The sequence below is a fragment of the Cibotium barometz genome, chromosome 30 (genome assembly GCF_041138505.1).
Source record: "Cibotium barometz isolate CiBa-2024 chromosome 30, ASM4113850v1, whole genome shotgun sequence".
NCBI lineage: Eukaryota > Viridiplantae > Streptophyta > Polypodiopsida > Cyatheales > Cibotiaceae > Cibotium > Cibotium barometz.
In genome coordinates this window covers 29,657,515-29,718,462 of record NC_141075.1, presented here as the reverse complement: position 1 = coordinate 29,718,462, position 60,948 = coordinate 29,657,515, and the positions used below count along the sequence as shown (strand labels likewise).

The following is a 60,948-nucleotide window of genomic DNA, read 5'->3' as shown; positions in this document are numbered from 1 at the left end:
TACCATGCCAGTATTACATTAAAATAATGATATTTTCTATTATCAAAATCCTATACATTTTGGAGCGATTGGAGCTTCTCTCTCTCTCTTCAACCTTCCTTGGAGCTTTCTTCTCAACATACTAACCAATTGATTGGTTGGGGGCTTCTTCTAAGATAGAGAAGCAAGCAAAAATAAGAGGTAAAGTGTAATTTTATGGTCTTTCTCTACTATTCTCAATGTTTTCACTTCTCAACCCCGCTCAAGCTTCAGAAGTTTCTAAATTAAGTGTTTATAATGCAAATCAAGCTTTTCTTAAGAGTTGTAATGAATAACTAAGAAAAGTTTACATTTATTCTTAGGATGCTTTTTATGTTTATCTCTCTCTCCCCAAAAGAATGGTCATTCCTATGACCAATTCTCTATTCAAATGATGCTTCTTATTGATAAAATCTCAATTCACAAATCAAACTCTAGGCTTGTGAAGCTAGAGGTTAAGAAACGGCTTTTTATACTTTTATGATTATGATAATCTTATGATTTAAATCCATAAATTGGATTTAAGTTTAGAAGATAGTTATACTATCATAATTGTATTACTAAGTTTATTCTTTTCAAGAATATTAAAAATTATCAGCAATAGTAACGGAGCTATGGCAAAATTTTTAAGAAATTGATACATAATTCATTCTTATGCATAATGTGAAAAGAGGACTTCCTACCATATTCTATTTTATCACATTCAATGGAAAACTAATTTTTAAGGTTTATACATAATTAAATAATTAATAAAAGAGAAATTATGGTAATTTTATTAAATGATAAAAGAGGAATTCCCATTACATTTGGAATTCAATCATTTAAATGAGAAAAGTGGAATTCTTAGCATATTGGAATTAATGGATATTTTATTTTAGATAAATTTATTTTATGCATGAAGAAATTTAAATGATAAAAGAGAAATTCCAATGACATTTGGAACTCAATCATTTAAATGGTAAAAGTAGAATTCTTGGCATATTTGGATAATGGATACTTTTATTAAAGAAAAGAAGAATTTTAGATAAATTTATTTTATGATAAAAGAGGAACTCCCATGACATTTGGAATGCAATTAATTAAATGCAAAAAAAGGAATTCCCATGATAATTGAGATCCAAGGAATTAAATGAAAAAAGAGAAATTTTTAGTATAATTCAATTTATGAATATTTATCAAAAGTGGAGTTTTGAGTATTATTGAGAAATATGGGTAGAATTGATTTTTATAAATCCCATGAATTCTTTTATCCAAAAGAAGAATATTGAACATATTTCACTTGAGAAATTTGAGAAAGAATATGAAAATAGCCGTCTCGAGAAAAAGAACCTTCACCTAGGCCAAGCAATTTGCAGAAATTTAGAAAAAGTCCCATCGTCTTGGTATCGAAGCTACTAAATGGGAATGAGATGTGACAGGATGTAAATAGATGTGAATGGGATGTGATAGGATGTGGTGTGATGTAAATGAGTGAATGTGGATGAGATGTGAAGTAAATGGATGTGGATGTGTATGTGAAAGAATGTGATGTAAATGAATGTGGATGTGAATGATGAGATGAGAATGAGATGTGAGGTTATGTGAAAGGATGAGATGTAAAGTAAATGGATGTGGATGTATATGTGAAAGAATGTGATGTAAATGAATGTGGAAGTGAATGATGAGATGAGAATGAGATGTGAGGTTATGTGAAAGGATGAGATGAAAGTAAATGGATGTGGATGTGTATGTGAAAGAATGTGATGTAAATGAATGTGGATGTGAATGGATGTGATGTGGATGTGGATGTGATAAGATAAGATGTGATGTAAATGGATGTGGATGTGAATGTGATGAGATGTGAAGTGTAGATGTGAATGTGAATGAATGGATGGATGTGAATAGTCGTGCATGTGAATGACTGGATGGATGTGGATGAATGAGATGGGATGTGTACGAATGAGATATGATGTGGATGTGATGTAATGTAGATAAAATGTATGTGATGGGATGGTGATGAGAATGAATATGATGGATATGAATGGATGTGATGTGATGGATGTGAATGGATGTGATGTGATGGATTTGATGTGATGTGATGTGAATGGATTTGATGTGAATCGAGATAGATGTGAATGGATGAGATGTGATGTGGAATGGATGTGAATCGGGATAGATGTGAATGGATGAGATGTGATGTGAATCGGGATAGATGTGAATGGATGAGATGTGATGTGAAATGGATGTGATGTGAATCGGGATAGATGTGAATGGATGAGATGTGATGTGATGTGGATCGGGGTAAATATGAATGGATGAGATGTGAATGAATGTAATGTGATGAGATGTGGACATGGGTAGATGATGCGAATGGATGAGATATGATAAGGATAAATGTGGATAATGTGACAAGATGGAATATGATGTGATTGGATGAGAATGGATGAAGGACGATGAGAATATATATAATTGGATGTGGATTAAGCAAAGTAAATTGATTTAGAAGAATGTGGAATAACGAGAAATGACGTGGAATGATGTGAAAAGATGAGAGTTCATTAGAAACTGTATTTATGACCTGTTTTTAAATGACTGTTTTATGTCAAGAATGCTGGGAAAACATTTTGACCATCTTGTGAATAAGGTCGTGTGAAGACCTAAGTGATAAAGTTACAACAGCTGACGGAGAGTCAACGGAGGACGTCTCGCGTAGCAAGGTCGGCCGAGGTCTTGACCAGCCTTGGTTTGATTTAAATGGTGAGTTTCTGGTACGGTGGATGAGGGACCAAGGAAGCGGCCTATGAGTGAAGCGCTAGGTGACCTGCGAAGGAATACGACGGTGCTCGGGCTCTGGGTCGCCAAAGATACCCACGCGTGCATCGAGGAAGAAAATGGATCAAGGAGTTAGAGTTGTTTTCTGAACTCGGCATGGATTTGGTTGATTGACCTTGTTGGTCCTCAAAACGAATGAGTCCATGGCTCTTTTATATGGATCTGTTGGTTGATCTTGCTGATCTTCAACAGAGAGTCCATTTGGATTTTTATAAGTAAATATATTTTCGAGTACTATGAGCTAGGAACTATTGAAAAGGCCCCTGTGAGTGGATAGGTGGTGAGCGTTCTGGTTGCCAATGATGCCATAGGTATACCAATAAAGGAATGATCAAAAATTAGAATTCAACTGGATATTTTGGAGGATTATGATCAGTGATACTATGGTTTTATTAAAAGATTGTTTTAAAGACAGCTGAATCTGTGAAAAAGGCAATTTCATATTGGGTGTGTAAGTGGTGTGACTATCTTGAAGTTTGCATGACTTGCCGGCTAGGGGGCCTGGGAACTCTTTTCCCTGGTACCCGGGACAAAACATAACCAAATTTCTTAAATGGATCTTATCACTACAATGGTTGGGCAGTTGGCTAACCCATGGGACTGGATGGGCTGGACTGATGGATCCCTAAAATGAGACTCAATTCTGTTATGGTACGATAGATGAAGTAAATCCCGGATAGTCCTTGTTCTATGGAAAAGAATCAACGACTGTGCCTCTCGATGAGGAAAAAAGCGTTGGTCTCTATGATCCAAGTGCAAGTCTTTTCCTTGATATGACCATGTGATTTATGGGTTCAGTCGGATCAGTTTGGTTAGTGATGACCTTGACTACGTCAGAATAAAATATCCTGGAGGAATCGCCCGTGCTTTTTGGGCGAGGGAAGTTTTTCCAGGTTCCATTTTGGAAGAAACTGAGGGATTAGTCTCTTGTCCGAATATCCGTGGGGCGAGGCCCCGAGTGAGAGGCTTTGCCCTGCGCAAGAAGTGCTACTTCTGCTACTAGCAACCCCGAATTTGTTGCGCGGAGGGGGCAAGGATCTTTCACAAGAAATCAATGCATAAAGTCAAAATCTATCATCCATTGAATGGGCATCAAACACATATGAGAAATCCATGTGATTATGATGAAAAGAGAAGAAATCCACATGCACATGTAGTAAAGAAGGTATGTGCATAAGGCCTAAGTTAATTAACCTCTCACCATGAGGATGGCTATCAAGCTTGCCATGAGCGCTAGACCATGAAAGGCCATATCCATGAAAGGAGCAAAGAGTACATGTAAGTGTCCAAGATACGAATGACCAAAAGATCCCTACAATGAACCCAAGGCCCTATTTATAGTAGCCTTTCCATGGCCCATTATTTACATATTTTGGACCTTAGTTTTTATTCATTACAAACCATCCCTTCTCAAATAATTTGTTCTCAAAAACATACAAGATATCTATAATTCATCATAGCCTCAAATGAAATCAATGGGAAGTGGTGAAGGCCCAAATATGCTCTGTCCATAAGTCTTCATCTCTAATGCATATGTGTGGGATTGTTATGGTAGCCCTTGTTGTAGATGAAATCCTTTGAAAGATTCTTCATGAAAACTCTATGGAATAGGCTGTAAATGATGCATACACTTAGCCAATCATGTCCCACATCATATTCTTCCATTGTGATGACCAATGAAGCTTGTTGGAGTGGAGCATCGACCCCAACAATGGACCTCACCAAAACTATCCAAAAATTACAATATGCATATAATCCCAAGTATTGCCCATTTTCTCCATACAAATCATGCCACTTGGTCAAGAAACACCTTCTTCAAGTAGGCCATGTTGTTGCACATACTCTAAATATTTCCAAGTAGCCTCATCCATGGGCAATTGCTTCCACATAACAAGGTATTCTTCAATGTTCCTATTTCTCAACTCCCTTGTCCTCTTGTCCACAATCCTTTCCTGCTCATATATGATCTCCCCTTTTTTGTCCATGGGTGGTAGCTCTTCAATATCTTGTGGAAGAGTAACCACAAACCTCTAAGGTTGGACACATGAAACACATCATGAATTCTTGTTGAAGAAGGCAAATCAAGCTTGTAAGCCAAGTCACCCACCTTCTTGACTACCATGTATGGACCATAATATCTATGAGCCAATTTTGGATTGGAAGATTCTTTGAGAATTTTATGACAACTCTTACGAAGTTTTAATAGCACATAGTCAACTTCTTCAAGCTCCATCTTACGCCTATGCTCATCTGCATTTTCCTTCATGACCTCTTGAGCCTTCTTCATGTTGTCCTTGAAAAGTTGAAGAAGGTGTCTCATCCTTTCTAACTCTTCCTTGGCCAAAGGATTAACCATTTTGTCCTCATGAAAGGAAATAGATGGCACATGCACTTGATACCCATAAAGATCCTCGAAAGGGGATGTCTTGATACTTAAGTGCTTGCTTGAATTGTGACAAAATTTAGCAAGATAGAGCCATTCATCCTAAGATGTTCGCATATCATGTCAATAGTTTCTCAAATACACTTCAAGCCATTTGTTTGTGCACTCCTTTTGAGGGTGATAGGTTGTAGATGGAGTGATTTGGGTTCCCATGTTCTCATATAATGTCCTCCAAAAAGTACCCATGAACTTGGTATCCCTATCACAAACTATATTAAGTGGCAAACCATGTATCGTGAATACATGTTCCATGAATTGTTTGGCAATGTGAGAGGCCCCATAAGTGATCTTTGAAGCAATGAAATGGGATGATTTGGTGATTCTATCCACCATCACAAATATTTGATTCCATCCATGCTTTGTCCTTGGTAGGCCCGTAATGAAGTCCATAGAAATGTGAGTCCACTTTCCATCAAGAATAGACAAAGGATGAAGCAATCCACTTGGAAGTTTATGGCTATCCTTAATGAAGTCCATAGAAATGTGATTCCATTTCCCATCTAAAATAGGCAAAGGATGAAGCAATCCACTTGGAAGTTGATGGCTATCCTTATTCTTTTGGCAAGGCACACATTCCAACACAAACTTCTTGACATCTCTCCACACGTCTTTCCAATAGAAGATCTTACTCACTTTGTCAAAAGTTTTAAACACACCAAGATGGCCCAAAAGTGGTGAAGAATGCATCTCATAGATCACCTTGGGAATGTGAGATGAGGTAGGAACCAAGTACAGCTTATCCTTGTGCCATAGGAGACCATTAAGAAGCTTTTAAATGAGGGAATTCTCCATCATCTCCTTGCTGTAATTTCCTGTAAATATGGGTAGCACCTTCATTTATAAGATATTCCTGTTGAATCCCTTTGATCCATTCACTATACACTTCCATAATTGAAGTCATAGTTTAAGATAATGCATCCACAACTATATTGTCCTTCCCGGGTGGGTAGGATATCTCAAAATCATATTCTTGAAGAGTAGCCAACCATCTCTTTTGTTTGGGAGAAAGATTGGGTTGGGAGAGGAAAAATTTCAGCACCCTATGATCATTTTTCACCTTGAAATGTGTACCATAAAGATAGTGATGCCATTTCTTGATTGCATGAAGTATGGCCGACATTTCTTACTCATAAACATGCATCTCCATCTCCTTCTCGGAAAGCTTTCTACTCTCAAATGCAATGACACCATGCTCTTAATATAAAACTGCCCCAAGCCCTCTTCCACTTGCATCCGCTCTCACATAAAATGTCTTTGAGAAATCAGGGCAAACAAGAATAGGAGCAAATGCGAGCAAAGTTTTGAGTTCATTGAAACTCTTGTTAGTAATAGCATCCCAAAAGAAAGCTTCTCTCTTGAGTAGATCGGTAAGAGGTGCCGCAATAGATGCACAGTGAAAGAAGACAATTCCAAAAATCCTCTCAATTTATATTACTAGGAGTTGGCCATTCTTTGACACATGCTACTTTCTTCAGAGATCAGCCCTAATGCCCTTCTCTCCCACTAAGTGTCCAAGATACTCCACTTCATTAACCACCATGAATGCACATTTTCTCTCCTTTGCACAAAGCTTATGCTTCTTCATCACCTCAAACACTTGTTACACATGAGATAAGTGCTCTTCCTTGCTCTTGCTATAAATCAAGATATCGTCAAAGAACACTAGCATAAATGAAGGGAGCCAATATCCTATTCATCAAAGCTTGGAAAGTGACCAGGGCATTTGTAAGGCCAAAGGGCATAACCATAAAGTGGAACAATCCCCTTTCTGTCCCAAATGTCGTCTTCTCTCATCACCCTCATTCATTCATATTTGATGTGTGGTAACCCGATCTTAAATCAATCTTAGTGAAGAATTTTGCACCTTTGAGCTCATCATCAAGAAGATCATCAATGCGGGGAATTGAGTACCTATTCTTGATAGTGACTTTGTTCAAGTCACAGTAATCAATGCACATACGAAAGGACCCATTCTTCTTCTTCACCAATAGAGATTGTGAGGGTTGGATAAGACACATTCTTCTTCTTCACCAATAGAGATTGTGATGCAAATGGAGATTGTGAGGGTTGGTGTTGCATGACGAATGAAGATCAATACAAGGATGCAACAAAAAAGACACTTAGGGCTCTTGAAAAGAGTTCCGAGTTGTAGATGAATGTGGGAGAGGGCTTGACAATAATCCCACATGGGAACTTTTGGGAGTTCTAGAGTTTTTGTATAAAAGGTGGCCCATTTGAGAGCTAGAGAGCACTCTTTGGTCGTTTGGTTGAGAGGCTCATAGAGAGAGCTTGCTCCATAGCTCCTTCTCATGTGCTCTCCCAAGGCTCTCCATCTCCATTCATGCTTCAATCTTGTACTCTCTATTCTCTACATTTTCAATGATATGAGGTTATGGTCTACACACTTGCTAATCTAGATTTCTTAATGATGTTTTGATGCTAAAATCTGATTTGTAGAGTGCATGTGATGAAGCTTGTGCATGAAGATGTGTAGTTGAGGCTTGTGTGATAGCTCTTTGCATGTTAGGTTCTTTGCATAAGTTGCATTTTTGTGCTTAAGTGTAGCCTAATCTTGATGCTTTGATTATGTTAGATTGATTGCTTGAGTGTTGAAGAAGGATTGAGTAGGACTAGAAGTCATTAGTGTGTGGTTAACTAATTTTCTCCCATTCGGGATAGCCTCTATGCGCTAACCGGGTTGCATTCACGGATTGACAAAGTGTGTGGGTTGGAGTGTAGCCTCCGCTATGCTATGATGTCCCAAACAATGGCGCCGCTGCTGCCGGGGAACGCACACCTAAGTTAGTGAAGGGTGTTAACCATTACTTCTTACTAAGTGCTCCATTGATTGCAAAATCGTGGATTAGGGTAGATTAGAGTAGAGTTTGCAAGGGCATTGAGTGTGTGATCTCAAGGGCGCCTTGGGCGCCTTGTGTGTTTTCGGTTTTTTGATTAGAAGCAAAAAAAATTATAACCCCATTGCGGTAGAGTAATCCCGCCATTAAGTAGGTTCAAGTGGTTTCTGTTTTTGTATTTTTTTGACGTCGAGCGAAGGAGGAAGGAGATGGTGAAGGCAAACCGCTGTTGGAGCTGAAGCAAAGAAAAAAATAAAATATATATATATATATATATATATATTTATTTACCTTGAAGCGTGGCTGTTTGTGCCAGCAACTCGAAGGACAGTGGGCAGCGTTGGCCGGCTGAAAGGAACGCAGAGGAGACGGCTTTAAAAAAAAAACAATTATATATATATATATATATATATATAATTTTTTACGTTGACGTGGCATTGTAGGGGGTCGTCTGCATCGTGTGCTGCACTGGGGGGCGCCTGCAGTGGGCGAAGCAGTAGACGGCGCCTACAGTGGGCGAAGCAGTAGACGGCGGCTGGAAGTGGGAAGCGAAGCAGTAGGCTGGAAGTGGGAAGAGAAGGTAGTAGGAGACTGGTCGCCGGTGTAGGAGACAAAGGGGGTTGCGAAGTGGCGTTGGCTGTAAGGTGGTGAGCCGACGGCTGCAGCAGTGGAGGCGGCTGGCAGTTTGAGGCGGGGCAGCAAAAGGCCGTTGGAGGCAGCTGGAGGCGACTGGCAAGAAGATGGAAGGGGCCGAAATAGGCGTCTACTGAGCTTGTCGTCGGTTAAAGCGAAGAAGGCTAAGGCGCCTGCAGTTAAGGTTGCGAAGGCGGTTGCAGAGGGCAGCTGTGGGGAAAGCGTGCAAGAAGCCGAAAGTGAAGCGAGGGTAGCCACGTGGAGAGCGGCTGCGTGGAGAGTGTCAGGCGTGGAGACGATCGACTGTTGGCTGCAGATAAGATCAAGAACCAGGCACGTGAGGAAAGTGAAGGAGGCGGTGAAGAAGGCGCGCCACGAGGAAGCAGGTGCGCAGCAGAGCGGACGATCCGGAGGGATAAGGAATATAAGGTTAGTGATTTATTTATTTATTTATTTATTTTTTGTTATTTATTTTTGTTAATTTTCTTGTTAATTGCATTTAAAATATATATATATATATATATATATATATAAAAGAGAAAAAGAGATAGAAAAAAAAGAAAGAAAAAAGAAGAAGAAAGAAAAAAAAAAGAGAAAAAAAACCATAAAACCATAAATTTATTTTTTTTTTAAAAGGAGAAAAAAAGAAAAAAACAATTTTTATTTTTGTATTTTGAATCCATTGTTCATTTTTTAAATTTCTGTAAAGTCTTGCATAATTAAAGTAGCTTGCATTTTTTATTTGTATTTTTTTAGAATTTTGTAATTGCGTGCATAATTAGTAGATTTATATTTTTTGTAATTGGCACGAAATTTATTAGTTAAAAAAAACAAATAAACAAAAAAAAACAACAACAACAAAAGGAGAAAAAAACAAAAGAAAACAAAAGGAAAAAAAAATTCTATAAATTAAGTGTTTTTTAGGAGTCTACTTTTTTGCATATTTTGTAATTCTTCATTTTTTTAAATTTTTACATAATTAGTGTAACCTGCATTTTTTAATTTTTGTAACTTTGTGCATAATTAGTATTTTTTTAGTGTGATTCATAATTTTTGTGTAAATTAAAAAAAATAAATAAAAAACATAAAATTATAAAATCATTAAAAAAAATCATTTAAAAAAATAATAAAAAAAGGATAGATAGTTACGCCACACATACTCATTTTAGTTGCATTTAGTGATTAGGTAGGTTAAAATATATATATATATATACATACATATACATATACATACATATATATATATAAACAAAAACAAAAACAAAAACAAAAACAAAACAAAACAAAAACACATAAAAAACCAAAAAAATTTGACCTTATGCACTTGCGGTCGGGACGTCTTATAGATTCTGCCATAGGGCCTAGGGCACCTTCTAGAGTTCCTACGCAAGAAAGTGGGACCCAATCGATAGGAAATTTGGCAGATATTGCTGAAACCCTTTCTGAATCCCAATCCGATACCCTTTCCTCCAGAACAACTAGTTCATTGTCCATGGACAATCTAGGGCCGACAAATAGTCATCCCGTAGTCCCAAATAGAACACCCACAAGATCCTTTAATCCATTTGAAGCCGACACCATGGGGTTAACACTTAATGTGAGACTCCAATATGTCTACACAAATGCTCAAGGAGCTGAGATCTTTAGGGATCCACAACAACGGTATCTTGTTAAGATCGCAGACATTTTCTCAGAACTTGATAGAGCACCTCTAGTCAATGACCAGGGTAACATGTACATGGGTGGAGACGGTGTTCGCTCTACGAAGTCACCTACCATCCAGAAAATGTAGACAAATTAGGGGAGCTCACTAAAACCGAGTTCTTAGACTTATCAAAACTTTCCAGAGCAAGGGATTCTAGAGATGACTGGCCCATTGAGCCGGACATGCCTGGACCCTCCAATGCCCAGTCCTCAAAACCATCCATAGATGATTTACTTCTTGTAGATCTAAATTTGGAAAGGGATAGGAAAGGCAAGAGCAAAATGGATCAGGGGGCTGAGAACCAATGGGAGTTTGTACGGCAAATTCCAATGACAAAGGTCTTACAGGATGACCCACTTCAAGAGGTCTATAAGGACTCGTTAGAGGGATATTATGCCACAACTAAATTGCCAGAGCTGGATCTTCCTCTAGCTCATGTGGTGGTAGTTGAGAAGCTTGCAGGACACATGAACAGAATAATTGATAAATGGGCCAATGAATACCGAACCTTAGATTGGAAAGAGATTCGGGAACTCACGTGGAAAGGACAACCATTATTCATGGAAGTGTTCTCAACAAATACAGCCAAACCAGGAGAGACAGCCTTTCTTGGAGAAACTGTTGCTCCTCCCCTACGAGAGTTCACTAGAGAGGGACCTTCAACATCCAAGTGGACCACTGCTAGTAGCCCAACTCTAGCACCAAGATATCGTCCTACACCAAATGTGCGACCACCGGTCACACCACAACAACATCTTTCTCACTATGACAATCGGAGGGTAGGGGAGCCAACTCGTCCTCCCATTAATGCACCTCCTGAAATGCGGGTGACAAGATCTTTGGAGGGGTTTGGTGAGGCTGGTAATAGGGTACCCACACCAATTTTGGATGCATGTGGACCATCTTTCCAAAGAGAGGAACAATTCCCACTGAGAGTGAGAGGCCGTAGGCCCTATGATGAGTATTCAAGACAAGTAAGGCCATCAACTCTTCAGAAACTGGTAAAGAAGTATGAAGGGTCGGGAGATCCATACGACCATGTAGCAGCATTTAGGCAAGCAGTTCGAGCTGAGCAAGTGGCTGATAAGCATACTCAAATTGAAGGATTTGGACTCACTCTTGAGGGAAAAGCCCTGGCTTGGTTTCAGGCATTAGAGGCTTCAGACAAATCTTCTTTACGAGTTTTGGAAGATAGATTCATTGCTGCTTTTTCCTTGATGGGAATTCAACATGACACGGTAGCACACATCTACTCTTTCAAGCAAGGCGAGAATGAGAGTGTTAGAGACTGTGTAAATAGAATGAAGCAGTACATTAATTGTTGCCCAGAAGATGAGAAGCCCGCCCAAAGTCGATTAATTTCTCTCTTCTTAAAAGGACTCAAAAATTCAACACTGCATACACATCTCTATGCGAAGAAGCATACAAATTTCAATGAGTGTTGCCATGATGCTATGGATTTCATCGATAACTTCAAATTCCAAGATGGTTCTGGCCCAGAGGTGAAACCAGAGATCAGTGGGGTGATGACCAAAGTTCAGGGTCTAGCGCGCTAGTAAATCCAGACCAGATAGCTAACCTAGTACTACGGAGATTGGGACAGACCTATCGTCCACCCATGCAATCACAACAACAGCAGCAGAGAATGAGGAGTGTACTTCCTACAGGTCCTCATCTTTGTGGAGCATGTGGCGGTAACCATAAAACAGAGGAATGTAATACCTTTTCTCCTCTAGTCACAAACCAACCCACAAAAAAGTGGTGCCAAGCCTGTGCTTGGAACTTTACCCACACCACACAGGAATGTACTCGCATTGCGAGAATGAGACAGGAACGTGAGCAGCCAAGGGGTGGAGTGGCTCCACAAATGTATCAACAGTATACTGATTTTGAACGTAAGCCAAGAGCAAGCACGACCTGTTCTTGGTGCTCAACCTCCTGCTCCAGGGACTGCTCCTGTGAGGGTTGTTGACTACGACAATTCAAATATGTGTAGAGACTTGGTAAACCCAGGCTATGTGGAAGAGGAATACGCATCATATTCATCCAAAGAAAATCTCTTTGAAAGTCTCGCATACCCAAGCCAAGCACTACTCAACCAGGGGAACAAAACTCTTTAATGTTGCTAGGCGGCTACCAACCTAGGACTCCAGGCCCCTCAGGTCAATGGCAGCCAAGGAAAGTAGAGGCCAAACCAATGGGCCCATGTTATGAGTGCGGAGAACCCCATTGGGCTCGTGATTGTCCACATCGCTCAAGGCAAGCATCTCGATCCAATACAACAGTACAACAGTTTCCACCAATTGAAAGGTATTGTCTAGGGTGTTGTGTAGAACACTTCCCAAAAGATTGTCTGCTGAAACCACATGAGGAAGGCACCTCTTAACCAAAGGTCTCACTCAACCTTGTAGGGGCAGTTCCATCAAACCACCTTCATCTGAGAATGAGGATGTCGTGCCACTTAGAGTCTTGACTAGATCACAGACACGAAACGCCGAAATACAAACTGATGAGACACCTCGAACTAGGGATGCAAAGACAAATCTAGTGGACAAGACCCTACAGTCCAATAGAAAAAAAACCACTCGGAGGAAGAAGAACCGAAACAAGCAAACTAAAAGTGCATCCACTGGTTCTCAAGATGCCTCTAAACAAAACATGAGGGATAAAACTTTTACATCCCAAGAAGTGCATGAGGAACATCAACCTCAAACTGAGCCTAGTGCTAAACAAGATGAGGCTAGTACGACTGAGGATAGTTCTGGGGGTTCTGTTTTTGTGGATAAAGTGAATGAGACTCTAGAGGCCATCATTGATGCTCATAGAAGTCGCATTGCAGCTTTATCTGAGCTACCCAAGAAGCTTCAAGAATACCCAAACCCTCGTGAGGAGAAGATCAATCTAGCTGTACATCAGCAACTCATTAGGGAAGCTCAGTCAATACTTGAGGGACCACCACCACCTATTCCTCGAGGCCCGACCTCTCTTAAGCCAACATTAGAAACCATACCAGAAGTGTCATCAAGTCGAGAAATGAAAAGTGAGCTCATTTCACAAGCTCATAGCGAAAGGTCTGCACCAATTGACACCCAATTGAAAGGAGGTATTCTGCCACCACCAAGCCTTGTCTTCCCATGCAATGATGAAGTTATTGATGCTAATGAGGACATGGCAAATGAGATGTGGGCCGCAGTTCATGAGAAAGTTAATGAGAACATGTCTTCTATTAGTTCGCCTCCATTCTCTGAGGTGGATTTTACCAGGGGCACGGAAAACAACTTTAGACGCCCAAGCATCCAGGAGGAAGTTCAAACAATTGTTTCTCCTAGAAGTAAGCATACAATGAAAACCTTACCATCATATCTGGGAGAATATGAGAACTGTTCTCAAACCTTGAGGATACCCTCCATGCATAAAAGGTTGACAAAGGAGAAGGATATGAGTATGGTGCAAGCTATTTTGTCAGCACCAGTGGCTTGTACCTTACCTTTGCTTGATTTGATAAAAATTTGACCTGAGTTGTGGAATGATATTGCCACATGTTTGTCAGAGCAGGTATTGCTACAAAAGGGTCACCATGAGTGTACTATACACCCTGAGACAAAGCATGTTATGCCAGTTCCTATCAACAAAGTAGGAAAATTTTGTGAGGACGATCAGGGAAATGCTACCCTCCCATTAGAAGTGCGAAAAGTAGCTTCAACTGCAATACTTGATAGTGGTGCAGGAGTGGGCATTGTGACAAGGTCCATTTGGGAAAAGTGGGGCAAACCAGCTATTAGGAGTACCAGGATGCGCTTGCAGATGGAAGCTTAGAACATCCCCTTGGGCTGCTTGAGAACATATTGGTCACCACATGTGGGATTGAATATGAGCACACCTTCGCAGTAGTGGATTTTGGAAAACATCCAAACTATGAAGTGATATTGGGTAGACCATTCATGCAACAATTTCAAATGATTCAAGATTGGGGATACAATTATTTGTACCTCCAACATGATTCTGTCATCACAAGGGTCAACCTAAGGAATCACTCATATCGTGATGTAACAAGGTCTCCAATAGATGAGTTTGATTCTGCTTCATCTGAGGGCTCAAGAGTTACATTGTCAGATGGGCGAGAAGATCTGTGGATGTGTGGAGCCTCATGTAGGGGTTTCAACACTCAGAGACTTAAGGGTAATCAAAGTGTATCAGATGAGGCATACATTCCACAACCCTTCCCTGAGCATTTAATTGATCCATTAGAATGGACTCATGTCCTTGCAACATTATCGACATGTGCTTTACCTAAGCCAATTCAATTTTGTGACTCAGATGGATATGACATTATTCCTATACGAATGGTACAACCACGTGACCTTCTAGATGTTTTGTACTATAGGAAGGCATCCACAACAGCACTGCAAGTAGAGGAAGTCTCTGCTAATCCACGAGCTTTATCTTGTCAAAGGGGTAATGTTTCTACCTTACACAACCAACTCTCAAAATCTGCTCTTGAAGCTCCAAAACAAATGATGTGGATAATTGATGAGTACTCAAGTGAGGGCCATGGCTGGCATGTTCCAACTACTCTAGTTGCTGCTCAAAGAAGGCCAGGCAAGAAGGAATTATCAATTTGGCTACCCAAAGATGCGTACAAACTTGTACCATCTAGTCCAGTTGCTAAGCCTCTTAAGAAGCACATCATTTCCAAGCCTAAACCTCGGATTGTTACTCGATGGGTCCCAAAACATGTTCTTAAAGCACAAGGCTATTATGAGGGTGCAACAGCAATTTGGCTTCCAAAATGCCATGCTTTGCTAGGGGTAAAAGAGTGTTTCAGAACAATAGCATGGTCAATCTCCCTCTTGGGTGTGGCAAACTTTTTGGCACTTGAAAAATGTCCTCATACTCTTTGAGAAGAGTCACCATATCTTTGTCCATTTTCTCTATGTGCTATCCATTACCATCCATCCCCTCTTGAACATATAACAAATAGATAGTGCCAAGAGTCTTGAGATCCTTCTTGAGCCGCTTTGGAGTGATCAGAGAGAGCCCTTTTGATGCATTTCCAACCAATACCACTTGTTGTCCACCATGTGAAAAGCTCATAACACCTTGAAGGTTTATGGGGAAATCACCAAGAGAAGCTAACTAATCACACCCCATAATCACATCAATGGGACCCGATAATCACATCAATGGGACCCATGTCCAAGACCACCAAATCACCTTTCCAAGTGTATGAAGAAGAAAATGTCACTTGTGTAGAAGGGTAAACCAATGTAGCTTTCTCATTTTTCCCATTTGCCACTTGCACTTGGAAGGTTATGGGTAGGTCCGTTGTGGAGATAGCTTGAGAGAGTTAATGGATTTAGAGTTAATGAAGCTATGTGTACTCCCATTTTGACTAGTAGCATTAGCTTCCCTCCTACTGATGTATTGTGGGGCTATCTCTTTTTTTTTTTTTTTCCAGAGTGTATCAGATGTCACATGGTTGTAACTTTGGTCTCATAGGTCACTTTGGCCTTTTGAAGACGTTAATATAACATTTCATTTCATCTCTCTCTCTCTCTCTCTCTCTTCCTTTTTTCTAGCCCTTCTCGGACTTACTAAATTATACACAAAATCCTACTTTAATTGGTATCAAATTTTGTAAGATTCAATACTCTAGAGTAGTTCATTTTTTTCTACATTGAAATTCATTATGCTAACATTACTAAGGCTCAAGAGTTTCATCTTCTTACATGTTTCATTTGTTTCTCATCTAACTTTAATGCTGTTGGTAGGCATTACTAGCTATACATAGGACTCTTTATTTTAAAGCTGTTTAGTGTCATATTCTTGATTTTAAATAATGTACACCCTTTAGCTGAACGGGGACGCTTGGATGTTGACGTGCCATCCTAGTGAATTGGTATCATGGGTGACCCCACATTAAATATTAGTTACCTAGTGTTATTGGTATAGCGTGAGACCATGTTACTACACTAGACAACTGCACACGGTCGAAGTGTAACAAGTGGTAACTCACACCATGCTAGATGATGTGCATAATGATACTCTCATCGTAGTGAAACAAGTGGTGAGTGTATGTTATGTTTATGCCTACCTATGTTTCATATTGGGATTAATTATAGAGAAGGCAATTAATTGGAACAACTAATATGTTTACGTTTGTGAGATAGGTGATGAGCAGTGTGCATAGCACACATGGAGAATCTTGTCTATATCATGTCATCTTGGATTATTATTATTTCATATTATTAGGTGTATATATATTTTATTATATTTTTGATACACAATAAAAATCATAAAAAAATATGCTTGATTAACAATGTGTAGAAACCAGCTTAATAAATGGAATGTACAAATGCGCACAAGATTATTTTATGAGTTATTTTTGTTGGTCACGTGCCCAAAGATTGTACAAATTATTTTTGCACGCTTGTGCGTGGCATTGCTATATTATTAGCATATATGTTAGAAGAGTTTTAGTTATTTTACACTTAGTGTGTGAACAAACTCTAGTGCTTGAGCTATTTTTGTAAAAGTGGAAAAGTAAGCCCTATTTTGTACACACAACTATTATTAGCTCCTTGGGATATATTTGAAATACGATTCTCATAAATACTCATGTCGTGGAAAGCTACATGCATGAAGGGGGAGATTGCACCCAATAGTGTGTTGATGGTGATGTCTACTCTATCCCTTGTTTTATTTTATGCTATGCTTCAATTTTATCAATTTAATTCAAGTCTATGCTTTAATCCTTGATGTATATGTGAGTTTTGATTAATTCTTCAAAAAGTACATAAGGTCCCTTGATAGTGGTATCAAAGCTATGGGTACTTGGACTTGAAGAATAGGGAGAAGCTTAAAAAAAATCTAGAGGATAAAGAAACATAAGCTCAAGAACTCTTGGACAAAGCTTGGAAGGTTTATGGGAAATTTCTAACCCATCGGATCAAGATTGGAATCAAGGGCATAGAGAGATTGTCATCTTTTCCTCAAAAACCACTTCTGCAAAGCCCAAAACCACCCTTCTTCTTTCCAAAACCACTTTCATTAATCTTAATCCTCATCATAATCCAATTGTATGGATGCAATCAGCACATTGAGGAGTTTAGGGCCTATTCTCATGATTGCAATAAGCACTGTGCCTGCTTAAAATCCATAATCAAAGGCTCAAGATTTCTCTCTCCTTTCTTCTTCAATTAATACACAGCAGTTCTATTTTTCCTTCAATTGATTGGGAAAATGATTTTAGCTAACAGTAGGTGAGATATGGACTCTCATTTTTGCCCCTTAAGGATTTTCGCACCTCCTCTCTCTAGAGAAATGGACTCATGGTGAAATTTTTACAAATCGAATCAAAAGTTGGCGGAGATTGCACATTTGGAATCTACTCATCGAGACCTTTCCAATGATATATAGTATCATGGAAAATTTTGATTATTCAAGAAGTCCCCAAATTGGTGATGATGTGGCATGTTACATGCCACATCTTCACCAATTTGGGGACTTGTTGAATATTCAAAATTGCTTATCATGCTATATATCATTGGAAAGGTCTCGAAGAGTAGATTCCAAATGTCCAAACTTCGCTCACTTTTGAGTTGATTTGCAAAAATTTCACCATGAGCACATTTTTCTAGAGAGAGGAGGTGCAAAAATCCTTAAGGGGTGGATTTTTTAAAATCCCTCTCCCTTTCATCATTTAGCGGATGTCACCAGTGGTTACAGTGTTCTTTTTCACTTTTCTCTTAGTGCTGCCGGGTTCACTTATAGCCATGAAGAAGCTTGTTTTTGTAAAAGCTTTATAAGCTCAAAAAGCTTATTATTGGAAAAGCTCATAAACTCTAAAACTTATATTATTACAAGCTTTACAACCCTCTTTAGCCTACAAAAAAAATGAAAAAGAAAGAGAGGGAGTTGTAATTTTTAAATTACAAAAGATAAGCTTGTTGCTTTTATAATTTTTAAATTACTGCTTCTTAAATTACTGTACAAAACAAAAGTACTAAAATTTGATGATGAAGAAGACTTCTACTACGATGACTACTCCAACTCTTGAGATATCATATTTATTTCTAAATTTTATTTGAGACTTTTTATAAATTTCAAGGAGAGTTTTTATGCATCAAAGTAGAACTTCTTGATGAAGGAACCGGCCCTTCCATCTTGAACTATGCTTTATGATCTTTTCACTATGTATTAGTCTTATGGTATGGGACACAAGATTAAACTTGTGTCAAGGATTTTGATGCATACTTATCTCTAGATTCATGTGGGATGATTTCTGGTGGTATGGGACACTAGAATTTATTACACATAGAAGTCATTGATACAATGTCTTTTTGTCATAATTAGAGAAGATACTAGAATTTGTATATGGTAAGACAATGATCTCCTTTGCTCTCAATAAGCAAATACGCAACTGAGGTCAGTTACTTTACTAAAGTAGGAGGGATGTTACATAATGTCCACCCTTGGGATGCCTAGACACTAGTGTGCCACCCTAGTGAATTGGTTTCGTAAGTGACTCCAGATTAAATACTAGTTACCTAGTGTTATTGGTATAGCCTAAGACCATTCTTGACATGTGTATGTTGTTAATGTGTAACAACTAGTGCCATGCTTGATGACTATATTGTGGTCAAAGTGAAACAAGTGGACTACGCTAGACAACTGCATACGGTCGAAGTGTAACAAGTGGTTTATGCAATTGATGTGCCATGCTAATGAAACAAGTGGTAACTCACTCCATGTTATATGATGTGTATAATGATACTCTCATCGTAGTGAAACACGTGGTGAGTGTATGTTGTGTTTGTGCCTATCTACGTTCCATATTGGGATTAATTGTAGAGAAGGCTATTAATTGGAACAACTAATGTGTTTACGTTTGTGAGATAGGTGATGAGCACTGCGCGTATCACACATGGAGGATCTTGTCTATATCATATCATCTCATATTATTATTATTTAATATTATTATGTGTGATTTGATGATGAGTGCGAGGGTCACCCTGAGATGCCGCATGAGTTTTATTGAAGTAGTCCATGTTCACCCGAGCCTCTGAGCCATGCCTTTGTGTCTCTAAGCCATGCTCAGTCTCACTGAACCTATGAGTCTATTTGTGGTATTCCATGCCCATAAGAACCTTTGACCCATGCTTGATCAGCCTCTGAGCCATGCTCGGATCTCTAAGTTTACCTTGCAGAGCAGAGCAGGTTATATCGTCACTAACGAGACGAACACAATGTTGTTGTTGCAGCATTTTGTGTTATTCGATTTCTTCTACACAATTGAGGACAGTTGCTCTTAAAACGGGAATACTATTACAAGTATATATTTTATTATATTTTTGATGCACAATAATCATAAAAAAATATGCTTGATTAATTATGTGTAGAAACCAGCTTAATAAATGGAATGTGCGAATGTGCACAAGATTATTTTATAAGTTATTTTTGTTGGCCACGTGCCAAAAGATTGTACAAATTATTTATGCACTCTTGTGCGTGACATTGTTATATTATTAGCATATATGTTAGAAGAGTTTTAGTTATTTTACACTTAGTGTGTGAACACTCTCTAGTGTTTAAGCTATTTTTATAAAAGTGAAAAAGCAAGCCCTATTTTGTACGCACAACTATTATTAGCTCCTTGGGCTATATTTGAAATATAATTCTCATAAATACTCACATTGTGGAAGTGGGAGCTACACTTATGAGGGGGGAGATTGCACCCAATAGTGTGTTGATGGTGATGTCTACTCTATCTCTTGTTTTATGCTATGCTTCAATTTTGTCAATTTAATTCAAGTCTATGCTTTAATCCTTGATGTATATGTGAGTTTTGATTTATTTTTCAAAAAGTACATGAGGTCCAGTGAGAGAGAGAGAGAGAGAGAGAGAGAGAGAGAGAGAGAGAGAGAGAGAGAGAGAGAGATATGATCTTATCTTGAAAGTGCTTTCTATTGACTATATGTGACACATTGACACATTTTTTTGTTGTAGACGTGTGACATGTCCCTTTGGATGTGACTGTTTCATAATCTATTGGGCCCTTGAATTTGAAGTGGGAGAGCTTTCATTTTCCCACATGCTTTTTGGACTATTGCATTGAATGATTTCATGATGCCTAGTGGAAAATTTTCCAATTTTCATCTCAGTACATGCTCTTTATAAGAAACCTAGTACTAGCTACAACCTAATGTTACAAAAAAAAACAATATTATAGTGTATTTTTAAAGTTAAGGCTAAAGAAAATCAGCTACACTCTTTTGGAATTTTTGTACATTCTGGTTATAAGTGATCAAAATAGGTCGAATTAAGGAGTAGCCTTAATTTGATGTTAAGAAAAAGGTTTTTTTTTCCCAGCATTATGCAACCTTTCTTATTCTCATTCCCACATGCTTTTTAAAAGAACCATAGTACAACCCTTCTTATCTACACATTGTCTTAGAGTATGAAAAAGTCTTCTTTGATAAAAAGACCCCTTAAGGCCTCGATGTAGAAGGCAAAAAAGGGGAATACAAACCAAGTATCCATGCATTGGAATGGTGATTCCATCTCATCCTTATTATCACTAAGAAGGCTACATTGTGACACTCATGTAGTGTATGCATAGATGGAGCATCATCCTATGTGTTTTTCAGATGCTTGAGGGATTTTACACAATAAAAGTTTGAGATTTCCATTGCCCAATAACTAGTCTCAGGTAATTAAGTCTCTTTGTCGAGGCTATGCAGCACAACACATTCTGATGTGTGAAAGACACTCATATTTTTAACTTTTTTTGGCGAGAGGGGTTCGTTCCATTATTTCTATAGGGGATGAGTGGAGTCTGCATGGCATAGGAGTAACGCTCTACCACTGGGTTATCGCCCCTGCTCCTGAGGGTCCTCATTTTGAGGTAGGATGTTTGTGAGAAGATTTTGTTTCAACCGAGGACCTTAATTTTCTCTAAGGAAAACATGGGAACTTTTTTGAAGGCCCTCTTTAATTTTTATGTGAATAAGGCATCGAAATGCTTTTCTCCATTAATTAATTAATTACTTTGCTTGCTAGACCACATCTCAAAGGTTCGAAGGAGTAATAAAGGTCATGCGAGGTATTTGAACCGTATGAAATTATCCTTCTTCTTTTGGTCACAAGATTTTTGAGATTTTGCCTACTAGGTGTTCACTCGCATACATCTCCTCTCTCTCTCTCTCTCTCTCTCTCTCTCTCTCTCTCCCATAGTTGCATGTGACTACATTGATTGCAACTTCTTTTGTTTAGGTCTTATATCCCAATCCTTGCATCGTCTCTGCTCTTACCACACAGAGAGTCAAATCTCTCTCTCTCTCTCTCTCTCTCTCTCTCTCTCTCTCTCTCTCTCCAGGCAGTGATGGCTAAGTCTTTCGAGTCTGCGCACGTTCATGTGAGTACAAGTGATTGCGTTAATAGCCCTGCGTCCTAAACTTGTTTATATCCGACTGTACAAGGTGTGGTTGGGGGGTGGATGCAAGAAGGGGAGTGCCGTTGCTCTCTCGTTGCTGTGTGCAGACTGTCTTACAAGTAGGTCGGGGAGGGGGGGTGGGTGCACTATGAGGGGAAGGGGCAGGGGACCTACAACTACAGGGGGCAAACTTTGTGGGGGACCTTAGGAAAGTTATGTGAGAGTTGAAACAAAGGGACAAGGAGGAATGGACATTGGGCACTTGAGAGAGGGAAGGCCTTTAGGGTGATAAGTGCGAACACTTGACAAAAAGAGAGGTGTGTGCGTGTGTGTGTGGGCTCTCATGATGGGAGGGGAGAGTTGCTAAAATTGGGCACGCTAAGACGCGGCATGGCGACCCTGCATTTTGCGTTTCTCCTTCAAGTTCCGCGTTCCTCTTCTCTGCAGTTGCCCGCCTTCTTATCTTGTAAGGAAAAACAACCCACCTTACCCCTTATCCCTTCAGTGTTTTACCCCTTTTTCCTTCATAATCATATTGCTTTCTATTGAGCTTTTGGGTGATCTGCATTTCAAGGTCATCTCGTTTAATCCTAATCAGTATGCAGACATTGAGCTTAACGCGGGATTAGGGTTTTTTTTTTGAAGCAGGCCTTATAACCCTTTTCTAGTGAGCATTTGTGTCATGTCATATGCATTGAGTTCAATGCAGAAATAGGGTCTTTTTTCGGAGGGTGTTTTCATCATATTTGAGCAACTGGGTTACCTTATATCTCACTGAATTGTGAGTTTAACACAGTAAGAGGGCCTTTTAGAGGCTATTACATTTGATCATTTTGGCCCATCTTATGGGGACCCTTTTGATGTTGCCTTTGTGATGATCAAAAGTGAGCACAGGACAGGACATTTTGAAGAGCTCTGGTGTTTGTTGACCTCTCCATTTAGTTGAAGTTTTGAAGGTTTTTGGCAGAGTAATTAGGACTTTATGAAGCTGTTATCTCTGAAGTTTTTGGGTCATTTCTCAAATAAAGCAGAAGAGGAACCTTTTTGGGCTGTTCTGCAACCTCCTTTTGAAGGGATTGAGCTGCCTTCTTCAATTTGCAGCTCTTGGGTCCTGATTTATTGAAGCTTTTTCGGGGGGTTTTGAAAAGAGGAGGGTCCTTTTTCAAATAATAAAATGTACCCATCAATGATAAAGTTTTACTATTCATATCTCCACTTGTAGAGGGAGCCTTCTCGAAGTTGCTTCAGGAACTCAATGCACACATTCAAGGCTTTCCATCATCAGAGGAAAAGCCCCCTTTCTGAACCTTTTTATTGAACCAATATTGAAAGTACTGCAAGCCCCCCCCTTTTTTTTCCTTGGGTTCAAAAGGCAAAGGCAAAGGCACACAATTCCCATGTCTTGCTCTGTGTGGCAGCCATCTAGGCTGAGAAAGCAAAGGCAGAGCAACATCAGACACAAAAAAGATAGTAGCACAAGCATATCAATGGGTGAACAAGTGCCCACATCCACTCCTACAAATGGTCCAGTTCTAGGTAGGTCCAATTTAGATTGCTTCTTGGATCATACCACCCTATCAGTACAATGCCAATACTTATCCAAGGTAATTATAAATGTACAATCTCTCATAATCCGCTCCATTGTGATGTTTTATCGTCAACATTTTGTTGCATTCTAAAGCTAATTTTGGTTTAAAATCACTAAGCTTATGATGATTAGTGAGGCCTACTAATCAACTCTTGTTATTATTATTATTATTTTTGGCAGACTTCAATTGCTGATACTCTATGTGAGAATTGTAAGTTTCAAAGTGAGAGCATTCCTTATTTTAACCTGGGTGATTTGTGGAGGTCTTTTGATGAGTGGAGTGCTTATGGGGCTGGGGTCCCCCTGATATTGCCTTGTGGGGAGACAATAGTGCAATATTATGTGCCATATCTCTCTGCTTTGCAGATCTACTTGCATCCTGGCTGCATCTTGTTTTCAAATAAGAGGTATACAACCATTTAGTGTTAATACTTTGGTGTGGTTTGCCCTCTCAAAACATTAGCTTGTCATGTATCCTTGCAATTAATTGTGTAGTGTTTATAATGCAGGGGTGCTTTGCCCTTTCAAAACATTAGCTTGTCATGGGTCGTTGCAATTATCATGGAAAAAACTATTATGATAGCCCTCTGAACATTAGCCTATGATGGGTCTTTGCAATTAACATGGGAAATACAACTATAAATGCCCTCTCAACGTTAGCTTATGATGTGTGTTTGCAATTGATGAATAAAAATATGGGTGCAGTCTTGTTATCAGGTTTCAATTTCTTTTAAAATCTATGTGAAGTTAGTGATGAGTGGGCACTTGTAGTTTTTTCTTATCAATTTCCACAGGTATTGCAGGCTTTCTGTTTCTTTTCCTTCAGAGCCCACAATGCAAGCTTTGCTTTTTCTTGCTCTTTTATCTTCCTAATGAAAGCCCACAATGCAAGCTTTGCCTTCTCTTCTCTTTTGACCCTTCTGCATCACAGCCCAAAATGCAAGCCTCGCATTTTCTTGCCCTTTTACCCTTCCACATCTCAGTCCACATTGCAATTTCTCTCTCTCTCTCTCTCTCTCTCCAAAACAAAGTTCTGCTTTTCTTGGCTTTCCAAAGCTTTGTAGCTTTGTAGAAAGGATCAGACATACTCAAATTGATGTTGTTTTTTCAGGAGGCCAGGTGATGAGAGTGATTGGAGTGATGCCAGTGACATGAGGGATGCTAGCAGTGATTTTGGGAGCGACAATGAGAGCGAAAAGATGTCAACGAGGCTTCAGATGAAGGCTGACCAATGGGACAGTTCCAGCTGTGTGTCCTCAGAGAGGCTAAGCTCAGCGTCAAGTGAACAGGGTGATCGACAAGGTGACCTCGTTTTCGAGTATTTTGAGAGATGCGCCCCTTATGGTAGAGCACCTCTGGCAGGAAAGGTGAGTAATGCGGTAATGATTTTTGGGCAGTTTTTTTCTCGACTTGGTGGGCTTGATGGGTCTTTTTGTTTTGATGATTTTGGGCTTTTTTTAATTGCTTGATTTGGTGTATAATTAGCACCTTATCTGACCATTTGCACCAACCCAATGCTTTGGGAGATGCGATATGCAAATGTGATGTGCTAGTGTTGGCCTTTAATCCTATTCGACGACCCAGACTGAAGCTATTGATTGTTAATTTTGAGTTTAAGCTAGCCCCTAAAGTGCTCGTTTGTGCTAATTTTTACTTAATGGCATGCTCTGTAGATCAGTGAACTTGCAACCGGATTTCCTCACTTGCATTCTCTGAGGAGCAATGAGTTGTCTCCTGCGAGTTGGGTTTCTGTGGCTTGGTAAGTATTTTTCTGAAGACATTTTTCTACAATTAGCTTAGCTATAATGGTATTCATTCAAAAATAATGCTGTTCTGGGTGTATTTATAGCTGTCAAAGTAAACTTTTAGGTTCAAAATTTTTTTGTCTGTCTGATGGGTTTCACAGGTATCCGATTTACCACATTTTATTCTTTTGAGAAATTATGCTGTTCTAGTTGTGTATTATAGCTGTCATATTAAGAGAAATCTTTAAGATATTTTCTTGTATGATGGGATTTCACAGGTATCCGATCTACCGCATTCCGACAGGACCTACAATGAGTGACTTGTCTACGTGCTTTCTCACATTCCACTCTCTTTGGACTCCTCCATTGTTGCAAGGTGGGTGCAATGCATTATCTTTTAGCCAGATTTTACCCAATAAGAATGGTCCTAGTTGTAGGATGAATTTAGTTGCACTTTAGCCGTTACTATATTGTGTCAGCATAAGGCTCTTATCCTGGATTTCAATAACTTGCAGATGCAGCAATGGAATTTCAGGCCAACACAAATCATCAGATTGTTAAAGAGTTGTTTGACCATAACACAGATGCCTGTTCACTAGACTCTGATGATCATAGCAGTAAGCAAGAGCAGTGGCTTCAAGATCACTCAGCTTGGAGGGGCAAGTCAGGGACGACTTTGGAGTTGCCTGCATTCGGTTTGGCTTCTTACAAGCTGAGGGGCCCATTTTGGGCATCCGCAGGAGCTGCTGACAAGCAGCGTGTGTCCTCTCTTGCCAACTCTGCAGATTCATGGGTCAGGCAGCTCAGAGTGCAACATCCAGACTTCAATTTTTTCGCTTCGAGGGAGGGGATGAGATCTTCCAAATGAGTTTTGCACATCAGAGAAGAGAGACAGCTAACCAATTTTGTGGAAGAGTGCCAACTGTTTTTGGAGGGGGTTTGATGCTCATAGGTTGGGTGAGCTTCATATATAGTCTTGCACAGTGTTATTTTGTGTGCCTGACTTAATCTTTACTAATTATACTTATATGCGTTTCCTTACCTTGCTAATGGTGAGGGATTTGACCTCAGTGATAACAGAGAAACTCTTCAATGTGTAATGGTGAACTGTGAGTATCTCCTGATGTAAAGTTGTGATCTTTCAAGCCTGTAAAGCTTTTCCCTTGGGGTTTTCTTTTGAGTTGGTACTTTTTCAAATAAAACTGCATACTGATGATAGCGTCCACTCCACACGTCCATGATTCAACCATTCACAGTGTCCATGATTCAACTATTCACAGTGGCCACTCCACAGGAGGCTCACACATTTGCATGGGCTGGAGTGGTTGGTGTGTTGAAAGGTAGGGCACCACTCTGCCTAACATATTTAGCTTGGGGGGAGTGGAGATGTGAGGATTACCATTAGACTATTCCACACTTCCACCATATGTGGGAAAACTAGCACCTCCTTCACCCTCTCCACCCCTCATCATCAAGTTTTACACCTTGATGATGAGGGGTTTACACCTTCCAACACTCCCTCCAGTCAAGCACGGAGAGTAGTGGATTATGGACTCTGATACCATGTTGAAAATGCCGACATCTCCGTGATCGGAGCACTCATGGTGGCTAGCCCATAGGAGGAGCCCTGTGGGAGGGGTGGCTTTTCTCGTAGGGCCCCACTTTGCCTCTATGCAAAAGATTTAGCTTGGGGGAGTGAAGATGTGGGAGGTGCTAGTGGGCTTTTTATCTTCCACGCTTTCACGCTATGTGGGATTACTACTCCGTTCCCTTGTGCCCTCCCATCATCCATACAAGGTTTACATCTTCCAATTACTTTATATGAATTGCGTTTACCTATTATGGCCTTCACAATGCCCATGGTGTCACAAATTTGTGGCCCTCGCACTGCCCTCCATAATCCTTGTTGCTACATTCCATAAGTTGGCGTTAATGCGCGTGTCATGTGTATAATGTGAAAAGAGTCATGTCTCTCTCTCTCTCTCTCTCTCTCTCTCTCTCTTGTGTGAACATGAGTGTGTGAAATGAGTCATCTCTCTCTCTCTCTCTCTCTCGTGAACATGAGTGTGTGAAACGACATTACTTTAACATAAATAAAATAAACATAAAACCCAAATAGATCGTTCAGTTAGGCTTAACCTTAATCTGCAAGAAATTAGGGGTGAGACAGATCGTCGCGATGTTGAATGTATTAGAATGATAAGGTTGTGTATACACAACTAGAATTACAAGGCATATTGTCCATTTGGTGTCCTTTCACACCGGGTGGTTAGGGAAAAAAACCTTCAATATAGAAGGTAAAAAGTGCTCCTTATAAGCCCATGTTCACACCTAGCACTACCACTCCGAGTTTTCCTAATGCCCCCTCCCATTAGTGATAGTGTGAATATGTACAAGGTAGCAAATCGTTCTCAAAATGGGAGTAAATTCTAAGTTTTGTGGAAAGATTAAACCAAACTCATCTCCCTTGCATGTAGCCTCTCTCTCAAATAGTGATAATGTATCTCTATGTGCCTAGTTTGAGTATGGGAGATTGGATTCTGTGCTTATAGTACTATGATTGTCTTTGCCATCAATCTCCTCAACCAAGTGCACTCAATTGTAATAGTGGAAGCTGCCTTGTACTCAACTTCACAGGAAGATGTAGCCAATGTAGTCACAATAGGTTGCTTTTTGCTCAACCATGATATATGCATGGACTCCCAAGGAAAAAGCAATTCCCACGTGTAGATTTCCTTGCGTGACAAATCATTGTACGCATGGAGCTGAAAACCACCCCTTGGCTTCATATCAAGCTCGGGGAGCGTGTTTGAGGCCATATAATGCCTTGCATAATCTACACACTTCCCTTCCTAACCATGTGCCACAAAACCCATTGGCTGACCCATACACATTCCCTTGTGCAAGTCCCCATTAAGAAGATTGTTTTGATATCCAAACATCTAATGCACTAACACTTTTGATGGTAGTCTCATCCTAGAAGTAGGTACAAAAGTCTCATCATAATCAATGTCCGTTTGCTGAGTATATCCCTTTGCTATAAGTCTTGCTTTGTACTTGTCAATAGTACCATCAGACTTTCTTTTGACGTTGCAAACTCACTTTGTACCAATAGCTTTCTTGCCATAGGGCATGCCAACCAAATCCCATGTGCCTTCTTATATATGACATCCATCTTGTCATGCATATCTATCATCCAATGTTCATTTTCTTGGGCTTCCTCTAAGGAGTCAAGCTCATCTGCATCACAAAGACTACTCATTCAACAGGCATCAACATGATGTGGTTCTTTTGAGCTTCTAGAACTAGCCTGTGTCTTGCTCTACTGAGGGAAGTAGAGAGTTTTCTCTCTTGAAAAGTATGGACATGTCTAGCCTCCTGTAAGTTGCCCTCCCTTCCCTCACAACGTCCTCCCACATCATCATATGTGCAATGGGATGATCATTGAGCTAATTTTGTGCAGCCACATATTGTCTATTTAGCTGCAAATCATGCTCGCTGATTGTTCTATTATCATGAGCCAATGGAAGTGGTCCACCAAATATGTCATGTGAGTGTACATATGATGGTTGTCAGATGCAGTGAGGTGCTATGTGACACAGTCTCATCATCAATGCTATAATTGTATAGAATTAGAACCTTTTTAGGATTATTTACCGTATGTCGTGACCCCATTATGAGACATGCCAGACATGAGCTACGTAGGTCTTTCCAAGCCTTAGGTGCTATCACTTAACCCACTTGGAGAATAGAGCATGTAGGTCATCCCAGCATAGGAGTCATAACAAGTATGTAGAAGTATTAACATGGGTATTCAAGGCTTTGGGCTAGCCCAAGGCCCACCAACCATGGGAAGCCTTGCACATTGGTAGGTCACAAAGGGGCCAACCATGGCTAGTTGGCCAGCTCTATGAGGGCATAGGCCTAGTAGGCCCTCACACAAGCCCATTGACCCAACAGAGTAAATGTATCCCAACCACACAAATGAAAAAGGGTAGCATTTAATGACATTTTTAGAAGTCGTGAGCATATTAAAAAATAGCCCGATAATAGCATCTGTAAACCGACTTGTATCTCAATGATCCTATAAAAGGTGCCTTTAGTCTCTTGTCTAGTGACTCCTCTCATTCCCTCACAAGTGAGCATTGATCAAGATCATAATTATGTGTTCTTGACTTGTGCATACATACTTTTCAGTAAAGCACTTCCTTGTGCTTCAGTCTAAGGCATCCCGAAGTCTTCTTTAGCATTCAACCTTTAGTCTTGCATGTCCCTTAGCAAAACTGGGTGTGCAAATTGGTTTCAAAGTTGTCTTCAATCCGCTTGATGATTCAGCTGACATTTGGTCTACCTCGTCTTGTGTTTGGCATTCCATTCATCAATAAGTTTCCTACATTGCAAAGAAAGTTATACAAAGAAATATATCAAATACTAGTGAGAGGGGCCCCTTAAGTGGGTAGATTGGGACCCAAGCTAGTGTTGTCTCTACATATTCTCTCTCTACATATCTATCTCATGTAATAAAGATTAAAGTGGATTGCTTCATGCTCTAACATAAAGGTATAAAGAAAGCTTTGCTATGAGCACGATCAAACCGCTTACATACTACAATGGTATCAAAGCTTCTAGTTGTGACCCAACTTGGCTACCTAAAGTGGGAGCATCCATTGGGTGGTAAACTGAGGTCAGGAAAGACCACCCAACTATCCAACCATGAAAGGAGAAGTAGAAAGAAGCTTCAAAGAAGACACCACGATAGAAGAAAGTGCCCACGAAGACACCACACTGCAAAAGAAAATGTCGACACCACAAAAGAAGAAATGCTTTTGCAAAGCACTAAAGATTTTCTTTGAGAGATGATGGAGCAAAACATGCTACTAAGGCTACAACTTCAACAGGCAAAAGACGAAATGCTTTTGCAAAGCACTAAAGATTTCCTTCGAGAGATGATGTAGTAAAACATGCTACTAAAGTTACAACTTCAACAAGCAAAATAAGCAGAAAAACTAAAAGAGTAGGGTTCCACATAATTTGAAGGCATGCTTCTTCTAATAGAGCAGTAAAGATGCCCGAAACTTGATGAGGAACAAAAAATTAAGAAAGCCAAATGTAGGGTTGAAGAAGCCTAGCATGGGATAAAACTCGCTGGCGTAGAGAGAACCTCCCATCCATTCGTCCTAAGGATCATTGGATTGAGTTAGTCCTTGGATATAGCCTCCTAGTAAGTTCCCCTATCACATGTCCAAGGCATTAAAGGGTGAGCTGGAGAAATAATTATCCCACTTGCTCCACACTGGGATTCATCTAGCCATCATCCTTGTTGTTTGCTACCCCCATCTTATTTATGCAGAGGAAAGATAAGAACACACGTTTATGTGTGGACTACATTACACTGAATAAGCTCACCCATCAGAATAAGTTCCCAATGCCCAAGATTAAGTAAATATGGAGTGCAATGGTGCTAAGAACTTTTTCAAAATAGATCTCAAGAGTGGCTACTATCAAATTCGGATCTTTAAGGCCAACATCCCAAGGACATCTTTCCGAACCAAAGCGTTGTCATTATGATTTTTTGGTGATGTCGTACGGACTCACCAATGCATTAGTGACATTTAATAAGATGATTTCTTGGGTATTCATAGAGCTCATTGGAAAGTGTTGTGTATTCTAATATTTATCTTTTCTGCCATTACAGAACAGCATGAGCAGAATGTGGAGAAGATCTTGGAACTTTTGTAGGACTATGAGCTCTACATCAATAAGAAAAGGAGCACATTTGGGCTATTAGAAGTTCATTATCTGGGATATGTGATCAATGCTTTTGGTATTTGCCTTGACTATAAAAAGGAGCACGCTATATTAGATTATGTTATTCCCAAAACAACTTAAGAAATTAGATCATTTGTGGGTCTTTGCCAGGCCTACAATAACCATATGGACAAGTTTTCTGACTTGCAGCACCTCTCACTGGTCTTATCAAGGAGGTGAAGATGTGTTGCTACTAGAAAGTGTCCATTTACGAGCAAGGCTCTTAAGGCTTTTCATGCATTGAAGAAAGTGACCTTAGAAGCACTAGTTCTTAAGCTGGCATCATGGGATGACCTATTTGAGGTTATTACTAATGCTAGCAATATTGCCATTGGTGCTTTTTACGATAGGATGGCAGACCAACGAGCCAAAAGGTGAATGTCACCAAATAAGATCTATTTCATAACACTCAAGCAATGTAAAAATTTCCTTTATGGGAGAGAATTCATAGTGAAGACCAGTCACCAAACACTTGCCCAATGGAGTGATAGGCAAGCCACGTGGATTTAACTTTTCCAACATTTTGGAGGCATGATTGAGTATGCCCTTGGAAAAACAGTCTTGTTGATGATGCTTTTAGTTAGAAATCCACCATTTAGACATTGCAAGAGTCCACTGAATTTCCCTTTGACAAGTAGTTGCATGGTTCGACGGTACTTCACCATCCGTTCCATTTGATCCGGGGGGTCATGTGACTTTGGATTGAATCACATTTTGGTACTTTGGTCTTCTATTTGACCTTGGCATCTCGATACCTAGTTGTGGGTTGATTTTTGGATTTTGTATATAGCCTTTTGTATATGTTGTTTGTGCACGACCACTCTTTGATTTTGAGGATGAAATCATTGTAGGAGGGGATGGTTTGTAATGAATTGATTTTAGGTGCACATGCATATGGGGGGATGGGCCTAGGTACATGGGGGCCTCGGGTCATTTATACATGTGGGCACATGGGCCTTAGGATATGAAAGGCACACGTCTTGTGTATTTGGTATATTTAATGACTTTTGAATCTACGATACACTTTAGATTTCTTGGAGCTATTAACTTCTTGCCCAAACTTTCATGGATTCCTTCATGAACCTATGGCTACTCTGGGAATTGAGGAGAAACCTGTGTGGACTCTAGCCAATCAATGAGCTCTATTCTTTTCCTAGATCTCCTTCTTGCATTTTTATCAGAGCTTTGCCTAGATCCTTTTGACACTCATTGTTTTGCAAGATTAAAGAATTACTTGACTATTGACTATGGCTTACACCGCACACTTTACCCTCCTCTCACTTTACACTACACACTTTACCCTTTTAATTAGTGAAAGGGGCCACTTGACTTAAAAAAACATATATTAGAGATACTCTCATTAGATGATCAAAGTGTTACTTGACCATTGACTTTGGATTAGAGATGCTGACTTATACATTTTCTTGTATCATCGATGTTATGTTGACTACTATCATGGTATATTAACATGGCATAAATGCTATCCTTTGTATGTTGACTGGAAACAAGTGTTGCGTGTCTACCCACCAAAAAACTTATTGAGATCTACCCAATGATGCTAATAATATACGACAATGTAAGATTCCTCCCCAGCCCCTCAAGATGTCCAGTTTCTTCCCCTGTAATCAATTCCCTTTTCTAAATAATAAAAGATCTTGTTTCTACCTGTTTTGGCCTAGTTAGAGAAAATGTTCTAGAGAGAGATAATTCAGTTTTTAGATATCTTTGGATAGAAATATATCCCTTCTTATTAAAATAAATTCTCTCGAAACAGAAGTTTAAAAAGAAATTCCTAAGGTGCATTAGAAATAAATTATAATGTGCACAAAAGACCTTAAGGCCTAAGGGTCAAGATTTTTTTGAAAATTTTGGATTATGGTCTAATTAATGTTCCTATGGACCAATAAGATTAATCCAAATGTAGGGAGGAGATAAATTGAAGAATAAAAGAACCCCCCCCCCAAAAAAAATGAGTAAATGCTCACATAAGATGAAGAGTGGACTAAGGACCAAAGAAAAGAATTAAAAAACTAAATTTTGACACCTCAGAGTGGGGATCTCCCCTCATGAAGTAGGTGCCTTTTTCTCATCATTACCTCCAATTCTTAATCAATAAAATGAGATATTTTCATCTCTCCTCTCTCTTGTTTCAAAACTAGATCCAAAAAGTAAGCTGAACTGACCCAAAAAATGATAAAAAATTGACCAAACTGATCTGGAAAATTCTAGAATCAGTTTGCTTGGTTAGAGGCTCACTTTTTCCTATAAATAGAAGCCTCTCCCTTTGTAAAAGCTTAATGGTGTTTATGCAGTGTTACTCTACTCTCCTGCCCTGAGCTATCTACATTGAATTTTTTATAATTCAATTATTTTTGGCCTAATCCTCTCCAAAGTGAATTGGTGGCCACTCTTGCTTCAAACAAGAGTAGAACCCTCAATCCCTCAAGCCAAAGGAGAGCTTACAAGCTCCATGTAAGCTAATTTTCTTACTTGTTTATGAATTTTTATGAAAAGTCTATGGTTTTCTTGATTTTTATGTTTTGCTAATGTTTGAATTAAATTCAAACGCTATGCCTTGATGAAAAGGCCACCCTTTATCTTCTTTAAATTTTAGCCTTTCTTAAATATGCATGGATATCACTGATATTAATTATTAAATTGATTTCTATGCATAAAAAGATGCATAATGGAATTTTTTATTCTTATAAAAGTGTTATTCTTATTAAAATTGATTTCTATGCATAGAAAGATGCATAAAGAAATTTTTTTAATTATAAAAGTTTTATTCTTATTAAAATTAATTTCTATGCATAGAAAGATGCATAAAGAAAATTTTTTTATTATAAAAGTGTTATTCTTATTAAAATTGATTTCTATGCATAGAAAGATACATAAAGGAATTTTTTTAAACTATAAAAGTGTTATTCTTATTAAAATTAATTTTTATGCATAGAAAGATGCATAAAGGAAATGTTTTTTAAAATAAAAGTGTTATTCTTATTAAAATTGTACATAGAAAGATGCATAAAGGATTTTTTTATAAAAGTGTTATTCTTATTAAAATTGATTTCTATGCATAGAAAGATGCATAATGAAATTTTTTATTATTATAAAAGTGTTATTCTTATTAAAATTAATTTCTATGCATAGAAAGATGCATAAAGGAAAATTTTTTAATTATAAAAGTGTTATTCTTATTAAAATTAATTTTTATGCATAGAAAGATGCATAAATGAATTTTTTTAATAAAAGTGTTATTCTTATTAAAATTGATTTCTATGCATAGAAAGATGCATAAAGAAATTTTTTTAATAAAAGTGTTATTCTTATTAAAATTGATTTCTATGCATAGAAAGATGCATAATGAAATTTTTATTATTATAAAAGTGTTATTCTTAAAGAAACTTTTTTAATTATAAAAGTGGTATTCTTATTAAAATTGATTTCTATGCATAGAAAGATGCATAAAGGGAATTTTTTTAATTATAAAAGTGTTATTCTGATTGAAATTGATTTCTATGCATAGAAAGATGCATAAAGGAAATTTTTTAATTACAAAAGTGTTATTCTTATTAAATTTGATTTTTATGCATAGAAAGATGTATAAAGGATTTTTTTAATATAAAAGTGTTATTCTTATTAAAATTGATTTTAATGCATACAAAGATGCATAAAGAAAATTTTCTTATTATAAAATCATTATTCTTATAAATTGATTTTGATGCATAAATAGATGCATAAAGAAATTCGTTTTATTTTAAAAGCGTTATTCCTGTTAAATTTGATTTTATGCATAAATAGATGCATAAAAGGATTTTTTTTTAATAAAAGTGCTATTCCCATTGAAGTTGATTTTTATGCATAAATAGATGCATAAAGAATTTTTATATCAAAATTAGAATTCTCTTAAATTCTATGTTTAAATTCTATGAGTATTTGATAAATGAATAATTAAATACTCTAAGAGAGAAATTATTCACACGGATTGTAAAAAGAAAATTCAAGAAATCTATCGAGATTGAAATATTCAGATAAATGATTAATTTATTCCTCATTTACTAATTTAGAAATCAGTTAAGTGAATATTCAAAGAAAGAAATTCAGTAAAATAGTAACTGAATTATCAAACCTTTTCGAGAAAGATAGTTCAGGAAAAATCTTATCCGACTCGAACCTTGAATCAGACTATGACCAAGACCAAACTCTTTGGTCAGTTTCGAGAAAAGGTGTGACCAGTTTAGAAAAATACCCTCAAAACTTTTGCCAAATCTGAAACTAGGTTTGAGACCCTTCGAATTGATCTATGGATCAAGGTTATAGAATTCGAGGAATTCTGGTATGAAATTCAGAATTACGATCAAGAAGTTTTGGGGATACTAATTCAAGAAATAATCCTTTGGTATATGTTTTTCTAAGGGAAGTTCGGTTGCAAACAGCTGGCGGGGAGTGTTCAAAAGATGGCTCACGTGGTGCGGCAACCCTATCCGGTGCGCGAAGGGGCCAGAGGGGTCTCACAGCTGGTATCAGAGCAGCAAAAATTGCCTAAAATTTTAAAGTAAATCTGGAAAATAATGTTTTCACTTGTTAAAATTATGTTTGAAATGAACTCATAAATTGAAAACTCATAAATTGAACTGAATTTTTAGATGGATACCCCAAATCTGTCTAGCATTCCTAGACTCTCTCAGAGTTAGGATATGATCGCCTTTGCCTTGAAAATCTCATCAACTCCGCTACAACCCGAGAAAGCAGAGTGAGACTCGCTCATCACTTTGAGGATCTATACTTTCCTGATCCAGTAGAGCGACGTCAACATATGTGGTTCTCTAGAGGGCGATGTATTCGCGTCAATACCAATCAACAACAGAGACTCAGACAGAATATCTCGCTAATCATGATCTTGATAAGGCTAGGAGTTGTTCATTATGTACAACTCTATAATCGTTCACCCTGAAATTTTAGAATTTCTTGCCGTATTTTTAGACTTCTTAGCCGCTTTATTCCTAGGAGAAGAATTACAGCACCATTATCAATGATGAATCATGTATATCATAGTATGTCTTCATCGCAGTATCGCCTTTTTATGCATACGCGATTGAGGCGGTGACTTTTGGAGCCGAGACGCTCTATGTATATATAAAAAACTTTTGATAATAAATGATGTTTTGCATAAGATTCCAAATTGTTTTCGTGGTTGTGAATATTGGTTAATGAAATTATCACATTGAATCTTGTTTCAAGAATTATGATGGAATATTTATTTGTTTAAGAAATAAATCTCAAAAATTAAATAGTCATAAATCTGATGACAAAGTTAACTGACAAAAATTATCGTTTTGTCAGAATCATGAGGGCGTGCGGCCCGTGGTAGGTAGCCAGATCCTCTTACCGATGATGAAGAGTTAGATCCGGACGTTCGTAAAGCCCTGCACCGATCCCAACCTGGTCCCTTCAAGGGTGAAGGGGAACAGTTAGGAGAAGTAGTGGAAAAATGGATTGAGGCAATGCAAGAGTATTTTGATGTAACCGGTTTAACGAGAAGAGCAAGATGGCTCTCGCCAGATTGAAAATTGTGGAAATGGCCAGGGTCCCATGGAGGAACCATTGTAAGAGACAAACCGTCTCGATCGAAATACCCAGACCTAGTCAGATCTTTAAGCTTACCTCAAGAGAAGAGGTTCTGTCCTCCGGGCTTCCTGGAAACCAAAATGAATGAATTCTTGGAACTGAAGCAGGATAGCCGGAACGATTGAAGAATACCATCAGGCATTTGCCCTTCTCCTCAAATATTCTCCACTTTTGGATGAAGAGCAGCTGATGGCCAGATTCATTCAAGGGATGAAAGAGCCATTGGACACTTTAGTGAAAAATGCCAAACTAGTCTCAATGGTAGAAGCCGTCAGAATGGCAAAGGACTTTGCCAAAGCATTTGTTGTTAAGGTCCCGCCGAAGCCTACACCCTCAAACTTTAAAAGGTTCCAAACCCCGGGAAGTGCTTCAAACTTTCCACCCCCAAAGAGGCAGCAAGGCCCTAATTAGAATCAAGATGCTGGGAAATTCAGAAGTGAAGGAAGACCCTTCCCTTAGAACACTTTCTCAGGAGCCCCACCTCTTTCAAGGATTTAGAGGGATGAGCTTAGAAGTGAGAACATGTGTTTTGGGTGTCAGGGTTTCGGTCACCAGCTTAAAGACTGTCCGACTCCTGCCATGTCAAGAGGACAGGAAAGTCAAGGACCCAGAGTGCAGAGACCAACCCCTTCGTATCAGTCAAATCAGGGTTCGTCTTGCCAAAATCAGGGCAATCCTAGGAGGACTCAAGCTCAACCATCTGCCTCAGAGTAGTCTTAGAACTCCCTCCTAGAACTGGGGTAACCAAAGAGAAAGAGTTCTGCTCCAATCTGCAGTAGCTAGAGCAGTTACAATAGCAGAAGTAGTGGAAGAGGAAAGAGGTTAGATTTATGCTGCAATTGAAAACCAAGGGCCAAATCGTCAATTCTCTGTCATCCATGCTCCAGCTGAGTATAAGGGTAAGCCATTCAAGCTTTTGATTGATTCAGGGAGTACTCATTCATTTATTTCCCCAGGATGCTTACGTAAGCTAGTCTTAGAACAGAAATTAGGGAAACCTATGCAAGTTGAATTGGCCAGTGGGAAGATTCTTTTCACTCACCATGAGACGGATCGTATTCAGTTTAATCTAGATGGGAATGTAACTGACTGCCAGTTCAGAGTCTTACCTTTGGGAGTTTTCGATAGAATCCTTGGAATGGATTGGCTCCTCAAAACTCAAGCTGACATTCATTGTGACAATGGAACCATCTCCTTCAGTGACCTTCATGGGAACAAAGTTCAAGGAATTGAAATTTTCGGATCCCTAGATCTGTAATTAGTAAAAGCTTCTAGGTTGTTGAAAGGACTTAGAAAGAAGCAGCTCATTTATGTTGTCAAAATGAATCCGGTAGACATAAAGTTAAAGGCTAAAGAACCAGAATGGTTAAGTGAGTATGATGATTTATTCCCAGCAGAGCTAACTGAGATGCCTCCGATTCGGGAAGTAGATTATGAGATAGAATTGACCCCCGGAGCTCAGCCACCAGTAGCTCAGCGCACGTATAAAATGCCACTCCCTGAAGCCATTGAACTCAAGGAATAGCTTAAGCAGCTGTTAGAACAAGGGTTTGTAAGACCCAATGTTTTACCTTGGGGACCGCCAGTTCTCTTTCAAAAAAAGAAGGATGGAACGTTAAGACGCTGTGTGGATTACAGAGGTCTCAATCAGCTGCTGACAGTTAAGAATAAGTATCCTATCCCCAAAATTGATGAGCTTCTGGACATGCTAAATGGAGCCCAGATCTTCACAAAGATAGATCTCAAATCAGGATATTACGAGATCAGGATTAATGACAGCCACACAATACTCGCTATGGGCACTATGAATTTACTATCATGCCGTTTGGATTGACAAATGCCCCAGCTACATTCAATCATCTAATGCAAGACATTCTCAGAGAATACTTGGATGATTTTCTTCTCGTTTTCTTTGATGATATTCTAATTTACTCAAAGAATGCAGCTGACCATGAAGCTCACGTCCGTAAAGTTCTTGAGATTCTAAGGAAGCACCAACTCTTTGCAAAAAAGAGCAAATGCACTTTCTCTGTCGACCATGTTGAATACTTGGGCTTTTTGGTATCCAAGACAAAATTTCTCCAGATTCCACAAAAGTCCAAGCAGTCATAGATTGGCCTGAACCAAAGATAGTGAAAGAAGTCAGGGGATTCTTGGGATTAACTGGTTGGTATAGAAATTTTTATACCCAAGTATGCTCTCATAGCTTCCCCCCTGACTAATCTTCTCAAGAAGAATACCCCGTTTCAATGGTCTGCTAGGTGTCAGAGCGCTTTTGATAAGCTGAAGACCGCCTTGGTAACCAATTTGTTAACCCATGGCAGACATGGCGACGTACTATATTTTACGTCATTAATTTAAATATTCTGAGCCATGGGCCGGGCTTGTCGGCACCATATGTTAAGGATGAAGGGATTGGGTGATCGCCGATGAGAGGCGCACCTTGGATATCAGTAGGATAAGGGTTAGGGTCGGCCGGCCATGTATGGGCGCCCAAGTGTGAACGGCCAAGTCACCTATATGAGTCAAATGTAACCCTAAAATCCTCATTCTCATGTGTTGTGAATACAAGAGTGCTCTTGCCTTATCTCTTTGGTTTCCTTCTCCTGCGTGTGTGAGAGAGAGAGAGAGAGAGAGAGTGAGAGAGCGATCGAGCACTGTGTAGCGGCACGGCGGCGGAGAGGCGGTAGAGCGGCGACGGCGGCTCCTCCTTCACGGCTGCGATGCGGGAATCCTTCAAGGCGGCGGTTGAGCGGTGAGTGACACACCCTTTGGCATTCTGTTTGAGCTTCCTTCCCTGGTTGTATGCTTGCAGCCATTCGTGGCTCGCATACGGTGTCCGGCAAGTCCCCAGATACGACCTGTGCGGCAAAAGCGCACATTTTTGGCGCCGCTGCCGGGGAGTTGCCCTGCACCAAGCTCCAGTTTGCAGCTCGGCTGCTGTGTGAAGTTTAATCTACACTGTAGGAAAGGCGTCTGTGTTGCTGTTGAGGTGTTTCTGTGGTTTTCAATCTCTGTTTCTGCAATTTGTCTTCTGTATTCCTGTTTCTTTTGTTATATTTTCGCTCCGCGTGTGGGCGTACGTTCTGTTATCTGGTTTCTGCGTGTGAGAGGGATTTTTGAATCCCCAGATCTGTGCTGTGTGTGCGAACTGCACCGTGGCCAAGGCTGAACCCTAAGGAAACCATAGAAAACTTATCCCACAAAAAAAAAACAGAAAATAAAAAAAACAGAAAATAAAAAATTAAAAAAATTAAATTTTATTTTCAAAGAAAGAATCGAACGTGTGGAGAGGAAAGCTTTTCTAATTGGAGAAAAAAATTTTGAAAAGAAAGAACCCCAATTGACCCACGGCCCCGGCCTCGGTCTCGGTCTCGGTCTTTTGATATATATATATAGGAGAGTGAGCCTCCATAGCTTTCTCTCAAGTGAGAGCTTATGGGAAGTCGTGCCCTATATGTAGCCCACTCCCCAAGGAGTAAAGTGAGCATGTGGGATAAAGCCCTCACCCTTTCCTCCACAAGCAAATAGGCTTTTGCCCCTTCCCCCCAAAGGAAACGGACTATTTTGAGGACTACAGGAGCTCTAGATAGGCGAACACGGTGCTGTAAAGCACACTAGGACCCTTTAAACGATACGCTCGTTTCGAGCTATCACACGCCCTAGTCCAAGTTCGACCGTAAGTAAGGGGGTCAAAAACGAGTTAAAAACAATCTAAAAACAAGTAAAAACGAGGTGCAAAATACCCAAGAAACCACTTGTGTGGGCTTCAAGGGTAGTTACCAACGCACGTAGGGTACCCACGTCACATGCATCTACGTTCTGGTCGGGTGCTAGAGCCTGAACCACTAGAAAGCGTTTCAGTCTACGCAGGCTCACACCATCCCTCCACGTTGGCATCTTGGCCTTCGGCTGGAACCCAAGGGAGTGCAACCCAAGATCCACGAATAGTGGATAGTGACTCATCTTCTGACTCAGAAGCCATGGAAGGACACCCTACCAAGAACCCTGAGGAGACAAGCCAAAACATGCCAGTGTGGGCCCCACAACCCGGATCTAGCATGTTTAGTCGTCTAATAGAGACCTTTAGTAGAGCTACACGCTCTGAACATGCGACAAGCGAAGTAAATGAGGAAGGAGGGGTAGTAGATTCGCCATTCACATCTTATGTAGACCCTACCCTCCCAAAGAGTGTCCATGTGGATATTCTACCCACTTCGTTTAATGAGGGCCCTACTGAGCTACCACATTCCGATGCTCTTCCTAAAGTAGAGGTCCCTAGAAGCCAATCCATAAGAAGTGACATTGCGTCCACTTCAAGAGAACCATTTGGCACACCAAGTCTAGATGGGATATTTCTCAATGAAAATTGGGAATATGATCTACACACAGAGACTCTAACTGACCTATACACAGGTTACACATACCATGTAGGTTGGTTAGAAGTCCTACGATCTACATCTAGCGCCACTAATCTAGAGGAGCAACAACACATGATATGTGAGGTGATTCATAGAATTATCCAAATTGAGAGGCAAAATAGGGGAGTGAACTTAGGTTCCACTGGCCCTATGAGATTTTTGGATACAGGCAAGGCCAAACAACCAACCGTATCACAATTGGAGACTCCCTCAGTGAGTCCCATAGACCCTTCATATGTTGTTTCGCCTGGAGTCTCAATGCAGGTTGAGCCCACGAGTAGTAACTTTAGCTTTCCAACCTTGGCTCAACTTTCCATTAGGGAATCTGCAATGCCTACCCCAATGATGAGCATAGCTGAAAGTGCACCTGTTACCGCTGTAGTTAGTACGACACCGCTACCTAGTGGAACAGTACCTACAACAGTGCGTGCCAGTGCCTATCAACCATATGTACCTATCGCTACTCATGCTCATGTAGCTCCTACGCCTCCTAGTATGCCAATGGCGTATGCTCCAAGACTGCCTTATCACCACCCTTATCCAAGAGGAGCTAGGCCTAGCCACATATCATATCCTACGTCATTTGCCAACCTACTCAGACCAACGCCAACTCCTATCAGCCAGGCTATCCCAGAAGTGCCTCCACCAACTATGCCTGCTCACTTAGGTGATCTCGCAGCATTTGCTCAGACGATCGGACGATCCATTGCAGAAAACATGCGGGGCATGCCTGAGAGAGAACCTAGAAGCAAGGCAGTACAAGTGGCTAAGCTCACTCAAAACTTCAGTGGTAACGAGGATGTTAGGAAGCACATTGAAGTCTTTGAACACGTGTGTGATTCCTTGGAAGAGCACAATGAGCTGCATAAGTGTAAAGCCTTAGGCTTAACCTTAAGTGGGAAGGCCGGAGATTGGTATCGAACCTTAAGGGTTGAAGAGCGCACTCACTACCCCACTCTCAAGAGATTGTTCTTGAAGGAATACATACGTGAGGGTGTGCTTTGGGGAGTAGCATCTCAACTCCAAAAAGCTGAACGTGAGGAAGGGGAGTCAGTGAGAGACTTTATAAGTCGATTGAAGCATCTAAATTCTCGCTGCACTCCCGATGAACGCTTCAATAACAACCAACTCCTCGATAGATTCATCCGCGGATTGCGCCACGAGGACATTTACAATGGCCTAGTCATTAGAGGTCTTACAACGTGGGAAGCAGTCACTGCCAATGCAATCCAGTTAGAAGACAACTTGATGATTGCAGGTAAAAAGGTGTCTTCAGAAACAAAATCCGTTAGTTCGCAAGTATCTGGGCACGAGCCAATGACGGTAAAACCAATTGCCAAGGAACCCAAGATATCTGAAATGTCTGTGACCGACCTTACTAAGGCTCTCCAAGAATACTTTAGGGGTAATCGAGCTCCTCAGAATAGCCATATGTACCCAAGAAGAGAGCAACAATGGTGTTCGGTGTGCTTAGGACCACATAGCACGAGTGAATGTCCCACATTTAGAGTCAAATTCAATGGGAATTGCAATGCATGTGGTAAGTATGGCCATCAATCTAAAGATTGCCTAACACTTAAGCGAATGTTGGCAAACCAGGCACAACTAGCTTGGTCAAACACACCTCAAGTACCCGCACTAATGCCTGCACAACCTATCGAGCAACCGTCACAGCACATAATTCCAAGGAACCCGAATGTAGTCCAGTCTGTGCCGTTACCACCGCCAGTGCTAGGACCACAACCTCCACATCCAAGGATTACCCCTATAAACCAGATGGGTTGTGAGTCACATAGTGCATGTGGGGATTATGAAGAGGAGATAGACCCTACTGCTCCATACGGGATTGATACGTTTGAAATGATTCCCCAGTACTACATGGAGGATCATTTCGGGCAAGTCAAGCCTGTATATCAAGCAGCTGCTCTTGCCACAAGAGGGCAAAACCTTAATACCATGGCAAGGAGACCACCTCTTCAATGCTACGAGTGTGGTGGACCGCATCGTGTAGCGGAGTGCCCTAATAGGCTACAGAAGATCGCTACTCAAATGCAACCAAATCAAGGGAGCACATCGGGAATGCCGGTACTTACATGTAATCGTTGTGGCATAGATCATTTGATCGCTCAATGTCCACATAATCCTAATGCACCCAAGATTACGCCATTGAATTTGGTTGAGGTCACCAACCAAGCACGAGGAACCACACCTGTTGTACCCGTGAATGTAGTTACACGGTCAATGCTTCAAAATCAAAACTACATTCTTGAAGAGAGGGATACTGCATCAATCGCTCAGGCAAAGAAAAAGAAAACACGACGAAAGAGATCGCTTAATGCCACGAGCTCCAAGCCCAGTTCAAAGACCAACATAGGGACAGGAGACGACCCCGTGTATATGAATGATCCTGAAGATGATTCTGATTCAATAGAAACCATGGGGACCAAAGCCACTACCTTAAGGGAGGAACCCACTCGGGAGCTCAATGAAGGAGAATCAAGCGAGTACAAAAATAAGGGGAAACAGAAGGAAACTTCCTCGGCCCCACAACCAAGTCAGTTAATGCCCTCTCGACCACCCAAACTGACTGAGACTCCCCAAGACAAGCCACGTGGGCCAAAAACCCTCAAGAAAAAGATTGGAACTTACCCAAACCCAGTTGAGGAGATTGAACAAGTGCAACACTTAAGGGGTTTGGTGGAAGAAACACAAAGAGAACTGGAGCCAAACCCGAGAAAAATCAAAATTCCAGACACAGTGTTTCCTACGCAAGTTCAGCCTCACAGGAACCATAAACCGTTAGCTATACCGAGTATCATTCGAGAAGAAAGTGAGGATAGAACATCAGGAAGTGGGCAAACACCCTTTTTGCTTGAAAGAATGTTTAGTGAGGGAATGCCTGACCCCATCGAAGAGGAAGTGATTCCATCTTCACCAGTTCCTAGTCAAGGAGCGATATCTCAAAAAGTACCATTGAATGTGTCTAAGCTAATGGATTTCATGTCCTCTGAGATCAGAACCACGATCATATCCAAATTATACGGAGATCCTGAGCTATTCTTAGCTCTTCGGGCATTTCTCAATGGAGAACTAAAGGCGGGGTTACCACAATTTGCAAATATGGATAGACCCGACACGCTTCAAGATGAAGGGGAACATTGGGATCTACAACCCAACTTTGATGAAGATTCGGTCGTGGAAATACCTGTGAACAAGTTGGGACAGTACTTTGAAGGTGACGAATCTAATGCCACCCTCCCCATTACTACCAAGGGATTAACTCTAAAGGGAATCCTTGATGGTGGTGCTGGAGTGAGCATTGTGACTAAAAACTGTTGGGAATCTATGGGAAGGCCTCACCTCGAAGTCACAAACATAGTGGTTAAGATGGCAAATGGAACCATAGCTAAACCTATTGGAATGTTAAAGAACCTCAAGATCAAGGTCCTGGGATACAAGGTAAAACATACCTTCATTGTAATGGATTTCTCCAAGCATCCTATGTCATATCAAATGATCTTAGGACGTCCTTTCATGAGGGAAGCACAAATGGTGCATGACTGGTCGAAAAACCATGTCTATCTACAATTCCAGGACTCTGTCATTCGAGTTGATCTTGAGAATGGTCGTGCGCATCCTTTAGGAAGCAAGGTTATCATTGATAATCGATCGGATACCACTATTCACTCTGCCCCATTAAAATATTGCTATACATGCAAAAAAGAGACTGATGATGGGAAAGATTCTCCTTATATGGATGTCCTACCGGGTATGACTGAGTCGGATAACGTGGATTGGGTACACCTAGCGGCAACCATAGACACATGGGGGAATAGAGGCACAAGCTGGGTAACACCTGAGGGGCAAGATATGCCACCGTTAGTGCCAATAAACATGATAGGTGTTATGCACTTGACTCCTGATGGCGAGAACGTGGCAAACTCCACCGACACTGAAAGTAGCGAAGACTCTGATCAATGCAACTCTGAGTATGAATCTCAAGAAGAAACTGACCCTGAGCCTGATGGGGAAAATGAATCAAATATTCACCCAAATGTGGAATCAAGGTGCTCAAGGCCTAGGACAGTGGCCTCCTGCAGTTCATCCGAAAGTGAAGATCGACCAAGTGAGTCCGAATCTGATAGAAACAAAAATCAAAAACTTGGTAAGAAGAAAACGAGACATAAGCGCCAACGCTATCGAGCTAATGTACGCACTGCAATAAACAAGGAAAGATCCACTGCAGAATGGCTTAGTTATGTAGGAGCCATTGATGCTCATCGGAAGATAGCGGATAATTGGGGACAATACCTCCAAAGTGTCATGTGGTGTATTCTGCAACCTCATGACGTCGCCCAATTAGAAATCGAAGAGAAGCCAAAACTAAGTCGTACTGCAAGAAGGCGGCAAAACCAAGAGTTGGCTCAACAACAAAAGGAGGCGGAATTAAAAGAAAAAAACCGGGCACAACAAGAACCAGTAGACTTACACCCCGCACCCGAGCATTTCAAATCATTCACCACAGGGGAACGTAAAGTAGTCTACACAAAAGCCCAACGAACGCCTACCAATGGGAGTAGCGGTGTCTACGATGGCCCTGCGGCGGTAGTTAAGGAGATAGACTTAGCAGATCCGGGTGAGGAGTCTAAACCAGTTTTTATTGCTCAAGACCTCACCAAGGCGGAAGAAGCTGCACTTACGAAGCTTCTTAAAGAATTCAAGGACATATTTGCCTGGACATATCATGATATGAAGGGTGTCCCACCCTCGGTGGTGCAACACACGATTCCAATGATTAGCACTGCTAAACCAGTCCAGCAACGTCCCTACCCAATGAATCCTAAGTACGCAAAGATTGTACAAGAGGAAATTGAAAAGCTGGTAAAATGTGGATTCATATATCCTATTGAGCACTCAGAATGGGTTTCTCCGATAGTCATCGTGCCAAAGAAGAATGGGAAACTCAGAGTGTGCGTTGATCTCAAAAAGGTTAATGCAGCCACCAGAAGGGATCATTACCCCTTGCCATATTCTGAACATGTGCTTGAAAGAGTGGCAGGCAAGGAGGCATATAGCTTTTTAGATGGGTACTCGGGTTACAATCAGATCACAATTGCAGACGAGGACCAAGCTAAAACAGCATTTATCACGGAGTTTGGAGTGTTTGCCTTTCGCGTCATGGCTTTTGGCTTGACCAATGCACCTACAACATTCCAACGATTGATAAACACGGCCTTTAAGGAATATCTAAGGGACTTCTGTGAAGCTTTCTTGGATGATCTTTGTGTTCATTCCTCTTGGGACGAGCACTTGATGTGTTTACGAAAGATATTTGAAAGGTGTAGATTATATCGCATCTCATTGAATCCTTTCAAATGCCAATTTTGGGTTAAACACGGAGTTATCTTAGGACATATAGTGTCCAAAAATGGGATTTCCACTGACGAGAGTAAAATCAAGGTCATTCTGGAATTACCCCCACCCACCAACTACAAGGGAGTCCAACGCTTTATGGGCCACGTTGGTTATTATCGAAGGTTTATTCTCTTCTTCGCCGAGATAGCTCGACCATTGTATAAGCTTCTCATCGAGTTTATTTGGACCGAAGAATGTGACCGTGCCTATGAGCTATTAAAGAAGGCCTTGGCGAGTGCTCCAATCTTGAGAATGCCTAACTGGGATTTACTCTTCCATGTGCATATTGATGCATCAAACTTTGCTATTGGGTGTGTGTTAACTCAACCTGGAGAACACAAGCTAGACTACCCCATTAGCTTTGCCAGTCGCCAGTTGAACGATGCTGAGATGAACTACACCACTACGGAGCGAGAAGGGTTGGCAATGATATATGCAGTAAGGAAATTTTGTTATTACCTCCTTGCCACCAAGTTTGTTTTCTATGTGGATCATCAAGCATTATTGTATCTGGTAAACAAACCATGCTCCACAAGAAGAATCACACGATGGCTATTGATTCTCCTTGAGTTTGATTTCACGGTTGTTGTGAGACCTGGCAAGAAACATGTTATGGCTGATCATTTGTCTCGCATACCTAATGGTGAGGCTCCTACGGGGGTTGATGATGACTTACCGGACACTTCCCTATTCATGGTGGAGACAATGCCTGAATGGAGTGAGAAGATTGTTAACTTTTTGGTTAATGGCTTTCCACCCAAGGAGCTTCGTAAAGATCTAGCTCGGAAGCTGATCAAAGAATGCGAACCCTATTGCCTGATAGCAGGGACTCTTTATAAAAGAGGAAAGGATGACGTTCTTAGGCGTTGTGCCCGAGAGGATGAGTATCTATACATTTTACAAGAGGCACATATGGGCGTAGCCGGTGGTCACTTCTCAGGAGACTTAACTGCGCGAAAGATCTTACAATCAGGGTATTGGTGGCCCACTATGTTCCAAGATGCATCACTCTTTGTGAAGGGTTGCGATGAATGCCAACGATATAAGAAACCCCAGAGGAAAGATCAGATGCCCCTACATCCGATCAAAGTAAACCAACCATTTGAAAAGTGGGGTTTAGACTTTGTAGGTCCAATTAGTCCAGCGGCCCGAAACACACAATCTCGCTATATTATTGTGGCCACTGACTATATGACCAAATGGGCTGAAGCGAAAGCGACACGTAAGGCAGATGCGAGGACAACAGCCAAGTTCCTCTTTGAAAATATAATCACACAATTCGGTTGTCCTTTTGAACTTGTGAGCGACAATGGTACGCATTTTATAAATGAAGTGATTAAGGAGCTCACAACAAATTTCATGATATCGCATCATAAATCTACTCCTTACTATCCGCAAGCGAACGGCCAAGCCGAGAGTACCAACAAGACTTTAATCTCTATTTTGACAAAGACAATTGAAGCTCATCGCACGGATTGGGATCTAAAGCTTACGACAGCTTTATGGGCCTATTGTACTGCGTACAAAGTGGCTATTAATTGCACACCATTCAAAATGGTATATGGCCAAGAAGCAGTCATGCCGTGGGAATTTGTCATTCCTAGTCTTCGTGTTGCTACTCAAGAGGGTTGGGATGGTAATCCCTTAGTAGAGCGTCTATATATCCTTGAGCGGCTAAACAAAGAAAGACAATTGGCTGTATACAATGCCCTTGTGGAGAAGGATAGAAGGAAAAAATGGTTTGATCGCCATCTAAAGGACAAGGACATCAAGGTTGGGGATAAAGTCCTGATGTATGGAGTGCGAAATGAAAAGAAGAAGCTCAAATATGCTGGTAAGGGACCGTATAGAGTATGTGAAATTACACCGCAAGGTACCATCAGAGTGGAGACTCTCAACGGAGTTGAAACCATTGGATTCCTTAATGGGAGTAAATTCAAAAGATACTATGACCCCCTGGAGCCAGGAGGAGTTACACGCAATCCATCAAAAGAAGGCAGCTAAAGAACAGGCTGAGCTTAAAAAGATACAAGCAAGAGTCGAAGCCAAGGAACGTCAACAGCGTGCTAGGAGACAACGAGAAGCCAACTTGGGAATTACGCAAGTATTTTTCGAGGAAGCAGAAGAGGATGCACTGGAATCTGACCCACCTCTAAGATACCCAATTGAGTTACAGAGTCCTTATGGGGAGGTGCTGTATAATGCATTGTTGGATACAGGAGCTCAACACAATTTGCTATCATATGGCGTGTGGTGTCAACTGGGAAAACCACCTTTAACCAAGAGTTCTATCCAAGTTCAAGGAATCAACAAGAAGAAAACCCCTGTCTTAGGAATTCTGCACACTCCGGTTGCCTATGACAAGGGAACCATAATTCAAAGCTTTTTGGTTATGCCTGCTGGCACCATGGAAGGGACTGTAATCTTAGGGCGCAAATGGATGATGGCCACCAAGTGCAATATCGATTGGGCAACCAGACAAGTCACAACGCAAGAACCAACACTAGGTCTGACCGCTCAAAATCCCGCACCTAAGTCATCCACTCAAATATTAGATAATGAAAAATCACAAAGTCCAGTGGCAAAACCATCTTCGATTGTAGGCCACCCCTCTAACGCTTCAACACCAAGAGTGGAAACAGGCACGGTGGTCCCTAAAGCTTCGCTTACTATGCCAAAGAGTACATACAAATGGGTCCCCAAAGCTTCGTTAACAGCTACTTCCCCTGCTCAATCTCGTTCAGCCACCAAGAAGCCTCGTAAAAGGAAAGTAGCTACCCACCCGAGAAAGGGCAATGTAACATCGCGATGGATCCCTAAAAAATTATTAGTAGCCCAAGGGTACTACGAGGGAAATGACCAGATTTGGGTCCCTAAACATAAGTTGAATCCCTCTACATCACCTGTAAAACCTTGCAAACCAATTGTTGCCACCCCAATGACAATTCAAGACCGTGGTAAGGGAAAGGTAATAGAGTGCTCCGCACCACTTCTTCCAGAGTTAGTTTGGATTCCCAAACGATATCGATCATTACCACCTAGCTCAGGAAGGGGGGAGCCACATGAAGCTTCTAGCTCCTCATGCCAGGCACACACTCATATAGAAGTTTCTACATGCTCTACACCTACTCTTGTCAACACCCAAACCGATGAGTCTACGTCTCCCCTTGTAATAGTATCATCGGAAACCATTTCCTCCATTCGTCAATGGGAGCGTACATTACCATCTCTGCAATTGGATGTGGCCACAAGGGTCATAAAAAGCTATCTACCCACATCACAACCTATGACCCGCTGGACAAATTGGTTCCAAGAGGCTGCAACATCATTGCAAATAATATGATCTGCCCAAGGAAAGGGGGAGCATGTACTCACGCTTGACATTCTAATGCTTCCTCCTTAACCTTCTCCCCTGACCATGTAATTGCCAAATTCAAGGGGATGTATATATATAGCTTTATACATTTAAAAAAAAAAAAACAAAGAAAAGAAAAACAAAAAATAGTAAAAAGAGCAAGAGCACAAAAACAAGAGAAATATCCGTATACAATCAAGAACTAGATTGTCCTGTCATAAACCTACTGATGCTATATCTGTGTTTGCAGATATGGCAGATGCCCGATCATCATACACTTCATCCACTCCTACCTTTGGTGAGAGGTATCATCTGTACCTTTCTCAGATATTCCACATGTGCTATCCTGTAATTGAAACTGAATGGGATCATATAGATGTACTAGCCAGAGAGGAAAATATTGAGGAATTAGAATGGCTAATTCGCCTATTGACCATGACTGACCCCTACTCCGTAGAGGACATATCCCCGATAGCCCAATACTTTCCTTTTCCACAAGATGACTATCCTCGCATGGTTACATTTTTGATGAGTTTATGTGGATGGGAAAATGAAAAGGAAATATCTGACAATGATGAATGGACGGATGAAACTCATGGCACTACTGAGGTTGACTTTATTTGTTTGGATGATGCGGATAGAGGCTTAGCCTTAGGACTAGAGCCAGGACTCTACAACATCCTCTTACCGTATCCTCAGTAGTAGTGTGGTGACGGATAGGTAGGTTAGCGTTTTCAAGTTTTTTCTAGTTTAGATTCCTTAAACAAGTCTTGAAATTTTCACACTGATGTGCCTCTCGAGGTATAGTGCTTGTTAGTTGATTGTACAGGTTGAAAAGTTTGAGGTGGGTTCGCTTTCAAGTCCTGAGACTGCCGCAACATTCATCAAAATATATCTCATCAAATTGCAAGCTGTCTCGTCAAATCAAGGAGATCTCCAATTACAGGTGTAATTCTTCCATACCCACTCTCTTTCGTTTTTACTGTTCAATCAATTGCATAAACTATAATGCGTGACCACATGGAAATTGTCAATGTACTACTTAGTTTTTGAAGTTGCTTGCATGCTAGTGTAAAACATTAATGAGCTTAACTTTATTGGAAATATTCCTAGGCAGCATGATGTCTTTAGTTAACCTTGGAATACGATTGTCTTAGGTCTAGGGTCAAACCATCTTAATGTTTGACACCTGGCCATGTGTGTGTTGACCTCTAGGACATAGCTATTACCCCTTTGTCGAAAGGATGCAAGACAAATAATAGTTCCGGAGCAAAGATCAAAAGAAATAGATTTAAAAAAAAAAACCTACAATAAATGGCAATACAAGTCTTAATGTGCTTTAATGTTGGCCTATCGCCTTATTGATACTTGGTAGGCGAGGAGTATTCTACTCCAGACCGATGCCTTGGTTGGTAGGGGGTAGCCTTGCCTAAAGTGAGCTAATAGATTCCTGGATAATGCCTTGTGTTAAACATGGTACTAGGATCGATGTTAGTTTTGCCTTAGGAAGGTCGCCATTGTGTGTAAAAATTGTCACGTGCATTTAAAAAAAAAAAAAGAGAGGCAAAAGGCTCCTGTAACTCTGATGTTTCTTGTGTCCCTAGATGCATGGTATTAACTTGTTCTTAGAGTAGACACAGTGTGGTCATCTGTTTATTTATTAAGCTTGGTTATTTTCCTTGACTTAGGCCAGTTATAAACCTTGATTAACCTTTCACACCTTGCTAACTCTTGAATTCCTTTCAATAATTTTAAACTCCTATTAATTTGCTACACTAGCTCACTCATGTGACCCTTAAACTAAGTTCTCCTAGCAACATCCATTGTGGTCTAACATGCTTGAATTTATACACTTTATATCTTTTGAATTCCAGCATACCTTCACTCTACTTCCCTGTTTTGCAGACGGTCTACCACAACACCCTCTCGAGCTTACCATACCATAGCTTCCGAGGACGGAATCTACATGAGGAAGGGGGGCATGTTAACCCATGGCAGACATGGCGACGTACTATATTTTACGTCATTAATTTAAATATTCTGAGCCATGGGCCGGGCTTGTCGGCACCATATGTTAAGGATGAAGGGATTGGGTTCGCCGATGAGAGGCGCACCTTGGATATCAGTAGGATAAGGGTTAGGGTCGGCCGGCCATGTATGGGCGCCCAAGTGTGAACGGCCAAGTCACCTATATGAGTCAAATGTAACCCTAAAATCCTCATTCTCATGTGTTGTGAATACAAGAGTGCTCTTGCCTTATCTCTTTGGTTTCCTTCTCCTGCGTGTGTGAGAGAGAGAGAGAGAGAGAGAGTGAGAGAGCGATCGAGCACTGTGTAGCGGCACGGCGGCGGAGAGGCGGTAGAGCGGCGACGGCGGCTCCTCCTTCACGGCTGCGATGCGGGAATCCTTCAAGGCGGCGGTTGAGCGGTGAGTGACACACCCTTTGGCATTCTGTTTGAGCTTCCTTCCCTGGTTGTATGCTTGCAGCCATTCGTGGCTCGCATACGGTGTCCGGCAAGTCCCCAGATACGACCTGTGCGGCAAAAGCGCACACAATTCCATTCTAAAGTTGCCGAATTTCTCTCTATGTATTATAATAGCAGGCTATGCATTCCTAACATTGAATGAGGGAACTAAGGGTCAAATTCTAAATGAAGCCCATGATAGCCTTATAGCAGGACATCCAGGTTTCATCAAGACCTACATGTCTGTAAAGAAAAGCTTCTTTTGGTCTGGACTAAAAAAGGATATACGGAATCATGTACGTCAATGCCTAATATGTCAGAAAGTCAAAGCCGAAAGAGTAAAAATGCGTGGGAAGTTACATCCATTAGACATCCCCCAGATGAAGTGGGAATGTATCAGTATGGATTTTATTACTGGACTACCTTCAGTGCAATCAGGTTACAACTCCATCTTTGTGGTAGTTGACAGACTAACCAAAGTTGCCCATTTGATTCCAGTAAAAGAAACCTACACTGTAGCGGATATGGCCAGAGTGTTCCTCAAGGAAATCTTCAGATTGCATGGCTTACCCAGGAGAATAGTAAGTGATCGAGATCCTAAATTCACGTCAAGATTATGGACTGCATTCTTCGAAGCAGTAGGAACTTTCTTGGATCTCAGCATAGCTTACCACCCCGAGACCGATGGTCAAACAGAAAGGGTGAACCAAGTAATTAAAGATATACTTCGGTCATGCTGTGGGGCAGGGAACCCAAGAAGTGGCTAAGCTATCTGCACCTAGTCGAATTCGCCTACAATGCTTCTTATCACCGAAGTATCGGGATGAGCCCTTTCAAAGCTCTGTATGGACAAGACTGCCTAACACCATTAACTTGGTCCGACCCATTGATTAGGGTCGAGATGTCTAGACAGATGCTTGATGACATGGAGTAGCAGATGCAGTCAATCCGCAAGGATATAAAAGCTGCCCCCAGGATAGATAGAAATAGTATGCATATAAGAAGAGGTCAGAAAGAAAATTCAAAGAAGCAGATATGGTCTTCATTCGAGTATGCCCCAAAAAGAGTTCTCTATCTCTTGGGAAGTACAAGAAGTTATCCCCCAGATACTGTGGGCCATATCTGATTACAAAGAAAGTAGATGACTTAGCCTATGAACTTCTTCTGCCTCCTCATCTCAAAGTACATAATGTATTTCATGTCAGCCTACTTAAGAAGTATTTCAGCCTACTTAAGAAGTATGTACCGAGCCCGAATCATGTGCTTAATGATAAACTCTTAACTTCTTCAACCCAAGGGCAGATGGAACTCCAACCTGAAGAAATCCTTGATGTTCGAGAGAAGGTTCTCAGGAATAGAATTCTGAGAGAATTATTAGTCAAATGGAAGTTCTATCCTTTTGAAGACGCCACCTGGGCAAAGAAGCCGAACTGATGCGAGATTGCCCCTAGTTTGCGAGATGAGGACATCTCGCGTTTTTCAAGTGGGAGAGAATGTAAGATTCCTCCCCAGCCCCTTAAGATGTCCAGTTTCTTCCCCTGTAATCAATTCCCTTTTCAGAATAATAAAAGATCTTGTTTCTACCTGTTTTGGCCTAGTGAGAGAAAATATTCTAGAGAGAGATAATTCAAATTTTAGATATCTTTGGATAGAAAAATATCCCTTCTTATTAAAATAAATTCCCCCAAAACAGAAGTTTAAAAAGAAATTCCTAAGGTGCATTAGAAATAAATTATAATGTGCACAAAAGACCTTAAGGCCTAAGGTCTTTTGTGCATTAGAAATAAATTATAATGTGCACAAAAGGCCTAAGGGTCAAGATTTTTTGAAAATTTTGAATTATGGTCCAATTAATGTTCCTATGGACCAATAAGAGTAATCCAAATGTAGGGAGGAGATAAATTGAAGAATAAAAGAAAAACCCCCCTAAAAATGAGTAAATACTCACATAAGATAAAGCGTGGACTAAGGACCAAAGAAAAGAATTAAAAAAACTGAATTTTGACACCTCAGAGTGGGGATCTCCCCTCATGAAGTAGGCACCTTTTTCTCATCATTACCCCCAATTCTTAATCAATAAAATGAGATATTTTCATCTCTCATCTCTCCTGTTTCAAAACTAGATCCAAAAAGTAAGCTGAACTGACACAAAAATGGTCAAAAATTGACCAAACTGATCTGGACAATTCTAGAATCAGTTTGCTTGGTTATAGGCTCTCTTTTTCTCCTATAAATAGAAGCGTCCCCCTTTGTAAATGCTTAATGGTGTTTATGCACTGTTACTCTACTCCTGTCCTAAGCCATCTACATTGAATTTTTTAATAATTCAATTGTTTTTGGCCTAATCCTCTCCAAAGTGAATTGGTGGCCACTCTTGCTTCAACAAGAGTAGAACCCTCAATCCTTCAAGCCAAAGGAGAGCTTACAAGCTCCATGTAAGCTAATTTTCTTACTTGTTTACAAACTTTTATGAAAAGTCTATGGTTTTCTTGATTTTTATGTTTTGCTAATGATTGAATTAAATTCAAATGCTATGCCTTGATGAAAAGGCCACCCCTTCTCTTCTTTACATTCCAGCCTTTCTTAATCCTAGAAAGATTAACAAAGAGATTAATTAAACTCTTCTTATTGTTTACTCTCTTGAATTTAGAAAATTGTGTAGATTAGAGTTCTATAATTCTAAATTGGGTTAATTAAGTTAAGTGTAGATAGATAAAAATGAGAAATGGTCAGCTATACAAAGGAGGTTATGGCAAAAATTTTCAGAATTTTGTGAAAAAGAAAGTTTGTTTTTATGTTATTCCAAAAGAGTAATTTCCACCATTTTTTTTGCATCTAAAAGAAATATTCTAATTACTCCATGTACATATTAACCTATGAATATGGATGGATATCATTGATATTAATTATTAAATTGATTTCTATGCATAGAAAGATGCATAATAAAATTTTTTATTATTATAAAAGTGTTATTCTTATTAAAATTGATTTCTATGCATAGAAAGATGCATAAAGGAAATTCTTTTACTATAAAAGTGTTATTCTTATTAAAATTGATTTCTATGCATAGAAAGATGCATAAATGAATTTTTTTAATTATAAAAGTGTTATTCTTAATAAAATTGATTTCTATGCATAAAAGATTTTTTTAATTATAAAAGTGTTATTCTTATTAAAATTAATTTTTATGCATAGAAAGATACATAAAGGAATTTTTTTTAATAAAAGTGTTATTCTTACTAAAATTGATTTCTATGCATAGAAAGATGCATAAAGGAATTTTTTATATAAAAGTGTTATTCTTATTAAAATTGATTTCTATGCATAGAAAGATGCATAATGAAATTTTTTTCATTATAAAAGTGTTATTCTTATTAAAATTGATTTCTATGCATAGAAAGATGCATAAAGGAAATTTTTTTTATTATAAAAGTGCTATTCTTATTAAAATTGATTTTTATGCATAGAAAGATACATAAAGGAATTTTTTAAATAAAAGTGTTATTCTTATTAAAATTGATTTCTATGCATAGAAAGATGCATAGAAATTGATTTCTATGCATAGAAAGATGCATAAAGGATTTTTTTAATAAAAGTGTTATTCTTATTAAAATTGATTTCTATGCATAAAAAGATGCATAATGGAATTTATTTTATTATAAAAGTGTTATTCTTATGAAAATTGATTTCTATGCATAGAAAGATGCATAAAAGAATTTTTTTAAAGTGTTATTCTTATTAAAATTGATTTCTATGCATAGAAAGATGCATAAGAAATTTTTTTATTTAAAAGTGTTATTCTTATTAAAATTGATTTTTATGCATAGAAAGATGCATAAAGGAATTTATTTTATTACAAAAGTGTTATTCTTATTAAAATTAATTTTTATGCATAGAAAGATGCATAAAGAATTTTTTTTAATTACAAAAGTGTTATTCTTATTAAAATTATTTTTTATGCATAAAGGAAATTTTTTTATTATAAAACCGTTATTCTTATAAAAATTGATTTTTATGCATAAATAGATGCATAAAGAAGTTATTTTTATTTTAAAAGTGTTATTCCTATTAAATTTGATTTTATGCATAAATAGATGCATAAAAGGATTTTTTTTATAAAAGTGTTATTCCCATTGAAGTTGATTTTTATGCATAAATAGATGCATAAAGAATTTTTATATCAAAATTAGAATTCTCTTAAATTCTATGTTTAAATTCTATGAGTATTTGATAAATGAATAATTAAATACTGTAAGAGAGAAATTTATATTGTTTTATATTCACACGGATTGTAGAAAATTCAAAAAATCTATCGAGATCAAAATATTCAGATAAATTATTAATTTATTCCTCATTGGAATTCGTTAGAAATCAGTTAAGTGAATATTCAAAGAAAGAAATTCAGTAGAATAGTAACTGAATTATCAAACCTTTTCGAGAAAGATAGTTCAGGAAAAATCTTATCCGACTCGAACCTTGAATCAAACTATGACCAAGACTAAACTCTTTCGTCAGTTTCGAGAAAAGAAGGTGTGACCAGTTTAGAAAAATACCCTCAAAACTCCTGCCAAATCTGAAACTAAGTTTGAGACCTTTCCAATTGATCTGTGGATCAAGGTTATAGAATTCGAAGAATTCTGGTATGAAATTTAGAATTACGATCAAGAAGTTTGGGGGATACTGATTCAAGAAATAATCCTTGTATTCAAAAGAAAATCAAACTGAAAACTTGCATAGAAACCCTGTTTTCTTAAAGGATTGTCTTACGCCAGAATGCTGGAGGGAGCATTTGGTATATGTTTTTCTATGGGAAGTTCGGTTGCAACAGCTGGCGGGGAGTGTTCAAAGGACGGCTCATGCGGCACAGCCTACCCAGGTCTTGACCAGCCTCGATATGGTTGAAAAATGGTTCGCTTTCGGTACGATGGGCGAGGGCTGATGAAGCGGTCCCTGAGTGAAGTGCCAGGATACCTTAGGAGGATCCTGGAGGGTTCTGACTAGGCGATGCACGGGCTCGCGGTGCCTAAGACACCCATGCGTATGTCGTGGAAGATATGTATGATGGACGAAATGATTATTGTAATCTGATATTGGATCTCGTTTGCTAACCAGTTGGTCCCAAAACGGAGAGTCGAGAGTGATACTGTTTTTTGAGAAACAAGGGACTGGATGAATTTTTTGAGTTATGACATCTGTAACCAATAACTATTTGTCAATGGATTATTTTATAAGTTAAAGTTTTAAAGAGGAGTGTGTGCGTATCTGTATTCGAAAGCAAAAGTTAAGAAAGACATTCAGTCATGGGTGGGTGAGTAATTGTCTGGTTCTACCGATTCCAGTGATTGGGTGGTGGCTATCCCATGTGCCGGATGGGGTTAGGCTAGAGTTTTAATAATTAAATTGAAATAATAGGAATACGCTTAGAATTTGAGTAGTTAAATAAAAACCTGTTGATTTCCTCAAATGATTAGATCAACGGCTGTGTTGCCTGATTTCGGTTAGGAAAAAAGCATTGATTTCTTCAAACTAAGTCAGTGATAGTTTTCCTTCTATCTGGTTTAATCAGGTGAAGGATAGTTTAGTCTCTTGACCCCATTAGTAGAAAATTCGTTAAGAAAATCAAAAAGGTGGAAAATGTCCCCGTTTTTCAGGCAAGGGAAATTTTTCCGGTTTCGATTTTGGAATGACCACCAGATTAGTCTCGTGTGTTCGGACATTCGAGGGTGAGGCCCCGAGTGGGAAACCCTACCCCGCGCAAGAGGAAGCTACTTCCACTGCTAGCAATCGGGAATCCGGTGTACGAAGGGGGCAGAGGGGTCTCATAGACAAGGTTTCCAAACAAAATAAGGAAAGTGGTAGGGACCCTAGGGGTACCAAGGAGCATAAAGGGAAAGAGCAGGGAAAATAGTTGGGTAAATCATCATTTGGTGGCTTGGGAAAACTTCAAAAAGGGGAAAGAAAAAAAGGAGCTTCCTTAGGGCCAAGGCTTAAGATAAGGGGATTAATGGTAGTAACACTATGGTAGTCAAGATCTTGAGATTCCCTTCAAAGGGGAGGATCTCTTAAGAGATTAGTAAAGACTCCTCCCTTGGACAAGGCTAAAGACCAGGGGGTAATGGTAGTAAACCTTATGGCAATAAAGATCCTACGACTCCCTTCAAAGGGAAGGAGTTCAATAGTGAGAATGGAATCTCAAGTAACTTAAATGGTAACCCTTCTCATTTATAGAGAGTGATGCTAATTCTAAAGGTGTCTCTTATGAGAATGGAATCCCAAGTAACTTGAATGGTGACCCATCTCATTTGCAGATAGTGATTCTAGTCTGAAGGCAACACTTATGAGTCAAACTAAGGTTTGCAAAAGCTCTAAAACGGAAGATGAGAGCTTTTTTCAAGCAACTTGAATCATAACTCTTCACATCTATAGAGAATGATGCTAATCCTAAGGAAACTCTTATGATTCAAACTAAGGCAACTCTTATGAGTCAAACGAAGGTTGGAAAAATCTCTCAAATGAAGGATGAGGTTGTGATGTTGTAAGACTCTTAGTAGGGAACAAGGGGTCCCATAATAATTTCTCAATAAAAGGGTGCTGTTGGAATGTTGGCCAAATAATAAGGAGAAGGATCTCTTTTGGAAAACAAAAGTGAGAAAAATCTTGATGTTTTGCTCATTTAGAAACATAAGCTACTTGTTGGTAAGAAAGACAAGAGGGAGGCCTGCTTAAAAGGGTTGGGTGGTGAGAGTGCTCTATGGAGGTCAACATGGATATAGTGAAGTGACGACTTTAGTTTCAAAATGACCTTAAACCCAAAGTAGTTTCTATAACCACCCCTTAGGGAGATTTATAGCCGACGAGCGGTTGAAATCCAAGTGGGTGATGGACCTTGTTAGCTAGTGAATTTAACAATTAAAGGAAGACTAGTCCTTGTGAGACTTGAACAACTAAAGGAATACTAGTCCTTATGAGACTTCAACAACTAAAGGAAGACTGGTCCTTATTATGAGGCTTCAACAACTAAAGGAAGACTGGTCCATATATGAGACTTCAACAACTAAAGAAAGACTAGTCTTGGATTAGGGAATTACATAATTAGAAGTCTTAGTGGGGATATGACTTGTGCTATGGTGGAAATATAAGGAGATAGGATGGGATCCAATAAAGTTTTAATGGATTATGGGATGATATCATATCTCAAGAAAGGTTAGTTGATAGCTGGGAATCAGGAGTAAGCCTTATAATTCTAGTAACACCATGAAGATGGTGATGCATTTTTCTTATGATGGCACAACCATCTAGAAACATACATGCCCATGATCTCTCACAAATGGTGAAGAAGATGAAGCATATGATCTCTCACAAACATACATGGCTACTCACGACGTGTACTACTCTCTCACAAACATGCATGCCCATGCTCTCTCATCATAAATGATGAAGAATAATGAAGCACATGCTCTCTCACAAACATACATGCCTACTCACCATGTGCACATGCTCTCTCACAAACATACATGCCTACTCTCACCATGTGCACTGCTCTCTGACAAACATACATGCTTGCTCTCATCACCACTTGCACTACTCTCTCACTAACATACATGCCTACTCACCATGTGCACCACTCTATCACAAACGTACAAGCCTACTCGCCATGTGCATTGCTCCCTTACAAACATACTTGCATGCTCGTCATCACGTGCACATGCATTGCTCTCTTGTAAATGCCCTCGCTACCTACCTTGCAAATGCATTCTTGCTTTGTATCTCACACATTTTAGTAAAGTCTCTTGGGCAACAACAATGAACCAACACGACTACGTCTTAACTTGTGCCATACCACATCTAAATATGGAAACAAAGACCCACGTAGCAAACAACCATATGGACTATTTCTCTAAGCTAGAAATGAACAATGCCCATGGTGTTGCTTGTCAAAAAACCTTTATAGTTCTTCATACCATCCCTGCGTGCACATTAATATAAACATACTAATATATATATATATATATATATATATATATATATATATATATAGAGAGAGAGAGAGAGAGAGAGAGAGAGAGAGAGAGAGAGAGAGAGAGAGAGAGAGAGAGAGACTGCTTAATGTCGACTAATTGATCTAGAGAGACCAATCGATGGAGAGACTTGAACCCAGGTGGGCCCATGTCATCCCAATGGCAATCCCACTAGCCATTACTACCCCACAATGTGAGAGAGAGAGAGAGAGAGAAAGAGAGAGAGAGAGAAAGAGAGAGAGAGAGAGAAGAATCAGATCGTTTGGTGTGCTGAGTCACAAGGACCTCATAGAGTCCATGAAACTCCAAAAGCTTGAGGCTTAACCTCTCCGAATGCAATAGACAAATTCTTTTTGAGGAGAGTTCGAGCTAATCAAGGCTATATATGCCTATATGAGGATTCCCATGGCAACCTCTTTACCATCACTATTTTACAGAGAGACGTGGATGGAAACCACAAGTTTCTTGATGCATCGTTAGTCAACAAGTGTTATCATTAGACAATGTATGCAAATGAGAATGGTAACACCTACATACCAAGAATGGATGAAGAGATGAGGAATACAAAAAGGTCTATGCAAGGGAACTTACCTAAAGCATAGAGCT

The 60,948-nt window shown here is 39.8% G+C and overlaps 1 protein-coding gene across 1 annotated transcript; it reads left to right on the top strand.

Annotated features, from left to right (window-relative positions):
* Positions 1–21,749: 21,749 nt before the first annotated feature.
* LOC147621367 (uncharacterized) lies at positions 21,750–26,406 on the top strand. The gene is made up of 6 exons (XM_086824103.1): positions 21,750–23,503; positions 23,668–23,894; positions 24,599–24,854; positions 25,161–25,246; positions 25,511–25,608; positions 25,748–26,406. Exons 1-6 carry the CDS (start codon positions 23,297–23,299, stop codon positions 26,098–26,100), a joined length of 1,227 nt encoding a protein of 408 aa, XP_086680229.1. The 5' UTR covers positions 21,750–23,296; the 3' UTR covers positions 26,101–26,406.
* Positions 26,407–60,948: the final 34,542 nt, after the last annotated feature.

Bases quoted from the DNA above. Each gene is read 5' to 3' on its own strand.
- LOC147621367 (XM_086824103.1), top strand. From the start codon at position 23,297: ATGTCTTGCTCTGTGTGGCAGCCATCTAGGCTGAGAAAGCAAAGGCAG. The intron at 23,504-23,667 runs GTAATTATAAAT...TATTTTTGGCAG, and splicing joins AATGCCAATACTTATCCAAG to ACTTCAATTGCTGATACTCT. The intron at 25,247-25,510 runs GTAAGTATTTTT...GGGATTTCACAG, and splicing joins AGTTGGGTTTCTGTGGCTTG to GTATCCGATCTACCGCATTC.